Here is a 62,597-nt window from a genome sequence, read left to right as displayed (position 1 = left end):
TAGGCCTTTGCATCTGTGTGTGTGTGTGTGTGTGTGTGTGTGTGTGTGTGTGTGTGTGTGTGTGTGTGTGTGTGTGTGTGTGTGTGTGTGTGTGTGTGTGTGTGTGTGTGTGTGTCTGTGTGTGTGTGTGTCTGTGTGTGTGTGTGTGTGTGGCTGTTCAGAGCCCTTGCTAATGCTGTTCCAACATGTTCTTAATGTTGTCAGCATTAAGCAAGTGGTTGATCAATTAGCCCACTACTACCCTTACAACGTCAATACTCTGACTGTAAAACCGGTGTCAATAATGTAACATTAACTGCTAAAACACTGGTAGTGACTGTTAACACCAAACTCCTTGCAGTGAGATTACAGAGGTAACCATTAGAGACACCACTAACACTGATTCACCTGTCTGTGATATTACATTCATAGGAAAGAGATTATTTATTTTAAGTTTTAAGTTATAATGTGCTGCATCTATCTATCTGTTGACAACATTTATTTATGAAAAGGCGATCAAAGAAGATCTTTAGTGTGTGTGTGTGTGTGTGTGTGTGTGTGTGTGTGTGTGTGTGTGTGTGTGTGTGTGTGTGTGTGTGTGTGTGTGTGTGTGTGTGTGTGTGTGTGTGTTGAGGTTACTGTCAGGTCAAAAATGCAGCTGCAGGGAAGAGTGCCAAGTGACATTTTAAGACTCCCTCCCACTCCCCTTTAAACACACACACACACACACACACACACACACACACACACACACACACACACACTCAGTGGGATCTGACTGGAGTAGACAGGTCATCAGCAGTGTGATGCAGGCGCTGACCCTGACTGCCAGTGGACACACACAAACACAGACACGTCACTTTTGTGGCAGATGAGATCAGAGATGGTCTTTTCAGCAGACATCCAATACGGAGCTGCATCTGACTCCCAACCCGCGCACACACACACACACACACACACACACAAACGCACACACTCACCAGACTAAGTTTACCCTATGTATTATTTATTTTTTGCATTGTAGTGGCAGTTTTAGTCTACATGCGTGGCAAATGACCAATCACAAGCATTCTCAGCAAGGAATGATTTATGAATGCACACGGTTTGTATTATGTTTAGACTTCTGCTCAGGTTTGCACTGGGCGTACCTCTGCTGAAATTACATAAATTCACATTATCGCTAATAGTAGTACATTGTACCTACCCTAACAGGTGTAGATGTCAATGAATTATAATCTGTTGAGTCCTGAGACTAAGTCTAACCAGGCCAAATAAATGAAATCAACTGTGTGGGTAGTCCTTGGTTGTGTAGGCCTTGAGCATTACTTAAACATGTTCCTAAGAACTACAAAGTGTTGCTGGTATTATATGTTCTATTAATTCATGAAAAGTAAATAAGTCGCATTAGGGAATTAATTAAAGACCCACTCCAGACGCATTTTAAAGTATGTAAAAAATACTCTGCTATGATTAATGTTTTGTTTAGCATGGTTTTCCTGCATAAAAGGTAACACAAACTCAGAGGAAGGGCTGGCAGAACACCTACTCTTGACATGTTTGAGCTGGCTTCAGCAGCAGCGACTGATACCACTACAATGATGTTTTTGCTCTGTGCTGGAGGTTTCAGGGTTCTTTCCTGGCTTTTGCGTAGACAGTGATTTGCTTTTGAATTTGTAACGTACTTAATCTAGCTTTACGGGGTACGTTTGAAGCTCAGATTTCAGGCAAGTGTGCAGGCATCTATCCCTTCAGAAGAGGAATGTGAAATACCTCTCGAGTGACAGACTTTGCATGATACAAGTCAGTATAGTCAAGGTCAGGCATAAATATGTCAACCTCAACTTTTAATATTTTTATATTTGAGCGACAAGTTAATCTGGGGGTACAAATTTGCACATTCAACATTTTCAATTACATTTTGTCTTCAATATGATTGTTGTTGTTTATCTTACAGTATGTGGCTAACCTTACATCAAATTTAGCTGGTCTCAAGAATATTATAATATATAGAACATTGTTATTGCATCTTTCTCAGAGATCTCAACCAAGTGCAGATTTAAGTAGTTCAGAGTTCTTATAAGATCAATATAAAGACCAGGCCAATGCCGTCATTGTCAAGAAGTCAAATACAGTTCATTTCCAACTGAACCTGCCTGATTCTATGCTGCTATTGGATCCTCACTATACCCGTTCAGCCATCATCAATTGAATTATTTACCCCTGTGTTTTTCTTACTGGGATATGACAACATTTGTTTTGTAAAGAAAAAAAGGCCTATTTATGAGTGAAACCCCACTGATATATTATGGGTATTGTATGCAAAGATATAGCCAGTTAAAAATCTATTAAGTAATAGCCTACTGTGATGAAAACAAAGATATAAAATGTGACTAAGACACAATACAGGTTTGGCCACAGGTGGCATTACTGGAAATCGAGCCCTCGGCACAGCAGTGTAAGCATCATGTTGTTCTTATTGTGCCATACACCGCCAACGGAAGAGCATTTGCTGCCATGATTCAGAATGAAGGTAGACACGATGTATGCCAGCAGCCACCTGCAGCCAAGTGTGTGTGCATCCGTGCATGTGTGTGTGTGTGGTGACCTCGGGACAAGTAATGAGTGATCTATTCTCAGCACTACTTCCCAATGAATTGAGTTCCATTACACCTTGCTTTGTTCCAGTCAGGTATACTGTATGTATGTATGTGTGTGTGTGTGGTTGTGTAAGAAAGGAAGGCGTCAAGGTTGAAGCACATCAATACCTGAATGAGATGAGACCTTCTTTTTCTAGACACAGACACACAAGCGCGAACACACACACACAGTATATTAAATAAATAATTAATTGCATAGCAGACTGAAATATTGGCAGCCTGCTGTAAAGATAGAGAGTTGATTTTCAACAGGAGAAAAAAATCCCTTAGGGATGGAGCACACACACACACACACACACTTGATACCACTTGGGATTGATACACACTCCTACAAACAGTAATTACCCCCAACAGCTTAAAAAGACATTTGTGGCGCATTTATAATGGATGCCAAATTACCAAAAGAATCCATTTACACACACAAATACAGATGTGTGTGTGTGCTTGTGTGGGCTGAAACATGTGCTGACACATGCACGCAAAAACACACACATTTAATGTCTGCCCAGTGCTATTTATGTCCAGTGTGAATTATTGCAGTTATTGAAGTATCCTTTTAAAAGGTAATTGAAGTTGTTTAATAAAGTATTACTTAACTGTCTGTTGAGAACTAACCAGTTAGTAAGATATCAAATTCACATGTGCACATACTGTACCAACGTATTATCGTCACCAGGTTCATATGATATTCTACGAAAATTTATGCCCAACAATTTGTGTGAAATAGACCATGACGGTTAAGTTTAGGCAACAAAAGGTGACAGGGTTAGGCAAATATGTTGTGGTTTGGCTTAGTCCTTCTGTGACACGAACACTGGTCCCTGGGATGACGGTCAAGGGATCCTTCCACCACCCCGACCTACGTCCCTACGTAGAGTTTAGCAGTCTCATACAGCATTGCCTGATTTCCTGCTCCAGACATTATATCTACAAGTACTAACAGTGAATGAGAACAGCGTGCACATACATACCCAACCGGACAAGCAAATGCATTCTACACTAGGATTGTGTATGATACATCAACTTTTGCCATGTCTGTTTCTGATCTGTTTGTCCTTACCCTCTCTTCAGCTCTCTTCCCTTCCTCTGGTACTCTTCTGTTCATTAATCTCAATCTCTCTGTCTATGCTCCTTGAAGTAAAATGTCAACACAGAGCAAACATGCACACATGCAGAGCGATGTGCCGTGTCATCAGCTCCACTTGTAGTCCGTGTTGGCATTTGTCGCCACAGACAGGCTTGTAGACGGATCAAATCACATCCGTGTGTCCTGTCATATTCTCATCAAAGAGACTGGTGTGTTGTGTGCAAGCATATGTGTATACATGGCTTTGTATTTACAGTATGTGAGTGTTTGCAAGCATGTGTCCATGAAACAATTACATTACCATGTTGTCAAGCAGTGTGCAGCAGCAAAATGAGACAGGGACACATTACACTGCAGGCTCCTATTAACTCAACACTCATGATGAAGGGAAGTGGAAGGAAATTCTGAAAACTAGCTTGTGAGTGTCAACAAAGAGTTACTGTACAGAGAAAAAAGAAAGAGAGGGAGGAGAAAAAAGACAGTACAGTGATAATTTAACCCCTTTCACTCTTTGTTTGGATAATTTGACTGAATTCCATAGTTGCAAGTCAACTAGTTCGACTATATTTCATTTAAATATTATTATCATCTGAAACCTCCAGCGCAGAGCAGACTGTCAGTACACAGAGAAAACCCACTGCCATCATAGCTGTCAGCCACTGACAGTTACAAGCTAACAAGCTAACAAACAACAGACACTAATAAAAAAAGCTAACTACACTTACCATTCTGATATGTCTGCTAGTCACTGATTGTAGTGCACAACATATTGCTCGTCTGACTCAGGGTCTGGACACTATGTGAGTCAGCGGTATGGCACCCAAGGGCCTCCACTGCCCCACAGCCTCCTGTCTGAAGCCGGCTAAAACACGTAGGCCCATGGCTGATTCTCTCTGATGTGTTTAGTCATCATGATGAGTGGTTTGCGCGCTTCCCTTTCACCACGGGCGTGCTTGTCAACCTCGGGTAGAAGCTAGTAGAATGTGGTTACCAAAGAGTCTAAACCTACCATGAGCGCAAATGCGAGGCCAGGTGCAGAAATTCTCAATGAAGGAACAGAAGTGTGCTTTCAGCACCCTCTCTGAGTTTTTAACTTTCTATGTGGGTAATCCATGTTGAATGAAATATTAATCAGCCGAGTACTGTATTTTACATTCTTTGAAATGTGTCTGGAGAGGGACCTCAAGCTTCATCTGCACTGCATTCAGCCCATAGAAGGCATAATGCTGAGGGGTAAACTATGAGTCAGTTTAGGCAGTTTAGGCTCTGCAGTACACACTTTGTTTCTCTTTTTCACTCATATGTGTATATATCCTTTTGTAAAATGTCAAACAAAGCGTAGATATTTGAGATTACATCTTAGACAAATGAATAAGTAAAAAAACAAGTGCCGTAGTCAAGTTTCTTTCTTCCTTTCTTTCCCTTTCTTCTCTTTCCTGCTTTCTCTTTCTTTCTGATTCTTTTTCTCCAAGCAGTTTCAGTGAAAGCCACTTCTTCTCAAGGACAGGTCAAAGTTGTGCACTTACACACGTTCACACGCGTGCACAGACACACACTTATAGAGGAGGTAGTACTGTATGTATTGTGGCAGCTCTGTGGGAAAAGCCTGTGGGTTTGGCCAGAGAAAAAAGGCAAAAATAGAATAGAGCCGTCGAGCTGCTGCGACTCCACTGGGCCAATTCAAATGTCTCTCCCTCTCTCTTGTGAGACCACACACACACACACACACACGCTATCCCACTTACTGCTTATCTCTACTTTGGTTTCCCTTTACCTCCCTCATTCTCCCTCTGTTTCAGTCTATATCTTTATTTTGATTTTATTTTACAGTAATCTTGTTTGAACCAAGGGACACATGGAAAGAAATGCAGAATGTCACTGAACAACCCAGGGAAAGGGGGGTGAGCATATGGCAGAAATGCAAAAAGAAAATGGAGTTATCAAACACTCAGCGTCCAATTTAGTCCTGTTCTCTTTCATCAGGTCTGCTCTCCTCCCACACTGACAGAGATTACCTGTGTATGTGTGTGTGTGTGTGTGTGTGTGTGTGTGTGTGTGTGTGTGTGTGTGTGTGTGTGTGTGTGTGTGTGTGTGTGTGTGTGTGTGTGTGTGTGCGTGCGTGCGTGCGTGCGTGCGTGCGCGCGTGTGTGTGTGTGTGTGTGTGTGTGTGCGCTTGATAGGGAATGAAAATTAAACTTCTGCAGGCAGATTTTTACAACTTTAAGCTTTCCAATCCTCAAACACAGGCAGGCTCAAAACCAAAGCTTTGTGTCTGGAAAGTTGTGACATTGAGAGGTCTGGAACGTTTTACGCCTCCAGTGATTCCATTTTTTTCCTTCCTTCAACTACATTTTGATGGTTAAGAACATTAGGCAGAACCAAGATTTTGTTTTTGTTTACGGGAACTGGAGCTTGTCAATGAGCTGTCAGCAAGCACTGGAGACGTCTTGGGCCTTCAGCTCTTAATACCAGTATAGTAATAGTATAGTATAGTTATTTAAATACTTTCAGAACACATAGTGAAACCAAAAATCTACAACAGTGTGAAGGCAATTCAGTCAGGTTTTTCCAGCATCATAGTGCTTGGGGCTGCATTAGCCAATCACACATTTCTTCTAGATTACTTTTTAACATAAACACTGTATTTCTAAAGTTTACTCATTATCGGCAAGATTTCAAAATCCTTTGTCATAGTATTAAAAATTGCTAGGTAGTTTTTCGACATTTAAGCCTTCAAACCATAGACTGTATAGAACATGGACATAGTTTCCGTGACGTCACCTATAGGTTTCCAAAGAGCTAGAATGAAGCTCAAAATGTGGTGTAATCTTGGCAGTGCCTAAAACCACCTGCTTCCTGCTAATGCCAAATTAGGCAAAAAGGTGGGGCTTGGATGACACCCACATGCCACTCAAAGTGGCCATGCCCTTAATTCTGCATAAATTTAAGCCCTGGTGTAATTTAAACAAGTGCGTTAGAGAACAAAAACGTTTTTTGTACCAGGATGTAAAAAAACTTTTTTTGTGCTGTAAAGGTGGGCAGGGCTACACGGCGATGTAGTGGTTAGCACTGTCACCTCACAGCGAGAAGGTTCCAGGTTCGCATCCCGGCCTAGGCCTTTCTGTGTGGAGTTTCCATGTTCTGCCCGTGTCTGTCTTCTCCGGGTACTCCGGTTTCCTCCCATAATCCAAAAGACATGCACGTGTTAGGTTAATTGATGCCTCTAAAAATTGCCCTTAGGTGTGAATGGTCTGTCATTCATGGAATGAATGTCTGTCACTGTTCATCTCTATGTGCCCTGTGATAGACTGGCGTCCTGTCCAGGGACTCGCCTCACGCCCGATGTCAGCTTGGATCGGCTCCGGCCCCCCCGCGACCCCGACCCCGGGATAAGTGGTTGAAGATGAATGAAATGAATGAATGTAAAGGTGGGCAATTTATTATGGGTGTCTGTTGGGATTGACTTTTGGATGCAGCCTCAAGTGGCCATTTGAGAAACTGCAGTTTTTGGCATCTCGCATTGGCTGCATTTTACAGCAACGGAGGTAGCCGCTTGGCGGGAGGTTGTTTCTGAAGCTATTCTATCGTCTGATAAGCAGCTCTGATGGAATATACTACCGCCTTAAGTGGCTTCCATCATTCAGTGTACTGTACAGTTATGCCCTTACCATCCTGGAGACTGGAAAAGTTTGAACTGTGAGAAAAGTCAAACTAAACCAAACAGCAAATAGTTACATGATCGTTTATTAATTCTGATGTTTTTAAGCACTTTTAAATATATTAACCTTTCCACAGATTCCTCTTATCTATAGATATATAGTAAGTCTCAGTCATGATGCCTTTGCTTTTATTTTTGGTCTTTTTTCTCAAGCATTTATACTTAAAGAACTCCCAGTAAAGTGACTTAGTCTCACTGGGAAAAAAATGTAGGTTGACCCAGCAACTGTGTGTGTGTGTGTGTGTGTGTGTGTGTGTGTGTGTGTGTGTGTGTGTGTGTGTGTGTGTGTGTGTGTGTGTGTGTGTGTGTGTGTGTGTGTGTGTGTGTGTGTGTGTGTGTGTGTGTGTGTGTGTGTGATAGAAGCAGGGGAGTTCATTCTGAAACAGGCCGTCTGTTCTGAAAGCAGAGCATGTGTGCGTGTTGGTGTGTATGTGTGTGCTACAGCCCTGCGCTCTACTTTCTGAGAACACCGGGCGGAGGGAGCGAAGCAGAGCGGGGCATAAATAGGCCACAATTTGAACTCTCTTAGTTCCTCCCTGAGAGGGGGCACAGGTTCATGCCAACTATTATAAATCGAGCTGGGTTGTATATGTGTTCAGGTGAGTCTGTGTGGGTTTCATAATGTATGAATTTGTGTGGATTTGAGAGAGGAGAAGGGAGGCGGCTTCTGATTGGTTTAAATATAGCTTCATCAGGGCAGCATGGTGTCCTGCTGATTTAGGGTGCATGATATCCTTGTGATATTCTCCAGTCAACTCACAAATGATGTGTCATGTCACACCTATGGTTGCCAACTCCCTGAAAAAAGATAAGGGACACTTCATTGGCAGGGCCGCCTGGCCCGACTGCCTTCATTTTTCCCGGCGTAGTAAATCTTTTTAGCCCTTTTCTGTGTATGTGAAGTGATTTTTTTTACTATTTGACTCAAACCTGAATTGAATTAGATGCATATTTGAGTGATACAAACACATAGAAAATAAATAATTATCAGCATTTTTTATAAAAAAAATAACAAAAATTAACAGAATAACATAAATATCTTTCCTTCTTAACTTAAAACTGTATAAATTAATATAAAACAACACAAAGCAGAACATAGTACACAATTAATGCAACAAGAAAAGGGAAAACATAAAGTTGGAGTAAAACTTGTAAACAGAAACACTTGTGCCTCAAAGGCCATGACTGTAGCCTACAGTTGTATTTGTTGTTTTTTCCCTCTGTCCTTCTTGTGAGCTCTTGCTCTCAGCCAGTTTGTCTTTCAGTGCCACAGAGTAAAACTCTGAGCAGGACATTTCATAATTTAGAGTGACAATGAGCTCTCCTTTACTTAATTATTATTAATTATTGTTATTCATCTATGTATTAGTTTGATGTATTATGTATCTACTGAGTGTACTCATCTAGCAATTGTGCTCGCTTATTACACAGAAAATAATATTGTTATATATTTCTCTATACAATTCAGACATTCATTGTACTTTCCCATATTAACCTTAACCAGAGGTTTAAAATCATTATTTACATACCATATCTGCCTCTGGCGTTGCCTGGTGGACAATAAATTTGGTGTCCCTTATGTTTCTTGTGTGCCCACTGCCCACCACTAGAAGCATGTCACTTTAGGTCAGTTAGTCCACCATGGGCTATGGAAAAAGTGGCAGCGCAGTGAGCTTCATAGATGGGATTGTGCACTTTTTTCACCTATATTTTTTCTTCTAACCATTCCTCTCAGTATTTTTGCATTCTTTTCTGGGTTTTTTCTCGGAGGAGTAGATGTACCGTCCGAGACCTATGAAGTACTGTCAGAATCACTGCTGGTCATGCTGCTCAGTTGTCTTCCAGTATCTTCTTCGCAAGTAACAGTAACTCGACCAATGAGATGAGCGGGATTCTTGTTCATACTCATGTGTGAGTGTGCTGTCAGCTCATTGGTCACAGAGCAGGAGAGGCTGAGATTAAGTTTACCATAAATTTTCTTGCAAGGCGCCATTCATTCGTTCATTCTTTTGACATTTTACATACTATTTTTGATTCTCACGGTAATACGGAACAAAGTGCATCCCTTTTCAGCTCAATACGGGACGCATACTTTTATTTCTGAATACGGGACGATTCCGTTTTTCAAGGGACGGTTGGCAACCCTAGTCACACCACTCTCACTACTCAGTCTCTTTGTATTGACTGCTGTAAATGAAATACACAGCAAATTAGGAGCGACCCATGTCAGACTACAGCACCACTGTGCACCCTGAGCCACACAAACTACTCTCGGCCTCAACTCAAATGGGGTTTACAGTTTTACATTTGATATTTTTATTTTACATTGTATTGAATATAATAACAACTAGAAACCGTCCTGCAACAGGATCAAACCAGCAACAGCACCAAACCCTTCCCTACGTCCTACCCCCCTTCCTTCAGCGCCCTTTGCTTAGACCGCACCAAACTTTGAACTCAGTTTTTATTTTGACCTCATCTACACGCCTTTAGCGTTTCATGACTGTATCTAGTACGGTTATTGGGCTAGTGGCCAGACTCTGCTTCCTAGCCCCCTAGTTCCAGCCCCCTTGCTCAGACCACACCCATTTTTGAACATGACGGTACCTTTCAGGGTCCACAGACAGACAGACAGACATATAAACATCTGTCAAAATACTCAAAAACGTCTCAGTGATAATGATGATATATGTGTTCTGCAGAGTTACAGATACTTGTTTAACATGACTGGACACACCATTGCCTCTAGTTGTGGCTCCTATTCTTCAAGTGGAGAGCCCCTTCAGTAGCTGGAGAAGGACAAGCTGAGCCTTCTAGCTTGTCCTTCTTTTGAGTTGCCATCCGCTCTCCTCCCAGATAAGAAGTTTCTCTGCGGTGGAAAGTAAGGCGAAGGGACTGTTACAGCTGAATGTTTTCACCCGGCCATCTGAAATGAAGCAGCTTAAGACCAACTGATCAGTTTGTTTCAGTCGGGAAAACGCTCCTCTGTTTCACGTGTGTATCAACCAACGGTTTGTCTATCCACAGTAGTAGGTCTTCCGGCACACAGGTATCGAACTTATGGCTGTAGTGTTTGTGGTGTGTTCAAGTTCACTTTTTTGCGTCATTTTACACTGACGCACAGTCATGCTAGTGTACTGGTTATGCTGTGGTTTTAAAGGGAAACTTTGCCAATTTTCAACCAGCTTTGTGTCATTGCAGTGTGAGCAGGGTATGCAGAAGAATATGTGTCCGCCATGTGAGAGCTCCCCACTCACTTTCCTGTGGGAGTCCACTTTTCCACCTGCATGTACCGCCCACAAGGATTGAGTAGAGTTTCCCTTTAGTGGAATGGGAGGAAATAAAAATAAATACGATGATGGGCAATATTGAAGACATCTCGTCTACGTATGTCCAAAAGCGTTAGTCTTGCCCCCGGTACGGATTGGCTCATTGTTGGTCCCCCGTGGCATTCATTGGTTGACTACTTTTTCACTGAGAAACTGCTGTTTCATGTCATGATACCATACAAATCAGTCAACTCAATGGAGTGGGTGTCTAGTCCAAGGAAACTGTAAAATGGCAATTTGACATCATTATACTTCTATACGGATGAAACAAATGAGATACAAATGTTAATTGTTGAACTTTAAATGTGCTGGTAGGCAAAATTTGTTATTAGTCAACAAAGTCAGGCTTGTGTTTCCCTAGTTTCTATGGGCCTAGATGTTGATGAAAATATAGGATTTAACGGCATCACATTAAAAGGCATAGACTGGGATTTATAGGGCAGTTTATGCAAGCAATAATGCAAGACAAAATATCTTGTTATATAAAATGACAGACTAGGTTGAGGCATAAACAGTTCCTTCGCAGTATCTATTATTTTCTACTGCACACAAAAAAAGTTTACTTGTTATGGCCTTGACCATCAGTTAGCTGAACTTTTAGTGAGTTTAACCGTTAGCCCAGTGTAGAGCATTAAAATTGTTGCTATAATTACTTGCAGTCTAACATATAGGTTAATGTTTCCACTGCCTTCAGCTGATTGGATGAGGCCTTCGACCAAGTAAAAGCTGTAATCCTTGGCATTCATAATTAGTTGGTGTGGAAATAAAACTGACACCATTCTATAAATTACATTTTTTTTGGTCTCCAACTTGCTGATAGCCCATTTAGAGGCCACTGATCAATTAAAGTCCTTTTGTAACCTCCCCTGCACCCACACACACAAACACACTCATGCCATTAATGAGCGGACGGCTAATTAAGACTCAAAAAAGCGGGGGAGTCACTTCTTTTTGATTGATGGCACCCACCATCTTCTCTTCCTTCTATTTTGCATTTTAATGTTCATTAATAAACTTTTATTGTTTTGTTAATTATAATACCACCCTCCCCCGTTGAGATAATAACTGAACAGAGCGATTTGTTCAGAAAGATTTTCTGCTACATGAAGAAAGACAACGGACAAAGAGAGAAAAGCTGAAGGAAAGATAGGAAAATAGACAAAATATGTATGAACTGAGAGAAAATAGCAAGAAGTGAAGGGTGATGTATTGTAATAGAATTCAAAATGCACTTTTTTCATACTCAAACTAACTAAACAATACAAAAGCATTCAAGATTAGGGTTTAATTAAGTTTTAGCATGGCCTTTGAAGCAGCAAGTGTCTGGAATTGGCTGATTGAAATCTAGACCCATGAAATGTTTTCCCCCTGCTGATGGAGATGCAGTTTTTGCAGCCGCTTTGTGAAAAGCATAATACCACCAAACTTTAAAATACAGTCTTGAAACAGTCCTCGTATCTCGCTCTCACGTTCTCTCATATTTAACATATCTTATTGAGATGGTGTAAGAGAGAGAGAGAGAGAGAGAGAGAGAGAGAGAAAGAGTGTGTGTGTGTGTGTGTGTGCGTGTGGGGGGGGGGGGTCTGATTGGTTTGTTCTATGTTTTCATGCTTAAGTACATTTGCTTGTGTAGGCGTTAATGTATACATATACAGTAGGTGTTTTTGTGTGTGTTCGTTCGTTTAAATGTGTGTGTGTGTCTGTGTCTGTGTCTGTGTGTGCGTGGGTGTTTACCTGTGTGCGTGTGTGCATGTGTGCCACGGCCCTAGAGGTGCGAGGCCAGGGACGCGCATGATGGATCGTGGAGGCCAGTTGATAGTGCCATTACTCACTGACACACACACACACATTCTCTCTCTCACACACACACAGGTACGCACCTGCCTGACACCTGTCCCCCATGGGGGTCTGCCTGCCCCTGAGGCCATTGCCCCGGAGACGAGCGAAGCCCAAAATTATTCTGCATGACAGCAAATACACGTAAAGTTTGAAAAAGGAAAGAACTTTCAAATTTTTGAGGGACAAACATGGTCTTGCTGCCTACTTTCCCTAGTCTGTCTGTCTGTCCGTCTTTCTACTGTATCTATCTATCTATCTATCTATCTATCTATCTATCTATCTATCTATCTATCTATCTATCTATCATGTTGATGGGAGATTCCTATAAAATTTGAAAATTACATTTATGTAAGATCCATCCCTGCTTACACATATTTTCTAAGGAGATGTGTCTATGCAGATAAAGTGTACAAAGGGAAACCCATTCACCAGAAAGAAATGTTAGCATTTTATGTTTCTGCAGACTACAGGTACATATAAAGTTTCTGCTTTTTTATTTTATTTTACTCACCCCATGTAGACTTTAAAGGTGTCTGTTACAGTAAAAGTTGGTTGTTTACCTTAGTAATGTGCAGTTAGCCTGCTGTTATCCAATACTAAGCTTTTCAGTATATTATATATTTTATTTTTTTTAAATAATTTTGAGTTTGAAAGTCATATATAATAATAATAATAATACATTTAGAATAATAATTCTAAATGTATCCCTATTGCCTACGATATCATCAATGTAGGACATATGAGACTGGATGCTGAGCCTTACAGTATTTGATAATATTGAGGCGTTACTCTTACTTATTTACAATTCATGACAAACATCAATGTGGGTTCATTTACGCACAGGTGGCATTCATCATGTTTGCAGGTCATTGACTTGGCACACTTGTACGAACCCACCTTAAGAAAAAACGTAAGAGAAAGTTAAGATAAATAATACGGAAATGTTCTTGCATGAGGCCCAATGAGCTGAAAGACACTCCAGAGAGCTGTAAGGGAGAGCACCTAGTGGCTTCACAAGCGGCCCCTTTTACATTACACACAATCATTTGATCCTTTGTTACCGTGAAAAAAACATTAGTGGAGCTTTAATATGCTGAAGTCTGCATGTGTTGAGGTAAACCCTTTCACTGTGATTTTAGTCTGTTTAAATTTTTCCAGAACCTGCAATATATGTGTCTGTGTTTTTGTCTCTGCCTAAAGCAACTCTGTGTTGAGCAAAGGAAAGATAGTTCTGCGATTGTGTTGACTGATATTATGAGAAGAAAAAAAACTCAAAAGAAAAAAATAACATGACACAAATTGAGGTGCAGTGGCTAATTGGCATTAAATGGGCCACTTTATTGGCATCGAGCGCAGTGAGAAAACACTCATATCTCACTTCATCTTCATTAGTGGGAAAAACTGATGAGATTTTGTGTGTCTGTGTGTGTGCGTGGCCGGGTCACGTGTGTACTTTTAATCAGAGTTGTTTCTTGCAAATTTTGAGGTATTAAATGACAAAAGTAATTCTGTATGGACAGAACATCAATGCATCAGCTGAATAAAACAGTATTTTGGTTTACACGATCTGCCACAAAAATAGTTCAGTTTCATTGCTCAGCAAGTCGATATTCCTAAATGCATCCCTCTATTGTTTTTGGATCTAATGTATCATATAACCATGGCTGTCCGATGAGCCAACATATGTTATATGTTGATATGTCGATTGTACGAGCAGCTTATTGCGACTATTTCTGTTTGTTGTTAGGTGTTGACCTCTAGTGGCCATAGTAATAAAGGCAGGAGGATGTCATGTTTTCTAGTTTAACAACAGAATTCCACCAGATGCAGGTTTGTTGCGGAACAGCATTGCGTGTTTGCGCCGCGCTTCACCGTAAGTCAACACGCCTGCGTTTGTGGTCCTCAGCTGTCCTGCGTAGGACCCACAAGATCAATAGTTTGTTTTCATTCAGAAGAGTAAAAAGGAAACAACTTGCACGGTGTATTTTATTTTGAAATAAATGTATGTTTTATTTTGTTTCTGTACTCGACTCCCTGTCCCGCGCGATCAGCTCTGTGCTGAATTGCTGCGGTGTGGTATGGCATCTGGCAAAAATAGAAGCCCTGCGTATCTGCTCCAGATGGCTCCGGAGGGCTCCAGATCGCCAGAGCTGTGACAGAGCCGTAACACAGCCAAGCAAGAGTCAGGGGAAGCACAAACATTGACTAAAAATGAAACGGTCCGCCGTTCAGCCGGACCCATCTGGACCGAATCCGCATCTGGTGAAATTTAGTAGTAAGAGCATCAAAGCTTGCTTAGGGAGGAGAATTAGGACTTTCACTCAGGTGACCGCTGTTCGTATTCTTGTGAGGCTAAGAGCCTACATTGACTCATTTTACTCAGCTGTACTTGGCTGGGACTGCCTCAACACAGCTCTCACAGACCATTCCCTAGTACGTGAAGACCGACGTTTGCAATTACATGCACGCGTGGCCGGACAGGCAAACTCGGACTTCGACACTCACAGAGGGAGAGTGACCATTACTCCACTCTATCTTTACATAAAATATTTGTTTACCGCTGTATTAATGTTCTTAATACTGAGTAAGGCTGCTTAAGTTAACTGACTTTGTAAGTCCGTGATGTAGATACGTCCATGACAGTACATTGACATTTTTACGCATTTTAAGCCAAAGCATGATTTTTTTCCCTAAACCTTACAAAGTAGTTCTGTTGCCTTAACTGAACCAAGTATTTCTGTTTCACAACGTTAAATAGATATGTTGTTTTGGGAGTCATTGGCAACCAACGTATTCTGTCGTTAAGCTATCAAAGAGTATATCAATTACTTTTTCATAATTTATTATAAATGTTAATGTTTACCAATGTCTGTACCCCTTTAAGGATTGGTAGTCAATGAAAATGTCAATAAGGCAAACAAGTATCCAAACAGAAGGTTAAAGACACACAGTTATAAGGCTCATAGTTGTGTCTCCAACAGACAGTGAGATATATCTGGATAGACAAACACACAGAAACATACAGACAGACAGAAAGGCAGCTAGCCTTGAAGACAGACAGGTAGCTAATGTTATATATAAGGACTCCCTGGGACTTGCTACAGCACACAGCAGAGCACCTGGGGACACGGCAGCCATATGTTTAAGCTTTGTCTCGTCCTACAAAACTCAGTCTGCCCTTCACGTGATTTGTCAAAGGGCTGCGCACAGTGACAGGTACAGGGTACAGGAGGGCCCGAGATACCGAGACACACAGCAACTAAAGGAGAGAGGTGGACGGAGGGAGAACGGCCGGGGAAGGTGGGGGGTGGGTGGTATGAAAAGAAAGAGAGAGAGAGGGTGACGTGAAATACAGTAGGGCCTCAAGACGCCCATGAAACAGAAGGAGAGGGAGACTGGCCTGAGACTGAGAGCTGAGGTGTGTAAGGCAACAAAACAGGTTAAAAAGTGTGTCTGGGGGGTGTTTGAAGTAATTTAGGAAGAGAGGAAGCATGTAGGGAGAGAAAGAGGCAAAGGAAGGAAAGAATGAAAGACAATCAGGTAAAACACAGCAGGACCAGAGATAGTTCAGAGATGAGACATGTGGGGAAAGGAGGTATAGGCTAAGAAGCAGAGTGCCTCCAGGCTTCTTTTCCCCTCCTTCTCCCTCCACCCACTCTCCTCTTGTCCTGTCTTTCAGTTCCCCTAACCACCCACCACCCCACACCTCCACCACCACCCCTCTCTCTGTCCTTCTGTGCAGAGGGTTGAGGCGCTGAACAGATTATGGCATAATTAAGGCGCTAAAGCAGCACATTATCCACCTGGTGGCTTATCCGTGGTGGCTAGCACTGTAGCTAGGCTAATCAGCTGCTGTGTGTGTGTGTGTGTGTGTGTGTGTGTGTGTGTGTGTGTGTGTGTGTGTGTGTGTGTGTGTGTGTGTGTGTACAGCAGCAGCATTGGGGCCCATCTCACCTGATTAAGGCCTCTTATAGGGATGTGTTAAAAGCATTAGGTGAGGACAGGAATGTAATTCGTCATGTTTAAAGGCTTGAAATTGAATCAGGGATTAAGAGGGAGCCAAATGAGCACACATACACATACTCATTTCTCCTCGTCTGTCTCTTTCTGTCTGTCTCTCTTTTGTCATGTTCTCTATTTATCAGTCCTTCTACATTTTCTGTTAGTCTCCATTTCCCTCTATTTGTTAAATTCCTCTTGTTCCCTCTCTCGTTGTGCCTCCACCTCTCGTATTTCTAGTTGGCTCGGAGGTTATGTGCATCTCATTGAAGGGAGACACCACATCTCACCCTCACTCTTTCTTTCTCCTCTCGCTCTCTCTCTCCTCTGTCCTCTAAGTGGTTAAATTGAAAATAATTGTGCAGACAGACCCCAGAATGCAATCAAAGTGCACGACAATGTACTTGGAAAAGAAGCTGGTATTATTAGGTTGGGGAGAGTACTAAGTGTATAGTGAAATACCTCGGAGAGTAATTTTATACCTTCAGACTTTATTAAAGCTAATAGGTTTATATATACCTCCCCGAGGCTGGTCAATTCATTAGTTATAACCGTTAGGAAGTATTACGCACACAACAAAGTCAGAGAGCTAAGACAGAGAGAAAGACTGTGTGTGCGGCTGCATGACTTCATTCATGTATTCTTGAAATGTGTCAGAAATATCAACACTGTTCATCAGATCATTCTTAATAAGAATAAACAAAAATAATTATCAAATCTTATAGAAATTAATAAAATACTGACAAAATAACCTTTAAATACTATTTAAAGAAACGAAAAAAGCTATTCAAAACAGCACAGCTGACACAAATGAATGTATTAGACGAAAAATGTTACGCAAATAATAATAAAAATGACTACAATTTAATCACTTAAATAGTTAATATTTACTGTATTGTTTATGTTTTACACTCCTAATAATACTACTGTAGTACTACTACTATGGCTACTAGCAGTGCTACTACTACTACTACTAATATTAATAATAATAATAATAATAACAATAATAATAATAAAAGTAAAAATAATAAGTAAAATACTTTTCTTAATATTTAGCATTTATTGTATTATTGAAAATAAATGTAATGTATTATACTAAAGGACAAAGAGTGAATTCGGCATGCTATTTGACAAAATCCACACATGCGGATAGCTGTCTATGAACAACATCATTGTTTTGCAAAAGCAGCGTTGAGCGGAGAATCCAATCAGGAAACTTGAAAGAAAAAATGAAGCGGACTCCAAACAAACATGTCTTTGTCAAGGGCACTGTCTTTATTTTCATACACTGCTGAGTAGGACATGCTGAACAGTAAAATGGTGCTAAAGTGCTAAAGAGCGAGTAAGAGACAGTGTGTGTTTTTCTTGTGTGTGTGTGCGTGCGTGTGTGTGTGTGTGTGTGTGTGTGTGTGTGTGTGTGTGTGTGTGTGTGTGTGTGTGTGCGCATGTGTGTATGTGTGTGTGTGTGTGTGTGTGTATGTGTGTGTGTTGCGTTTGTTGCGTGTGTTTGTGTGTTTATGTTTGTGTGTGTGTGCGTGTGTGTGTGTGTATGTGTGTGTGTGCATGTGTGTGTGTGTGTGTGTGTGTGTGTGTGTGTGTGTGTGTGTGTGTGTGTCCTCATATGTGAGACACCTTGAGGGGGTATGAAGGTGATGATGGTCAAGTCAAAGCCTGTTTGAAATATAAACAAGATGAAGGAAATTAATTATAACATGCATGTGCACAAATTAAGTTTAACAAGAGATAAAAATTAAATCTAACCCTTTTTAAGTGATATGAACACCCTTTTGACTTTCAGTAAACAGCAACAAAGCCTCACAGTAAAAACATGCCTATTTCAGCACAAACGCAGCATGTCTGTTTGAGAAAACATTACCAAAAATAATTATTATTTAATAATTGCGTATGCAGCATTGCTTTTTAAAGATTGTGTTAGGTTATAGGTTTTTCACAAGCATCAATTTCCCTGCTGTAGTGTCTTTGAGCAAGAGAATGGACCCTCACCGGTTCCCATGTGTGCCATTATGAAGTTAACCTTTCCCTCTGACCTCCCTGGAGGCAGCAAATGAAATAAGTTACTCTACAAGAATGGAAGATTAAAATGCTAAATGTTTCTAATACCTTTTAAGAGTATATGTTGGTTCAGTGGAAAGACAGACCATCACAAGAATAATAGCAGCTGTGTGTAATATTGTTAATAGCATAGTATAATGAAAAATACTAACAAACACACATCTGAATTGGTTTTCTATAATTATTTTAATATAATGGGGATATTGTCCTTGTTAGCACACTTTTAAATGCACAGTTCTTGGAAGGATGGAAGGGAAAACAAGGTGTTTGAAACCTCACCTGCTTCTCCACTTTTTCAAACTGGTTCAGCACGTAGAATAAATCTCAGAAAGGTTCAATTAAATAAGTACAGAAAGCATCAATACAGAAAGGCTGAGTCATTGTCAAGGGCATCTTTTTTATATTCACTGCAGGGACATACGTGATCAGGCATCTGCAGCTACTAAGTTATCACTGTACTGACGGCAATAAGACAGCATATGGTCCAAAAGTGTTCTGCATTTTTTAATCAGTGGCTAAATTCTTAAAAGACAAAGTATCTTACATCTATAATTTCTGCATATGTATATTTTATTCAGACCGAATGTTGAGGAATTTTTAAAGAAGCCAGTTTGATTGAGATTCCAAGCATTTGAATGTCTTTTCTCACGATCTGTGCATGGATTATCAGCCAGACGTTTAATCATCTGATTTAAATAAGATTCACTAAATATTCAGATGTCAGCTAAAAAAATAAATATATAAACCAGATGTACTTGTTTAGAATACGTTCAAATACAATTTCCAGTGATTAACTTTATTTTATTAGCTATGCATATTCATATTCTGAATCTGTTAGCAAACACTTTTAGTCTTTTTATCTCTTTGTTTTTAAGTCTTATCATTTTTTTAATCTGCTGCATTTCGGCTATGCATGCATGCTTCTGCAACATACAGGTCGTTGTCAAGATCATAGCCCTGCGCATGTTATTTGGTCACATCTGTAACTGTATTTTTGGACTGGAGTCCCAGTCAGATGAATGTCAGTGCCACTAATACAATAATAAAAAGATTGCACCCTGAAACATCTTCATACAATATGACATTCGTGACTCAATGGATCACATAATTAGGCAGTGGCAGTCATGACATTTTTTAAAACGTTTATCCACAATGTGTGCATTATTATATGGAGGAAATAGCCTGTGATATGCCATTTGATGTGTAATAGCTCTTGAAAAAAATTAATGATTCTCGTGAAATCAAATGCATTTTTGTGTGACTCAACGTGACAAAGAGTTACATCACAATCGCCATTGCATTACCGTGAGTAACACAGCAATTATTTTTGCTGCTCTCTTTTTTTCCTATAATGACAGTGTAATTATAATGTAACTACATGTAACAAAATGTGACACAGCTGCTCGCAACCACCAGGCCAATTACTCACCTGACCTTGACTGAATTTACTAATCACACTGTTAGACATGGTGACACCATAAGACAAATACACCACCTGTCCTGCATCTTTCCCATATTAATAGTTCCTATGACACAATTCACAACTCACATTTTTTTTAATATGTAATTACTCCATAATTACTAAGTGGATGAAATTATAACATAGTGGGAATTTCATGCTGATATGGCTTCAATTAAAATAAGTCATTCTGATTATTAGGAAAATATCATTTATGGTGTAAACCCGTTATATATACATATTCAGCTCGTTCCGTTTACCTGCACATACATAATATAAGTTTAGGAGCAAGACAATACCTTTCAAAACTAACTGAACCCACAGGAGCTTCCAGACCAAGAATTTGGATGAATTTGTGAATTATGTGAGAGGTTGCAGTTATCAGAAGAAAAATGTCATCCTGGCTCTGCCTGTCTCAATGATCTAGTGTGCTCTTTTTTGTTTATAACTTCACTTTATGTGTGGTTGTTCTGTAGCTATTCTGGTGCTGAATGTGCTGGATGACTCTGTCTGCCAGCTCAAAGACAAAGAAGGACGGTCATTAGACTATTCTGTAACATCAGGTACTGTACACCTCTCTCTCTCTCCCTTTTTCTCCCTTTCGGTCTCTTTTTTTAACACACATACTTTCCATCTTTCTTGCTCTATTTTTCTGTTTCTCCCTCTCGCTCTCACACACACAGACACACACTCATTTATTCTGCGCTACGGTCCACAGTCCATCAAAGTCCAGTGTCATTTCCTGGTATAGAGCACCATCTACAGGTCCTGAGGACCACCTCAGCTGCAAATCTCTAACTCCCATTTGCTAGTTAAACATTTTTAGACTCAGCAACATGCTCAAGAGGAGGTAGAAACTGAGTAACGTGTCTTTACTTGCACTCAATATAAATAAAGGGTTTAATACATTTTTAAAAAACTAAATCTTCTCTAAAGAAGTATACGCAGCATAAACTGTTTTGCAGTAGTGGGTCTGAATGAAAGTGTGGCTGTAAGAATAAAACTGAAGCACTTTTAAAAGAAAACTATGATATGAAGTCACTGACTTTGGTATTTTACTGTTACATTCATGTTTCTTGATATCACCTGGGGGGGGGGCACTGCATTTTAGGCTTCCTGATCAACATGCCTTAACTGGTTCTTTTTATATTATAGTATTGGCTGGTGTAATTGCAATTGCAAATCAGGTCTTTTTGCTCTGAATGTGCTCATATTTATTACAGAATAAATAATGAGAATGCACTGAACTGCATGTGAACGTAGTGTGTGTTGCGCACTGAGGGTACATGTGGCTGAGTGAATGCAGCCATTGGCCTAAGTGCAACTGCTTTAGCTTTTGTCTCCTATTTTGCAAGCTCCTACAATAGCCTGTTATATTTGTTAAAGTGATGAATGAGTTTGCCCATTCCATTCTTCATTTTGTGTGTTTGTGTGTGTGTTTGTGTGTGTTCCAGCCCTCTCAAAGTCATTGTTTCCCTAGAGAGGGGTCAGTGTGCTGGTCAAAGCTTTCTGTTGCCATGCTCACCTCCCACCGCTGACCCGAGAGAGGGGGGTGGGGTGCTTTAACTCTTAGCTGTATATTTTGTATATAATTGTAATGTTTACAGTGAGAAACAAAGGTAAAAAAGTACAGTTACTTTTGCATTAGACACTTAACAGTGTCTAACTCGTTTTTTTTTTCTCTGCAAACTGATTATGAACTTCAGCAAAATTTTAATGCTAAGGTATTATAGAGAAGTTAAATTTATGTTTTTAGAGACAATATCCCATTTTAATATTTCTGTAAAAGGCAAGTGAAGCTTGAAATAAGAATATTCACACCAGGCCTGCTAGTTGGGTCATAGGCTCACACACACACAAACACACACACCACAGTCCACCCGTTATTAAACAGTCTGTCATGGGGGTTGAGTGTGTCGCTTCTTTCCCCCGTTCGCTCACAGCCCCTAGAACAATTTCAATTTTAATAGCTTTTACTATGTATCTGAAGCACTGGAGACACAGGAAGAAAGGGCAACACACACACACACACACACACACACACACACACACACACACACACACACACACACACACACACTTGGAGCAAGGGAGAGAACAAGTCCCCCTTGTTGAAAATAGAGCCATCAAAAATGAAGGCCAGCCCAGCATAGCCGACAGACAGACAGACAGATCCCGGGAGCATCTTGTAATTATCCCTGTGGACGAGTTGCCTCTAGCTGGGCTCAGCTACCCACCCCAACCCCCCTTTCTATCATCCCTCCATCCTGCCACTAACCCCTCTGCTGCTAATTTCATCCCAGGGATTAGCCCCCGCTTGCTTGTCTATCTTGTAATATTTCTGGGGGGTGAAATGGTGAAATATCGCCTTCTTCTACTTATAATAGGACTTAGTGAGCCGGGCCGGGGCATGCTTGTGCCTCCCTCCCTCCTTTCCTACTGCTATTCAGAGATGGAGAAGGAGGGTTAAAAAAAAAGGAGATGAGGAGAGAGAGAAAAAGAACACCCCAGGAAGTGCCGCTGCTGCGATGCAAGCTCTACCGGGAAGTGACCGCAGAGAAGGTGTGAAGGTGAAAGTGAAAGCGGTGCGTGGCGGCACAGCGCTCTGGTAGTACCTGCAGGGCAATGCAAGCTGTTTTCTTTATGCATAAAAGAGAAGGAGGGAGGGAGGGAGGAGGAGACACTGAGACAGAAGTACCACACACCACATACCCACCACCAAGTCTTTTGTCTGATGTTCTGTAATTCTTACCTGTCTGTCTGTCTGATTGTCTGACTTTTGTCCCTTTTATTTTAAAGTAAAAAACACTACAAACATATCTAGAGCAGTCTGATGTCCTTTAACAGTTGGGACAAAGTAAATTCAAAATTATTACAGTAAAAGATGAAAAAAAAGTCAGGAAACCTAGGTATTTACCGTAAGTTTTAAAATAGGGAAGAGTCTCATAAATGTACTGTAATATATGATAATATGTTATGTTGTATAATAAATATTCAACAAAGATCACATCTTCCCGGGATTGAGAAGATGCGTTACTTTGCTATACCGTGTTAATTTCTAATTTAGAGCAACTAAAAAAGGAACAAATATAAGTTTTGTCCACTAATTTAAATTGAAATGATATGAAGGCCAAATTATTCACTCACATCACAGAGGTCACTATTTCAATCACAAATTCACTTCCAAGATTGGATGAACTGACCGGTTAAAAAAAAAAAATCAACCAGAAACTATAAAAACTGCTCATCTGGACATCAATGTATAGTTTTTCATGTGTCCATCTTTGTGTGTACGGCCATGTGGATATCCGTCCACTTATGTGTGTGTGTGTGTGTGTGTGTGTGTGTGTGTGTGTGTGTGTGTGTGTGTGTGTGGTGTATACATTTACGATAGCTTCTACCCGTGTGTGCCTGTCCATCTGTGTGCGTCTGCATGTATGTTTGTCTGTTCATACACTAAATGACCTATAGCCCTCTGTCTCTCACACACTCCTCTCCATCACTCCAGCCTCTCATTACAGCTGCAGAACCCCAGCCTGTCACGTAATTAAAGGCAAAGTTATAAATGACCAGCAGGCCAAAAGCCATATTTCACAGGTGGCCGCATATTTATTTATAATTTTTCACCTTTAAATGTGTTTCTTATGCAAATGAGAGCCAGGACACTTTTCAATTAACTTTGGGGGCAGTCCCTCGAAGTACCGCAGAAGCTTGTTATTGAAAATAGAGTATTTTTGTTATCAGCCATAAATTATTCCTGTGTGTAAAAGAAATTGGAAGATGTAACGTATGGGCCTGTATTTGGTGCGATCAGAGGTGTCCAGTGTATTTCCCCTCCCTTTAGGACTCGCCGATTGCTTTTATGGAAATACTACTTTTTTTTTTCACTCTCTAACACGTACATATATAATTCGACCCCTCTCTTTTCACTTTCCTACCTGGCTCCCCTCTCACATGTACACAGTCCGACCTGCACTTACACTGCAGGGTAGTTTAACGGTGTTATATGAGCAATTGGCAGGCAGGTAGGTAGGTAGGTAGGTATGGTTCTTTTATGGTGACAGACTGAGAGTGTCCCCCTCTGCCTCATTTTCTCCTTAATTGACCTGCTGAGGGAAAGCAGTGGAGCGGCCCCGCTATAGCTACTATCACCTCAAGGAGAGAGACAGAGAGAGGAGGGGATTCAACAGAACCAACTCCCTACTAGCGAAGAGAAAGATGGAAAGTTAAGTAGTAGAGTTATAAAAAAAGAGCTAAAGAAAGATTGTAAACTGGGGAAACAACATGTTGTTCCTGTTCTCCTGTCCCATCAGTAGCCCTTTACAGTGTGAGATGTGTAGGATATGCTTTGAAGTGCATGTGCGTGCATTTACAAGTGTGTTACATTACTTACAATGTGTGTGTGTATCACGCATTAAGTTGTGTGTGCAGCTGTGCCCTCTCCCTGGTGCGTAAAAAACGTCCATTAATTGAATTCCCCCTAATTTCCCGTCAGCCTCGCCTTGCAGAGCGAGACGCCTGCCTGCCAGCCGCGCAACGCCACACTTCAGGTATGGTGGATAATGGAGGATGACATTTCTGTCCCACCATGCCTCGGGGCAGCATGTGATACATGGCTTCCTCTATGAAGGTTAAACTCAGCTAACCTGCCTTTGGCGTTTCATTACCCACTTGTTAAATACTCTTTTGGTAATAAAATGATTAAAAATTTTATTGCTTCTCTCAAATGAGGCCTCTTTTCAAAGGGATTTAATGACTTTGGAGATGGATACGTGTGTGTTTGTGTGCCTCAGTGTGAATACATGCATGCGCGCACGCGCATGTGTGTGTGTGTGTGTCCAGACAAGTGCATCTCCAGTTAGGCACGGCCAGTGTGTAAAAAACCTAATGAGAGTGATATGCTTTACAGCGAAACCGCCATTATTCTCAGCCAAACGACCTGGGCCGTCATTATGTGTAAAGTAGCAATACCTTTTCCCTCTGCCGGGGCACATTCAAATAGACATGTTTTACATACAGCTCAGTCTGTGTCTTGAAGCGGAGTGAAGTATTTATACTAAAATGAATGGGCCTGACTATTTTTACATCACAAGTTAAGCACCGTGGCTATAGCAACGGGACATAAAATATTATATTCAGCCCATTAACAGGAACTACAAGCCTTGCCTAGGCCAATATGGCTCCGCAGCGACTGAGCAAATCATCATACCCAGTGTCATATTGGCTGTAAAATTAGCAGTAAAGGGACTTAAGAAACTGATCTCAAAAACCCAATAAACCAGTTTCTTAAGGTCTGAGTCAAGAAACAGAAATGGGTCATGGGACCCAAAATGCCACCCAAAATGTGTTTCAGTGCGATGCAAAAAAAACACACAAAAAGTAATTTGCAGCAAAACATGGTGTTTCATTTGATAGAGTTTAAGTTGACAGTTAATAGATTGGCTGTCAATATGACTTGTGCTTAGTTTATGCAGTGCTGACAGAGAAGATGTATTATTCAATTAACTCAAAATATAAAAAAGCCTTAGCAAAAGCTTTGCAGTCTTTTAATCTGACATAATCATGTCTCATATCCTGGAACATGATGCCAACACAGCATGCCCTTTGTGGGTTGTAATAGTTTGAACTGCTTCAAGCAAAAATATACAGTTTTTGGTTCAGGGATGTCCCAGATTAGCTTGCCTCCCTGTTGGGTATTTGGGTCCCACTCAGTATTGTTGGCGTTCATTGCCGTATTGCTGCTGCCCTCACAGAACCTCCGCATGCACACACACACACACACACACACACACACACACACGCACACACGCGCACACACACACACGCACACACACTTAATAAATGACTGGGTCCCCCTCCCTTGAGCCAGAGGAGACGGTGCTGGCCGGTGCATCTGATATATCACGGCAGCCCGCTCCGCTCTGCTCCACTGGACCCTGTCCAACACCTGTTCTCCCATCAGGGGATGTTGTGTTGGCGTTGCATGGCTATGCCACTGTACAGATTGGCACTGCCCAGTTGGGGCAGCGGAGAGGATGAAGTATGAGATTCGAGTGACAAAATGTAAGCTGTAATTAGGAGGGAGTACCACAGTGTAAAATGATTACACCTTTAATAAATACCCTCTGCATTTTGCGATTTAGGTATCACTTTGGAATAAAAGTTGTAAGAGGTCTTAACAAGCAACGAATGAGCAAGTTCTTGATTAATTACATAACATAATGATTTTAGCAGATGGATGAACCATTTCAGCTACTGTTGTATTTGATTTGCACAATATTCTCACTAGAGAAAAAAATCTAAATTAACTTTGGAAGCAAAACACAAACAAGACTCGCAACAATGACTGCATACATCTCAAAGAGGGCAGAGGATCGGCTGACTTGCAGAAGCTCCTGAGGCAAACAGCTGAAAAACCACTGACCTTGATCGATAGATGGGTCTGCATCGGTAACAAATTCCTTGCTAACAGCGCTTGTCTTGTCTTGTACCATGTCTAATAAAGGCGAGAAAAAGGAGCGACCTTGAATGATTATTGTCAAATTTAAGTTTCCAATACCGCTTACGAGGCTCATCTCTGATTGGCTGATGGGGTCAACGGCAAAGTCTTTATTGAATAAAGCTTCTGCAGTTGTGGTAATGTGTGTCTTTCCAGATTTAACTTATTTTATGTTATGTATCTATACATTCATGATGTGCAATTTCATCATTTAACATTTGCAAATAATTCATAATATTTCAAAATTAAACTTAAATTGTCACTACTTATCACAAATGTCCACACAAGTTTTGAATACAGTTGACAATGATGATGTACATTTCAGCCTCTTATTTTTTCAAAATAAGAGTCTTACAGTTTTTGTTTTTTGCTAACATGCATTGGGCATAACTGAAGTCACATTGATGACACTCTTTACACAGTCAGTAAAACAGAAGTATACGTGGACCAAACTGCGGATCATGTTTCATTGCTTTCACACAAATTGCATCTAATGACCCCATTTTTCAAAATCCGCAAACTCTTTTACCATACCACGCGCAAAACACTATATATTGACATCAAATGCTAAAAAAAACACATTCAAAACAGGCACCATATTGAACTTTATAGAATACATCAGCAGATTATTTACAATAAAATAAAATAGTAATCATTTTAATTTCAGCTGAGAAGATATATGATGTGATGTTGAACTTGTGGCCAAATCCAGCAGAGAGGGAGGACTAGTACTCTTACGGTATACTGTACAGTCTGAGTAATTATACCATGCATGATCATGTATGTTTTGTAATCATTATTGTTGCAGCCCTGGTATTTCAATAATTTTTTTTGGTTTTGTTATATTTTTCAGAAGTAAGCAAAGATATATATATATATATATTTTTAAAGGGATATTGCAGTAAACTGCTGCATTTCTGATTCATTCCTGTTACACATACTTTAGTACAGTCAATAAAGTGAAAATGTGTTATTCACATGAGAAAAGGTTGATCATTTATGCTTGCTTCCTGTTGTAAGTGTTTAGGTCTGTGTGTTATGAGTGACAGTGAGAATTGTTGCCAGGGTTAAGTCCTACAAGCTCATTTTGAGATGCAGTGTATTTTGTTTTTGGAGGTGAGATTAACTTTTTAGCCAAGATGCATGTGCGTAATGCAAACTGTATGAAAAGTTTTGAAAAAGTGCTGCTTCACTACTGACCAGTGAAAAACAATTGTAAACAGAGAACTTGTTTACAACAAACATGATTGTCTGCCTGCTCATGTTTCTTGCCCTAATACACTACACTGAGAAGCTGTGTCTAGCAGAGTTGTTGCATCTCCAAATCTGGTCAGTAAAATGTTGCCAAAACTGACAAGTAGATCGAGAAAGATAATATAAAGTACACAGAGAAAGTTTCTTCACATGTCTAACACTTATCGGTGAACTGTCATTGTCATTTTCTCATTAGAATGTGGTTCTTGGTGTAACACCAAGACTTCATGCTGCTAAAGGGATTAAATGTGTATGTTAAGATACGCAATTTGAAAAATGTGGAAAAAAGTAATTATATGCATTAGTCCTCTCTACAGCACCCAACATCAAACACTTTATTCTAAATGGACTGCAGTCCGCAGTGATATAGAGAGTAGGTTAAACCGGTTATCATCATGCATTTCTATCAACATGACATGGAGAACTTTGGTATTAGGACAAAAACGTCCCTTCTGTACTCACCTGTCCGTCTGTTGGTCTGTTGTCAGTCACAGGGACATTTAGCACAAGGGGATTGGGGGGTGTCCCTCTCATTCCATCAGCATGACAGATTACCTGGGAGAGAGGGGAGGCACTCAATGAGAAATTAACTGTTGTGCCGCTGTGTAGGTGGGATCTCTCCGCTGAGACTGTGACGTACTCGTGTCACATATTCACAATTCTACCCATGTTGTTGGAAACACAGAGAAGGGCTCATATGATGGACACATTCTCTTTTACTCTCAAAAAGAGTCCGCTTTCAGTTCAGAGGCTGTTTTGTTTGCCAGTTAAGAAGAAAACAAAATTGTGAAATAATTGAACTCATAACCAAAGTAAAAAGTCAAGTTTTTCAAAGCTGCATTGGCGTGTGATTTACATCACCAGGTGGTGGCAGTGAAGTGTTGCTAAACAAAGCTACTGTTGCAAAAATTACAGTCATCCCTCTCCTCTCTCGTCTCCTCTCTTGTCTCTGCTCCTCTTGCTTGTACACTGTAAGTCCACCTTTCGTCCAGTAGAGGACGACAGAAGTCTATGAATGGCCCTAAATGATTCTAATTTACTTGAAACTCAGTTCAACAACTTTTCATTTGGAGTTTTTGTTACTTTTGCTAACATCCTGAACGAAGATGGTTTTCTACTACAGCTAGACCTAAAACTAAAAGTGTTTTACAGGCCCACTAAGTTTTAGTGTCATTCCAGATCAGAACTGAGGGTGTTGTACATTATTATAAACTCCTCTGAGACAAATGTGTATTCTTAATAAATATTGTTTACTGTTTAATGCACATATGATGAAAAAAAGTATTGTCTTTATATATATATATATACTTCTTTTTTAGGGGTGACATGAAAAAAAAATTGTCTAAGCAACTAAATAACTACCATGGATATGAACTTTTAAATTGGATCCTGTGTCACCTTAAAAAAAAAAATCTACAATTTGTTCAAAATCAGTCTGACTCATATCATCTGTAAATGTGATGGACTTTCAATCATGAACAGTTTCTGTCCACAGGTGGATGTTGTAGGATCCCAGGGTTTTATTTTTTATGGTGAGATGATACCCTACCCAAATGTTCTGTATAGCCTACTGGAAGAATTCTGTCATGTCAGCTCTGATTCCTGCAACATAAGTAGGCCCTTATTTCTTTTTATTATTTCATCTGAATCTTATTTTATGTCTAAATGTCATTTTACATGTGTTTATATGTTTCTTTCCAATGTTTTAATGCTTTATGTAAAGCACTTTGAATTACCTTTTTGAAAGGTGCTTTAGAAATAAACCTGCCTTGTCTTACATCAATTTTGTACTTAATTGAGCAACACTGCAAATTGTGAGGCTTAAGTGGGATTTAAAAAAACTGAGCAGTAGTCTGCTCATTTTCTATCACATGCGTTTGGACATTTGATCCCATTAATTATCTACTAACCAAAACATGATTCATTTATGTCCAGCAGTGGTGGAAAGTAACCAAGTATTTTTACTCAAGTTCTGTACTTAAGTACAATTTTGAGGTACTCGACAGGAGCTGACAGGAAGTTACCAAGGACCAAGGCTGTTGCCTATCAATGGAATTCCGTTTTAAAATGTCTATATAAAGTAAAACAATTAGCCCCACCTTTATCAGCTGCAACATTAGATTTATACATGAATATATTAATAAGTATACTCTAAAAAGCTAATATTCTGAAATGGGCCATTCTGCATGAGTCATTTTACTTTTTGTACTTTTAGTAAATTTCGATGCTGATACTTTTGTACTTTTACTTGAGCAACATTTTGACTGCAGGACGTATTTCTACAGGGTGGTATGACTATTACTGGTATTACTCTGAGAGGACGCCTTCCACCACTAATGTCCAGGGAGAAAGGGGAAAATAAGGATGCTCAACATAAACACCTCGGACCATTGAGTAGATTTGATTGGCCTGATGTTGGCTATCTGCTATTCCAGAGGAATTTATGTAGCATACCTGATATACCCTGTACCTTGAGTTCTTAAGGACATAGATTTGCTCCTTGTTGAAACGCAGTAAGTGGAAGCCCAGAAGAGTCAGCCGCCTCTCGGACCATACCATTGTTGTGGAGGAGGGGGGGGTTGGGGGGGCTTTCCTTAGCCGAGGATCAGAGGTGATGACACGCGCAGCACCCACCCAGTCCCGCTGTAGGTCTCGCGCCGCCGGAGCCATGGTGACAGCACATTGGATCAACGTTCAGGCTTTTTCATAAAGATTCGTTACTTCTCCCGCAGGATTGTAAAGGTGAGTCCTCTCAGCAGTTGTTTACACAGGTAGAGCACGTTACCTTCCCTGACTTCCCGATGATGAACGGTAGACCTTCACTGCCTACTCAGTTGTTGCTGATGCTGTTAGGAAACAGGAAATAATCCCTGCTTAAACTGTAAAAGCTGTGGCTTTTTAGTTTCAAAATGTGGCTGTTTTTGTCGGGAAAGCTCAAGTTTTCCCACTTCGTCATTACACTTTAAAGGGCGGTTGTCTGTTGAGGCTCAGATGGAGTTTAGGGTTTTAACTGTAAACCGTTTTATCCACAAAACGTCCCCCTTTTTTTCTTTTTTGTGGCTAACTTATATCCTGAAAACTACGGCAGCCACACGTTACATGTTCACAAACGCCTTTTAACTTAAAGGGGTAAACGGGTAACATGCTTGAGCACATCCATGTGCCTGTTCCAGTAACAGTGGATGATTCCACCATTTAATTTCCCCCCTATTCCTATTGTCTTTATTCCTATTATAATATAGGCTTTACTCCTATTCTAATTGAAGCTTTTCTAACTATATATATATATATATATATATATATATATATATATATATATATATATATATATATATATATATATATATATATGCCTATTGGTCACATGTTGGCTTCCACCAAAGCATGTAGGCTACCAGAAAACGTTACAATTATGTATGAATGCATGAATGCACTTATGTAAAAGTATCTTCAACAACAACAAAAGTGTTTTGAGGTTTTTTTCTAGAGTTGTTTCAACAGATAAACCAGTGTCTTGGAAATTTGCTATAATATTTGTAAATACATTTCTCTTACCAGATCATTTAATATTGTGTTATTAACACATTGCATTGGTCCTTGTGCTTATGGCTGTTCGATAAAACAGTGTTTTGTGATGAAAACTTGAAGAAATGTTTAGTTGCTGTTGTTTGTTTGCACAGTGTGTGCTTGTGCTTTACTGACTCCTGATCCAGCTGATGATATTTTTGATAACTCTTGAAGCTAAAATGTTGGAAACCATACTGAGGTACACTTCCAGCCAGATTTGCATGCCTGTAGACAACACAAGGTCCCCTGGAATTATGCAAGATAGAGAGAGTACAAGAAAAAAATATATATTCAAGGCCATGGTGGAGCAAGATAGTGAAGCAACAGGCAGAGTAGTAATAGGACGGTGACTGCAATGCAGTGATTGGAAATTCAGTGTTTCGACGGGTTAGCTGAGTGCCTGACCAGTTCAGTGTGTGTGGATGTAGTTGAATGGCTGGCTGAACAGTTGGCCAGTTGGCAAGCTGGTCATTGATCCGATGTCTGTTGAGCAAACTGTGAATGAGTGCATTTGATGTGGGTCACTGGTCAGTGATGTGAGCCCATCTGAGAGTCCGCTCCATCTCTCCATGCATGTGTACAACTCATCTCTTTGCATATGTGTGTGTGGGCCATGGGTCAGTGATCACAGAGCATCTGTAAAGCTGCACGTTTCTCTCTTTTAATTATGCTGTTCAAAAAGAGATGCTGCACTGACCAGCTGACACCGCTTGACATTCCTCTGCCTTATCTCTCTCTCTCTCTCTCTCTCTCTCTCTCTCTCTCTCTCTCTCTCTCTCTCTCTCTCTCTCTCTCTTTCTTGCTCTCTCTCTCCCCCTCTCTCTCTCTCTTTCTAACACACACACATGTACAAACCTACAGCCACAAATGCATCTCCACTCAAGTACAGTTTATGTTGATAGTATGCACACTGTCAAGCATATTTGTATGCATGCATTCACTTAACTGTGCATGTCGGCATGGTTGTATGTTTGGTTCGTCTTTCTGGTTTTGTGTGTGTGTGTGTGTGTGTGTGTGTGTGTGTGTGTGTGTGTGTGTGTGTGTGTGTGTGTGTGTGTGTGTGTGTGTGTGTGTGTGTGTGTGTGTGTGTGTGTTTGTGTGTGTGTGTGTGTGTGTGTGTGTGTGTGTGTGACAGTGTGTAATATGATCAGCTATTGAGTGCATGGGTGGAGGTTGGAGACCACAACCCTGCTTGTCAGACTGAACAGAAAGAAAGAATAGCTGGGATGCTGCATGTGTTTGTGTGTGTGTATTGCTGGTATGTGGGCCTGGCCAACAGAGAAAGAGCCTGGGGTTCTTATCTGACCTCTCCCAGGATGACCTTTCACCCCTCAAGACAAGGCCTTTGTGTCCACTGAGCCTGAGCCCATGGGAGAGCATGTGTGGGTGCGTATGTGTGTGTGCGCGTGTGTATTAGAAGTATAGGCCACATCAAAGTCTTACTTACACATTGTCATTTGGATTCACCTTTGACCCTGCGGTCATGAGACATCCCTCACACTAATACATCCGTGCACTCAAACCAGAGAGCATATGTGGGTTTGCATGTATTTGCAAGGAGCTGAGCAGGACATAATGTATAGTCCTTATGGATGATTTGCAGGGGCAATAACCAGAACATCAAATAACTTCCTATCATTTTCTTCATGTAAAATATATTTGGTAGCACACAATAAGATGATTTTACCTCATCATGTCCAGAATTATGCAATTTATTTACACTTGAAATGATGGCTTTGTTAGTACGTTTTTGTAAATAAGTTATATTAATGTAGTTATATTTTCGTAAGAACTCCTTAAACATGCTGAAATACTTGGAAAAGCTATGGTGTGGTGGAAGTAGTATGTAGTAGTTGCATGGGGCTCAGAGTTTAAAGGGATCCTAGCTAAAGGTTTATATGTGTGAGGTTGTGTGTTTGAGGGGGGTGTTGGGGGGAAGGGGGTCCAAGGGGTCATAAAACACCACAATAGTGTCTCTCTCCCCAGGGTGAAAGAAAGACAGGCAGAGAAGAAGAAGAGGGGGGAGATGAAAGGATCTCCCACTTCCACGTCAGGGAGAGAGGAAGGAGGGGGGACATGGGAGGAGAAAAGATCAACAAAGCTTCATTTAAAAAAATCAATTCATCTTATAGTCAGCTTACATAGTTTTTATTTCAGTCATGACTGCCACATGTCTTCTTTTATGTGCCGCATGTCATTTCAATTTTGTTAGAATCAGATATTCCTTAAAAATGAATTTGGGTGTGTAACACAGAGATTAAAATGGACATTTTGACTGAACAATTCAAATGCACAGCACTAGGTTTGTTTTTTTGGTATGCTTCCTCACAGCCCTTAAATTTACATTTGGTTTCCTTTATATATAATAATAATGCAAATTAATATGTGGCAGCAAAGCTGTTTTCTCTACCAGTTATCTACAAAACCATACAAGACAGCTAGGACAGGAGCCAATTTATTATTATTTTAAATTTCAGGCTTACTTTTTATGTTGAGCAATAATAACCATGTAATAAAAACTCCTAAAATGTCTTCAGATTTAGAATAGCAGTACTTGGTGATTTGATTAACAGTTCAGGTCAGAAGTTTAGGATTTTGGTGAAGATTGAGTATAAGGTGGAATACACCTCTCTGCTTTCATCTCCTCCCTGTCTCCTCTTCCTCTGGTTGTAAAACGATCAGTCTGCTCTGCTCTTTGGTAGAAGGTGTGATTACTTCCTCTCAGCGCCGGCTGTGTTATGACAGGGCTTTTTGTCTTCTGTCCTCTGTCTCTCAACAAAGTGGTGCAAGGCATTAAAAGTCTGCATTGCTCCTTTACATATGAAACCGTGGAAGCAGAAGGTGGCTGGTAAGGTGTGTGTGTGTTTGTGTGTGTGTGTGTGTGTGTGTGTGTGTGTGTGTGTGTGTGTGTGTGTGTGTGTGTGTGTGTGTGTGCGTGCGTGCGTGCGTGCGTGCGTGCGTGCGTGCGTGCGTGCGTGCGTGCGTGCGTGCGTGAATGTGTGCGTGCGTGCGTGTGTGTGTGCGTATTTGTGTGTGCTAGCATGCATGAAAAAAACAATTAAATTGAATGGAACACATAAATATTTTTGCTATCAAGAGATGCTATGCATTGTTTTGTAAAGCAAGTCATTACTTTGATGAGAGAGAAAGCTTTTTGCCTCTATATTAAAAAGGGCTGATAAAAAGTTGTTGACTAATATTGTGTTTGACTCATGTCAAGACTCAAAAGCCTACTCTGACTCTGTCATGAAGCAGTGGTCCTGCTAACCTGTAGCGTAAAACACAAACAGCTTTAAGTCTAATCTGACAGGCTTGTCTTTTCATCTACTCCACCTGCAGGTTGCTGACTCAATGAGTCTCACGCTACCAGGTTTGTGTAGCTTCTGTGTGTGTGTGTGTGTGTGTGTGTGTGTGTGTGTGTGTGTGTGTGTGTGGTGTGTGTGTGTGTGTGTGTGTGTGTGTGTGTGTGTGTGTGTGTGTGTGTGTGTGTGTGTGTGTGTGTGTGTGTGTGTGTGTGTGTGTGTGTGTGTGGTGTGTGTGTGTGTGCGTGTGTGTATGCGTATGTGCAGCCAGCATATGGGCAGTCATAGGTTTAGAGGAGCGGGATTAAGTTGGAGTCTACCCACTTTGTTTACCATTCCAAACATGTTTGGGTTAGTCAGTGTTTATTACATGTTCATTCAGCTTCTGAATTGACATATAAGCAATTATTCCAATTTTCACACATTATCAAAATCATGTGTGATTGTGTGTGAGGTGTCTTGCATTAAAACAATGACAAACAGATATAATACTTATTTTAAGTGCATTGTAAAAAAAAATGTTTGAAAATGATTCAGTTTTTCTCACATTGAAGAATGTCAAATGAAGTTTAACTAATATAAAAATTTGAACACATTGACTTAGAGCAATAAACAAACCATACACCTCTTTTAATGTGAAAATGTGAAGAATAAATCAAATAATTTAAAGAAAATGTATGGTGGTATGTGAGGCTGAAGCAAAAACAACAACAACAGTATTCAGTGCACTTTTTGAAAAAAATAGGCTTTTATGCAAATAATTGCTTGGAGTGTTTCTCAGCTGTTGGCTAGCAAATGAGAGAGGCGAACCAGAGAGAAAACCACAGAGAGAGGGAGAGAGAAAGTAGAAAAACAGTGCAGCGTCTAGGTCAGGGTGTCCTGACTGTCAGTGCAGCTGATTTTATGGCATGCTGTCTGGACAGATGCCATCCACTTTGTATGTGTGTGTGTGTGTGTGTGTGTGTGTGTGTGTGTGTGTGTGTGTGTGTGTGTGTGTGTGTGTGTGTGTGTGTGTGTGTGTGTGTGTTGTCTGTGTGTGTGTGTGTGGGGGGGGGGCTTTAACTTTTATGTAATACCCCTTTCTTTTTAAAAAAAACTCATCTTGATGGTTGGTGGTTTGTTTTTGTTTTTACCACCATATAGTCTGCACATATGTACAAGCCACATTATAATAGTTAATTATCGATGGACTTTTCTGTACATACCATGTTCATCTATCCACTCTGTATCCTGTATTCTTTATATCCCTATTTTTTTGATTTACCATATACCTTCTGTTTTATGTACCTCTCCTGTGTTTTTTTTATTCCTTGCTGCTTTGACACCCGATTTTCCCTCCAGGGATTAACAAAGGTTCATCTTATTTTATTTAGTTATTTATTAGTTTATTTCAGGGACATTGCATACTAATTAACAGCCAAGCTGTAAGTGAGCCCAGAGTTAGCCAAAGAGTCTAGTTTGCATCTGTAGTCCCCGGCCAGATATTCAAAAGGCAACCTAAAATTACAGAAATAAAATGCATGTACAAGCAAATATAAAAAAAAAAAAACATAGTAAGAACAAATTGACAGACAGAGGCACATAGATAATACAATAAACACCCAACATACATAAGAAATTATACCCTGTGGACATTATAACATTATGCAGCAGGTTAAAACAGGACACACCCTACATGAAAGTACATACAGCAGCATAGAACACAAACAAGCACCACCAATACATTGGTTTAGACACTAACATGCACAGCACGAGACAGAACATGAGCACATGAGAAACAGGCAGGCAGGACACGAGTGTGACCATGAAGTCAGCAGGGGAAGCATTTGCAGTCCTAATGGCCACATAACTGTTTATTAATGAGCCACATTTTCAGCTGTCCTGAAAAGGAACAGTAAGAACGAATGTTTCTCATGTCACCTGGTACTGAATTCCATTCCTTAAATGCTGCAACTGAGAATGCTGAGTGGCTAAAGGCACTTTTTCGGTGCAACACACTCTCCTCTGGACGAGCCTCTGGTTGTCCAGCTTGTATCTGACCTCTGAGTGATTCACTGTTGAAGAGGTGGGGGGCTATACTATGAAACATTTTAAAAATAAGGCAAATAATGGCATTCTTTATTGGGTTGTACCAATTCAGACGTTTATTCTTCTTTAAAATAAGACAAGGGTGGTAGGTGTTTGACGTCTAGGACTTTGAGCGTTTGTTTATAAAGTGTTTCAACTGATTAGAGTGTTGTTTTATTGGCTTTTGAAAAACTGGTCAGACAGTATGTGAAATGTGATTTATCATTGCATGCATGTATATCATAGCTACATAAATAAATGCAAAGGACGCAAAAACACCTTTGTCATGCAGGTTATTAAGCCTTTTGAGGCCCTTATCTGACCATATGCGGAATGCAGGGTTGGCGCAAGAAGTTGTTCAAAATTGGGGAAGGATCAAAGCCCTTTGCAAGCCATACTGCTTCCTGAACTGGATCCAAACTTAAATGGTATCGATGACAACCAGATTGGGTGAGACCTTGTGAGCAGTTATGGGGAGCTTTGAGCAAATCGTAGAGTGCAAAGAGCAGCAGGAAGGGTGGGCAGACGTCTGCAACTCCACCACAGAGCCAATATAAAAGTTTATTAAAATTGTAAGCCCAGAAGTAGTGGCAGAGATTAGGGAGTGTTAGTCAGGTTTAGGGAGTTGAAAATATGTTTCTGATTCTGGCTGGGTTATTCTGCCAAATAAAGGCGTTATGTTGTTGGTCTAGATTAGCAAAAAACGATCTGTGAAGACAAATTGGGAGATGTTGAAAAAGATACAGAAATTTTGGTAAAACCATCTTAATAAGATTAACCCGGCCTGCAAGGGAAAGGGGGAGGCCCGCCGATCTAGACAAGTCTGACTTGCATTTATCTAATAGCGGCTGGAAGTTCTTTTGAAAATGGTCCCTGAAGGAGCTGGTGATGAACACCCCCAAATACTTGAACCCCTTGTCAGCTGTTTTAAAAGGGAATATGGGTTGTGGAAGTGATCGCGCCAAGTTGTTTACAAAAAATATCTTACTTTTCTGAATATTCAACTTATACCCCAATAGGCACCCAAACTGATCCAGAATTGAGAAAACTTGTGGGAGGGAGGATGTGGGGTTCGAAATAAATGAGAGGAGGTTCCGCCGCATATAAGGAGAGTTTGTGGACTAGACCGAAACGAGTAATGACTTCAAACTCATTCTGGTTTCTAAGCAATTCTGTCTAATGGCTTGATGTCTATGTTAAACAACAAGGGCGAGAGCAGACAGCGCTGCCGGGTCCCACGTTTGAGGGGAAAATGTGCTGAACGGACACTCTTACAGATGCAGAGGGGGTTACATACAGAAGCTTTACCCAAGAAATAAAATTAGAATCAAAGCCAAATTTCTCCAATATGAAAAATAGAATGCCCCACTCCACCCAGTTGAAGGCTTTCTCCGCCCCAGGTGAGAATATGATGATGAAGCAGCCTTCTGGTATTGAAGAATGTGTATCTCCCTAATTTGAAGCCTGTCTGATCTAGTGAAATTATTGATGACATCACACTTTGGAGGTGGAGGGTGAGGACCTTAGCAAGGATCTTACAATCTACGTTTAAAAGTGAGACTGGTCTGTAGCTGCCACATAAAGTAGGGTCCCTGTCTTTCTTCAGGAGCAATAAAATACAGTGGATACCTCGTACAAGGTCGCTGGCAGTCTGCCTTAAGTAAAGAAGTCATGAACATTCTCACAAGGATGGGAGCTAATAGCACCAAGTACGCCTAAAGAACCCGACTGCAAAACCATTTGGACCAGGAAATCTCCTGTTTTGCATAGACCTGAACGCTTCATGCGCCTCCAACAGAGAGATGGGTCTACTGAGTTCCCTAGTGATATTTATATCAATCTGAGGGTACGTCAAACAGTCTAAGGGATTAGGAGTCGCTGCAGTAATTGGGCTGCATTCAGAAGTATACAGTGTAGTGTTGTCACGATACCAAAATTATGACTTCGGTACGATACCTGCCTAAAATATCTCGATACCGATACTGAAACGATACCACGGCAGAAAACTAAAACATCAGCAAAAGTAATGGAATAAAATATTAGATGACAAAATGTGGAACTTAAAATTATTTATTTTTATTCATTACAACACTTAAACTTAAAAAGTCAAAATAAATATAGAGATTTTTGTCAAAGCTGCAGAACTTTATGCTTATGCTTCAATACTACTAATATTATCATCATTATTTCAGGCTGATAGTTAACTTAGCTGCCAATGTGGTTACAAGCATCTCTGTGTCCAAAAAGACAAGTGTCTTGTGTTGTTTATTTGTCTTGTTTGCTCTCACAGATTATTTAATGACCTGATTTTCCATTTAAAGCTCAGTGTTTGTAGTAGAAAAAAATTAACAGCACATTAACTACAATTCTATTCAGCATAAAAATAATAATACTTTATTCGTCCCACAAAAGGGAAATTTGCCATTTGTATTTTAAGTTGATAAAATTCAAACCTTGTATTATCAGCCTGCAAACTACATTAGTGCAGTAAAGTATAACACAAATGACCCAGACCCGGTGGAGGTCTGTGCTCTTACCATACCATTTTCTAATAATGTAAATTACAATAGATCTTGTAAATTTTTGACAATAATGTACATGCTATGATTATATTACTAGCACCGGTTGACTTAAAATGAGTGTTGTTGTTTATCATACTTGTGAACACCAGCGCATGTTATCGTAAAGTTCATGTCACCAGCGTGAACGTTGCGTGAGCAGACAGAGATATGCGGAACCACATTAGACTGTTAAACAGCTTCTCCCCTGACTGCCTCCTGCAATTCTGATGGGGAAAACAGTTCGCTTGACTTCATCCGGGGGATATTTAACGTTATCTATTGCTAACCTTCAGCTCTTTGAACTCTCGGTGCAAATCGGGGTGTCTGTCCACGAGATGCTTCGCCAGGTTGGACGTGTTGCCTTCCTTGGTCATCACCGACTTATAGCATCTCTTACATACGGGCCTTGTGGTGTCCGTGGGCTTGCCCTCGCTGTCTGCAATGTAAGCGAAATATTTCCATATTTCGCTCCGTGCGTCTGCTTTTACAACAAGCCTCGGACGGTCGGCAGGAGCACTCGTGAGACTTTCGGCCATGTCTGTCTCGCTCTGCTCTGTGACTGTCTGTCACCGTAAAGCCACGCCCACTCCGTCTGCAGGCAGCGAGGAAGCAGAGAGAAGCTGCACAGACACGCTGTCGCAGAAAATTCAGAAAGTACCGATACTAATAAAACGTGAAAAAGTATCATTCTTAACGGCTGGGTACCGCGGTACCTTTCTAGTATCGGTATACCGTGCAACACTAATACAGTGTGGTGTAAAATTCAGATAAAGCCTTATTGATCATCACTGGATCAGAAGTGTGGCTGCCAGTATGACATAACCTGCCAGTCCGGTTCAATGTAGTGACATGTAACTGTGATGTAGCTTTCTGTAGTCAAGGAAGCCCAACAGTCTGTTTTGAGGGCCACATTCGCGGTTGCAAGTTGTGTTTTCCTTCTTCCTCGCGTAGCTTGCTTTTACGCGGGTGGTTATGGTTGTTCTAGAGGGGATATCGTACCCTGGCTCGATGTTCTTTATTACCTCTCGAAATCCCTGTCCTACATGACATTTATCGGCAGCATGTCTGTAGTAACCATGTTACAAATCTGCTGGGTAATGCCCTCTGCTTTCGTGGAGTCACTCGCTGCTTGTAGCATGGCTGAATGTGACATAATTAGGTGGTATTAACAAAGTTGTGGTTGTTGTACTTTAAAATATTTCCACATATTGTGCATTTGCCTTCTTTGTTGTCATCAACCAACTTAAAGTGGCTCAATACTGCACTCCGTATTGCCCTCTTCATCCAGTCAGTAAAATGCTTCTCGTTTTTTTGTTGTCGCCAGAAAACGGCTTTGCTTGTGTTCCCGTGTGTGCGTCAAGTACATCTGGCATCAAATGCTCCCTCATGTGGACTGACGGGGAATAACGGGTTTAAAACCCAATTAACTGCAATTAATTTATTTTAATCCTGTAATTTCTTATCGACAATTAATCGATAATTGATTAATTGTTTGCATCCCTAGTTCATTCCCTTAGTATTCCAGGAAACTAGACACACTCCAGTACCTGTCTTTACGGCATTAGTCATAGGAACAATAATAATAAGTTAGAATGGTACTGCATGACCCAAAGTATTCTGTAGTTGAAGTGAAAAAAAAGGAAAAAAGGAACCCAAACACACATAAAATATAACAAAACAACATAAAAGGAAACAAGACAATAACATTGTGACCAATCTGAGGGCTATTCCCATAGAAAAAAAACATCTAAACCTTACAGCTAGCAACTAACAGCTAAACTGAACTTCCGGGGCCTCCCTCCTTAACAAACAGCATTTGGACATTTGAGAGGGATGTACAGTGCTCTGCCCAGAGGTGAGCAATAGCCGCCATGCTAATTTCGCTGCCTGCTCGTCTGCCATGCTAGCCTTCGCCTCCTGGTCCTGAAACGTGAAATTATCCAAAGTTGCGGGAGCAAGTCTCGTCCCGTGTCTGCTCCATCTCAGCCAAACCGGAAGTCTGCATTGCTTTTTGAGAAGAACATGCAGACTGTTTTTGATTGTTTATTTAGCTGAAGGCATGATTGTATTAGCCAAGATGTGATGCGGTTCAGTGGAGTAAGTTTTGCTGCAGCCTGATGTCTTTTGCTGCCATGTGTACAAATCACATCGTCATCAGCATAAAAATAGATCTCTACATCAGAGCACACAGCTGACAGATATCTTACAGTATATCACTGGGGTAAATTCACTTTTCTTATTTCTTTTCACATTTATCTTGAAACTGACAATACTCTAATACTAAACCATACAGTATAATGGAACGGCTTGTGAATGTGTACTTACAGTACCTGCAAGTAGCAACGCTTGACTTTCACTGCAGTAAAAGTTTCACTGGGGTTGTTCTTAATAAGTTACTGCAAACAAAACTGTCTCACTCTCAGCTTACAAATATATTTTAAGTGTCCAACACAAGGTTTCTGTGTTTTTGCAGGACACCAATGGGGAACTGCTATGCAGGCCAGCTGCGGACCACACGCTTTGAGGAGGTCCTCCATAACTCCATTGAGGCATCGCTGAGGTCGAACACCGTAGTGCCTCGACCTGTCTTCTCACAGCTGTACCTCGAGACAGAGCAGCCGTTGGCACATGATGGTAAGTTGCATGGATGCAAAGTAGAAGCTGTGATAACGAGTTAAGTAAAACAGTCAAGCATCTCTGTTTCTTCCTGTATCTGCTTGTCACTCTTATGCTTTTTGTGTATGTCCCCAACAGGCCGTCCAGAGAATGATGATGAAGATGATGAAGATGGTTCAGAGTCTAACAGCCCCCTTATACCCTATCTGATGAAGCCCCCACCTGAGGGATGCTGCACCACTGATGGTTTGTACACATACACAACATGTAAAAAACATCACACCTAGGGCCACATGTACTAAGAATTTGCACCGCATTACGGTTACAATTGGCACCAGGAGATGTGCAATTTCATCAAGCACACTGATCTGTAATTGCTGTTTCCCGGTAATACAGTATACTTGTGTATATGGCACATTTGATTTAATCAGTAGCCTCTTTTACACAGAGGTTTTGCAATTCTGCCGTAAAGAAGGTCCACGATTACGCTGGCTTTGTTTTTCTACACTGAACCATTCATCGGTGTCCAGTGTATGTAGTCCCGCCATGCCAGCTGTCTCTTTTACACAGCTATCAGTTCAGCTCTGTTACTACCTCTGTTGCCAGCTTAACGGTGGAACAACTCTGTCCTATTCCTTGTTTGTAACTTTTATACATATATTAGGCTGTGTGAAAGGGGATAGTGTTCACCTTATTTATGCATGTGCTGTATATTTAACGGGGAATGATGAAAGGGAGATATGATGAGTGTGGCTGGTTTTTCACTCTGCTGGATATATAGTCACATAATTTGCAAGGGTCAGTTTTGTGGATGTGGTTGGTCGTGGTGCAGTTGATAAGAGAAAATATTGATATATTGATTGATATATTGATTTGCCTTTACCAGAAATCGTAATGACAACAGATAAAAGATGAATGAGCAGCAGAAAAGTATCCAGGTCAGCTGTCTGTATAGTGTATAACATAGCTCTTCTCATTTATACTACAATAAGACGAAGTAATCTAAAAGTCAAAGGAAAACTACTAGATCATTTTCTGAAAATATAAAATCCACGCCTGTCTTTTGTTCCCCCACAGGCTTCTGTCAGGCAGGCAGGGACCTGCGTCTGTCCTCGCTGGCATCAGATCCTTTGGATGTGCCCACTGGGTTCATGTTGGTTGGAGTGAAGTCCCCCTCCCTCTCCGAGACCCTGCTGGTGTGTGCTGTGGACCGCCGCTTCCTGCCAGACGAACGGGGGCACAATGCATTGCTGGGTGAGGCGGGAGACTCAGAGTAACAGGAAAATATTGTCACTGTTGAAAAGGAGTAGTTCACCCTTTTTGGGATATACCTTTATTTGCTTTTGGTCCTAGATTGAGATGAGAAAACCCATCTTGTGTCATGCTGTAAGCACAGAGGTCATCGGAAGTATTAAGCCTAGGTTAGCATCAGGCCTGGAGACAGAGGGAAAGAGAAACATAAAATGCAGCCTGTTGTAATCGTACATTTTCTGTATGTGTGCTCCATCCAGGCTTCTTAGGGAACTGTATGGGCTGTGGAGAGAAAGGCTTTCGCTATTTCACAGAGTTCTCCAACCACATTAACCTGAAGCTCAGCACTCAGCCCAAGAAACAGAAGCACTTGAAGTACCATCTGCACCGAAACAACCAGGGTGTGCTGGTCAAAGGAGCTCCCGTCTACTGGAGGGAACACGGTGAGAGATGAATGCATGTGTTGATTTGGCAACTGTAATCATTTTCTGATTCAAAATGTCAAGCAGTCTTTTGGGGGATTTGGGATTTTGTTTACAATAAAAGCAGTGCGTGACACACTGATCGCTCAGCAGGGGAGGGGTTCATTGTAAAAGTGAAGCAAAACAAAAAGGTTTAGGGGAGAGTTATAAGCACAAGCACAAGGCATTAGTTTAGAGGCCTTTATCTTGTATTTACTGGGAAACAATGAGAGGGCGGGTCTGACCAGATGGACAGGTAGTAAAGCCTTAAGGACAGGTGAAAGGTGAGACTGGAGGTTACCCATCAAATTAAAATGGGGTGAACAGACACTGGTGAAAAAGACTGAGAAAGAACACTAACCCTGTGAATATGGTGTTCTCTATGTGTTTCTAACCTTATTCTGTTGTTTCCACTTGAGTCTTAATTCTTTACTCTTTACTGTTGTTTGAGAGGGGAATGTTAAGAGTTAAGATTTCTTTGTCTTAGAAAACCTGGAGCATATTGGTGAACATAATAAATAAAAATCCCTTTTTTCAAAGTGTGCGATGGTTCTGATATTAAGGATTTGGGATTATGCAACATGCTCACGGGTTAAGCCCTTTTCCTGGAAAAAGGCTGTTGCTATGCAGCAATGGTGTTTCTGTGCTAACTCTGTGTCTACTTAACACTAAAAGGTTACTTTAGTGGCAGTGAAAGGGAGAAGCACACAATGTGGTTCTTGCAGATTGGAACAAAAACAGTGTCCTTCTACCACATGCAATAATTCTTAAAATACCTCCATACCAATCATTCAGTTACTCCTGCAGCAGGGCTATCAGATTTACTTCTAACTCTCCAGAGCGGTGTAGTATTATTAACTCTAGCCGGTTTCAAGACAGGTATACTGAGTTATCTGGTTGTCTTTTTACATAAGATCACTGTTCTAAATCTGAGTGGGTTCCTGACATTACTCAGAAAAGTTAACTAGTTAGTAAACTTAGGTACTACTAGCGTACAATGAATAACCTAATAGCTACTAAAAAAATTTTCCTTGTATAGTAAATTACTGTGTGTGTGTGTGTGTGTGTGTGTGTGTGTGTGTGCGTGCGTGCGTGCGTGCGTGCGTGCGTGCGTGCGTGCGTGCGTGCGTGCGTGTGTGTGTGTGTGTGTTTTAGATGGCAGGATGAGACAGATGGGGTCCAGCCATGTGACATCAGATGAACAGCCACCAAACATGGCACTGACACATCCATCACATACACCGGGTGGCTACACAGGTAACACACACAAACAGAAATGTGAATATCATATTCATGAAATGTTAGTTATTAATGTTACTGATTTAATTGTTATTCTGTGTGTAAACAGCAGGATCAAATGTGGACACGATTGGTCTGCCTCATATAGCTGACGCCCCCCACTCGCTGACAAATGGAAACCATGCTGTTTCCTCTGTCGCCCAGCCACCTTTGAGTCAGCCGAGGCCTGGGAGACCCTCAGCTACAGGTACAGATTATGCACACTGGTGATACTCAGCTCTATAATCCAGTCACTTATATGACATTTTAGTTGTTTTATTGAAGTTATGCTTAATTCCTATTACGACATACTTGACATCATCAGTGAAGTTTATTGGCCATTTACCTATTTTTCTGAATTATCCACATGCAGCGTTACTTAAAATACTTTGAATTTTGTTCTTCGTGTTTTTTTTGTGGGGTTCAAGGTTTTTTATAAAGTGAAGCATAAACACCCAAAACATAAAAAAGCTTTGAACCAAACAGAAACAATATAGTGCACTTTTCCATCCCCGCAGAGATTGAGAGGAGAAAAATTCACTGCTTTTCTATCTGCAGTCAGATTATTCAAGGCTTTGTGGAGCATCTCTGTTGCTGGAAAAAGTCCCTCTCAGGCATGCACGTCACTCAACAAATGTCCTGGCAATTTTACATAGTTTTAGTTTTACAAGTTTTTGAAAAGGATCCTGTTTTCATTTAATATTCCCATAAAAGTGATGCCAGCAATGTAACGCAGAAAAGGAGGTATCAAATAAACATTTTTTTCCACCTTCTCAAGACAGTACTGTTATAAATCTGTCATTATCACTCTTATACACAATAAAACAGACATAAAATAGGTTTGATAAACATATAAACTGTGAATGAGAAAATTTAAAACATTGCAAAATAAATCACCAACTGCATATAAGCTGGGGTTTAAGTTATCAGAATACTGTAGCTCATCTAAAGGTCTGATTTGACTCCCTCTAATCATCTATCCTGAGTGATCAGATCGCAAGTGGATAGTTCTTAGAACGTCAGTTCACAGGTGGCAGCAGAGTGTAGCCACCCACAAACTGCCAACTTTATACAGTATAGTAGCACAAATTGTCATAGAGAGAAGGACAGTCGGGCTGCAGTGCCACGGCACGTGTGTGTTTGAGAGAGAGAGAGGAACAGACAGTGGAATATTTCACACAATTTCTCTAAGTTATTAAAAACCTAGGCTACTCTGACCACTGCTTTGTCACTTTTTGACCTGTCTGTGGGTCAACGCCTCGTTCCACCCTGCTGGCTTTTCCATTCATACAGATGTCAGCTCGGCGCTGTTGCTGCACTGTGACTCCCTCCGCTGCCATCTCAGAGACGCAACAGATCTTTCTCCCCACTCTATTTGTACCTTTCACACAGACAGTGGGGCGTAATAAAGGCACAACAGCCCCACAACGAAGATGCATCTTGAGTGACCACTTGTGATACGATATTACTCCCCTCTCCATATGCAAATAAACACGTACATCGTTTGCATATTGAAAGCTCACATATTTTAATGGAAAATATTTTTTTATAGTTATTGTATTAGTTGTTACTCTCACATAAATCATTATTAGAGATTCAAGAAGAATGATGCCTACAGTTTGTCTGTGTGCCAATGGTCGTAACTTATCTCCAGCCAAAAGCGGTATGTGTGTGTAATAGTTTGGGTACATAGGAGTGATGTTAAGTTACTGCTGATGAAGATCCGGTGGACTTTTATTGTGAAGAATTTATAGTAAATGAAATGTGTTTATCTGTTTTACAAACACTGCAGCTTCTAAATAACAACAGCAGTGCCGAATAGGAATATCCTACATATTCGTCAATTCGAAAACATATTATGAACCTAACAATACTGTAAGGTTATTGCATGACAGTGGACCTGAAGACCTCCGTACCTTTCAGCACATCTGCCTTTTCTAGGCAACCTGAGAAATACATTCAGAGTACTGATGTTTAAAAGTACATAAACAGCCAAAATACACAGAGCTACCTGTGGCTCAGATGTTATGGACAAAGCCAGTGAATGAGTACGAAGTTAGGCTTATAGCTGAGTAGGTGGTCCTTCAATATGTGTTCACGTGTGTACACACTGCTAAAAGAATGTGGCCACATGCAGCCCCGGCCACTTCTGAATGTGTGTTTAATGGGGTGTAATCTCAGTGCGTCATGGGTGCATTCACACCTGTACTTAGAACTGTCCACTTGTGATCTGATCCCTCAGGACAGATTTAAGAAACAGGTCTGAAAAGGGCCAAATGTATATCATAATTATCTGATTGCTCACCAATATCTGGCTTCTTGAGCATGTCAACGTGGTCAGTTTGTGTCTGTTGTCATTAAACTTCTCCCCTGGGTTTCTTCACACCTCTGAAAAGGAGCACTCCTACCAGCACCAGCCAAAACTGTGTGTGCGTGCATGCGTGCGTGCCTGCGTGTGTGTGTTATAACACCCCTGCCTTACAGGAGCCAGGCCTCTGTATTGTGTGTTGGGGGTTTTCCTTTGTCTTTCTGTTTTTCTCCCTCCCTCTCCCCCTGTCTGTCACCTCTATTAACCAGGGTTGTAAAATTCCCTCTCTGTCTCTTCTTTTTTCCTGCTCTCTCGCTGAATGAAAAGCTTCCTTCCTGTCGATGTTGTGTTTTTTTTCATGGCCCTTTTAACAAGTGGACCTTTCATGTGTCTCTCTAGTACTGCATTTCAACAAAGGTTGAGAGGAAGAGGAAGAGACAGGTTAATGTATGACTTAAATACAACTGTTGATATACAAGTGAATCATCTCCTGAGCAGGAAATCATTCCATAAAGCAAACTGAATTTGCTGAATCTGTAAAAGCAGAAAAAATATCAACCCAACAAATACAATAGCAGTGACAAATATCAAAGCAGGAGAGGCAACAAGATCCCTTAGCTGGGGACAAAGCCGTAAAACTGTAAAATAGGGGGGGGGGGGGGGGGGGGGACATTTATTTACTGATCACCATACATTTGAAATGTATTTAAATTCTTCATTTTTTTTATTGCAATTTTTAAAATGGGAGACAAAGAGTCAGGTATTACATTATTAATATTAAGTATAAGTATTTAGTTTGAACTACAATCTAAGCTAAAGCGCTATGTGATCTTATTCTTTATCATCCAGGGTCCCATCCAAATGCTGGACCTCCAAAGAAGAGGCACAAGGGTTGGTCGCCTGAGTCTTCTGCCAACAGTTTACCAGAGAGCTCTATGAAGACGTCACCATCTTCATCAGCTTTATCAACAATATCGGTGCCCTCTGTCATCAAAAATGGAGCCCGATCAGGTAACAAGAAGAGGAGAGACGTATTATACAGACCAAAAGATAAAGGGATAAATATGGGACATGGATGTGATTGAAGATATTTATTTAATGCTATACGTGTGAATAAGACAGCTGTGTGTTGCTTGCAAGGTTTGTGTGCATATATGTAAATTTAAAAATATTCCTGTGCTTTCTCCAGAGCCTGCAGCCACACTGAGTTCATCGCAGGGGTCCTTAACCCCAGGGCTGTCTTTAACAATCCCTGATCAGCTGTTACACACCTGCAGACTTCAACCTGTCATCTTTAAAGGTCAGGCGACCAATTTTGATGATAGAATACACTTTCTTTTTAAAATATTATTTGAAACTGTGACAGAGTTGCCCCACTAATCAGTCAAAGTCATTACTGACTAGCTTATGTGCTGTGATCATTTTACACATGGTTATCAGTACTGCACTTTGAAGCAGGTGAACAGGAGAGGTTTTCAGTAACCACCCAACAGATGGCCTGCTTAGCTCGCCTCTCCTCATAGGTTAGAGGTCAGCCAACTCCTGAGGCTATTCCTCAGCCCTCCCCCTTCAACCTTTTCACCCCTTTCTATCACCTGCCAACTTTTCCATTGTCTGTGCCCTCAGACACTTCCTATATCCAGTGTATGTACTTTCATCATTTCATTTCCTTTCAGTTTTCACTTCATATCCATCACCTATCTGCCCTTCAACCTCCAACCACCAATCTGTTGTTCCTACCATCTTATATACCTCTTATTAACTTTCTCTCCCACTTGGGAGCAGAAACTATGCAAACTGCATATTCCCAACAACTTTCCTTTATTTTGATTTGTTGCAGTGTAAGACTTTCATGGATTAACTGAAAGAAATGCAAACATCAAAATAAAATCTAGCATAGGCCATGATACAATATATACATCCTTTTCTCTTAGACAAAGGTGTCTGCATTGGGTTTTTTCACACTGACATGTCTAGCCATTGTAATTGTCACGTTACATGATTTCATGAAGTATTCAGCCATTTTTCCATCCAACCATCAGTCAAAGCCTTGTGTTTTTTGTCCATCTATTACATTACATTCATTGGGCAGACTCTTTTGTCCATTAGGAATTTTCCCATCCATGTACATAGGGAGCCATTTCAGGTTTTGTATATTACCCCTGGACACTTTCAACATGTAAAAAGGAGAGTTTCTGCTGAATGAACAGCCCTACAGTTGATGGCCAAAACCACCACCTGAGTCACAGCCCTAAGTCCTAGTTATTATTAGCCTCCTCACTGTTTTCATCTGATTCATCTGTCTACCTCTCATTGATACAGGTCATGGCCCACTTCCTCAGTTGAATGGAAATGTCAGTGAAGTGCTTGTCAGTTCTCTGCTCCAGAGTTGTTATCTGAGCTCCCAGGCACTCCCCAGAGTCTACCAGCACTATGGACCATCACCCATTCAGCCATTGTCAACTGAGATGCAGATACTGCTCACAGTCTACTACCTTGTTCAGCTAGGTAAGTGTAAAACCTTCTTCTAGAACAAAGGCTGTGTGTCTCATAATGGCCACTGGGAGGCAGACAGTTATGAATGACTCAAGTTTAAGTCTTCTGAGTCTACTTTTTGTGTTTGTCTCTCACCTATATTCATCCAAGGCCCTGACCAGGTGCCCCTAATAGAGGACTTGGAGCAGATATTCATGAGGTCATGGAGGGAGTCTCACCTCAGCGAGATCAGACAGTTCCAGCAGCCTCAAACACCAGCCACCCAAGGGAGGCACTATGGCATAGAGGTGAGATGAAGGAAGTGTCCTACTGTCAAAAGGTTTGAGAGAATAAAAAAAAACTAAGGACAGAAAATTAAGAATTCCAGGGTCCAAGGTTTTAGGAGACCTTATTTGTGTCAGGCTGTTGTTTTCTCCGTGTAACATTACGGAAACAAATACCGAAGGCAAGATCGAGTAAGACTAAATAAATTAACAAAATGTTCATCCTTTTCTACTCTGTCTCCAGACCCCATCAACCATACCTGGGCTCCCCCAGTATCTCTCCTTACCTCCCCAGAGCCAACAACCCCTGACCCCAAGCCAACTTCCTTGGCTTGCCCAGCTAGCTGCATCCTCCTGTGGAGAGGGAGTGGTGGTGTTAGGGGAGAAGATTGGATCTTTGGCTCAAGGCCTCCAGCAAACGTTCAGCAGGTTAATGGAAGGACGGCTTGAAAACACCACCTACGTTGTTATTATTGTCACTGCACCGGGACAGGAAACACAGTCCTGTGTGGTAGTCACAGGTGGGAGTTTGTATATATGCATGTTGTTAAGTTGCCCTGAGAATAAAAGGCACTGTACTCGATATAAAGAACTTTAATATGTTACATTATAGGTGTGTGTGTGTGTGTGTGCGTGCGTGCATGTGTGCGTGCAAGCGTGCATGCGTGCATGCGTGTGTGTTGTAATCTGAGCTTCTCTGTTGTTTGTTGTGATAGAGGGTCAGGCCATGCTTGCATGTTTGTGCAGGGGGCCGTCAAAAAAAAATCGTGTTGAGGCAATTCCAGACCAAGTTTTCGAGTAGAGCACCATTATAAAGAAATAATAAAGCAGATTTTATTTCAGTGCATTTTTATGTGTGTGTTGCAGGTAAACACCAGTGTCGTGCCTTAGCAGAGAGAATGTACTCCCCCAATGAGGGTCTGAAAGAAATCAACCACCAGCTCTCCACTGGTGTTGCCCAGGAGCTCATCCACTATTGCAATTCCCTCGGACAAGGTGGGTCTGCCATTTTTTCCTGCACATTTCAAGGGGTGTCAGACTGAGATGGTGTGGGGTAGGGTGGGTTTCAGGTGGAAACTATACTGAGAACAGAGTATACATTGCCTCTGTTTGTGTGTGAAGTTCAGGCCTATTATTGTGTATTATCGACATAATTCACCAACATGAGGTGTGACTTTCTGTTTTTCAGATGTTGATTTGGATTCCTTGCTGGATAGTGCCACTGTGGACAGCAGCGAGCCTTCTCCCTTATCCAGTAGTCAGGAATCAACTGAAGAGAGGAGTCTTAAAACCACACACAATCCCAAAGACACAAACAGTCCTAAGGATTCACACACACAGTGTCCAAAAGACTCACCCAGCCCTAAAGAGAGAGCTTCAAGTCCCAAAGACATCTGTTCAGGTGAGACAGATTGAAGTGTACACTGTACTGTATATGGAATGCATTTCCTTGCTTCAGCAAAGTGTGGAAAGGCCTTTGATGAGATAAGTAATTATATGACTGTGTTTTCATGTCCCTTCCTCCTTTTCCCAGCAAATGTGCATCGCTGATACCAGCACGATCATTAAAGTATATTTAAAATAAATACTTTATTGAGTATGATGATACAAATTTGTGTTTGTTTGTATGTAGAATACTCCGTGGAGTGGCGTGAGGTCCGTCCCATTCAGCTGGCGGTGGCCAGAAAGCTGCTGTCCCATGTTTGTGCCATAGCAGACTCCAGCACACAGAACCTGGATCTTGGCTCCTTCGACAGGGTCAGCTTCCTTATCCTGGTTCCGCCCTCCGAGGTCACATTTCAGCAGACGGTTCTCCATCTCTGGAGCTCTGGTCAGTTGCATTGCTCTTTCTTTTCTCAGAAGTTGTTTTAATTTATTCTTGTATTTAAAACGGAGAGACAAGAAGAATCATTTTATTTTGTGTTTGTGCCTACAACATGATGTGTTTTTATTTTGACCCTATTCCTCTTTGGCTGCATATCTCAGGTGTCCTTCAGGAGCTTGGGGGTTTAGATCAGGAGTGTTTGTCCCAACAGGAGGCTGAGCGGTATGTGGTTAAGATGGATCAAAGTGCTCAGGCACGAATTGACAGCCTCATCAAGGAAGCACAAAGCAACTCCTACACACTCTACATCCTGGTCCATGACCACGCACACTGGGACATTAACAGGTGTGTGTAAGAAAATGAGACAGAGATCTGGCCTGTATTCCCAAACTCCCACAAGGACTCCTAAAGTAAAAATTCCTAACTAGTGTCCTCTTAAAACCTCTTCACAAAGCTGCTGAGACCAACTTATACTAAAGATTTGGGAGAAGTCTTTACCTAAGAGAAAGGGCAAGATTGACCCCCTTGCTATGGGTGATTTCATATCGTATGAAACTGTGATTGGCTGTTTTGGGTCTCGTGAAGTCAGTGAATGTGTGATATAAATACTGTACGAGGTATGTTGCCATATCCAATTAAAGATTTTAGAATCATATGTTGGTGTCACTGATGTGACATAAAACAAAGAGTTATATAGGCTAATGACTTGTCAGGTATATGTGCAGCTAATAATCAGCCTCTTACATGTCTGGCAGCGCGTTAACAATTAGTGGGTATCTATGTAAGAAGCCTCATAATTATCTGACTACAATTATCATGGCTGATAGTGAGAAGTGCAAACAACAACAGCTTTTACATCTTGACTAAGTCGAGTTGTAAAAAAGCAAAGTGTGGGAAAATATATTCCTGAAAATAAATAAATAAATAAATGCAGCTTTCCCACTATCATTAAAGATTTCTCAAATGTTGACATAACTACAAGACAGGTTGCCATTTTAGGATTAGGTTTGAGATTTGCTCTTAGTGAGAGGAATCCTCTTGACTACTTCCAACTTATCACAGATTTAGGAGATGATTTTAGCACTAAAACGCTTTTGTGAAAAACTTTTAGACCAAAAATTTAGGAGGCCTAAAATAAGAACTGACATGCCCATTTTTTTGCCCAGAGTTACTCCCAAATCAGCAAGTTAGGAGCTACTTTTAGCCTTAAGATGTTCACGGAATACAGGCACAGAAGTAGTGCAGACTGATTACTGAGTTCACTTGTTATTGTTCACCTGTGGAACAAAGCAATCAATTGTGTTTTTTTTCTCTCTCTCATTCAGTGCACCCCACAGTTGCTCAGACAGTGGTTTGGGTCTGGTGGACCAGCTGTTAAACTCCCGTCAGGTCAGAGATGCTCCAAACATCCTAATTCTCCATGTTACCTCCTTCCCCTTCGCTCTGCAGACACAGTATACCCGCATCAGCCCCTATAATGAGATCCACTGGCCCTCTGCATTCAGTAATGTAAGATGGAAGTCTGTGTGTGATACACATCCTGTCTCCATACGCCAGTGGCACATATCCGAAGGTTGATGGGAGTTTACACCTGTAACATTGTTTGCTTATGTGTATAGGATGTGGACCTGTATCATGAGAAGATGCGCTACTTTGGTGTGTCAGAGCTTTTAGAGTCAACCCGTTCAGGGAGCAGCCTGCCTCTGATGCGTTACGATTCCTCCTTTGAAAGCATGGCATCTGCCTTGGAAGAAAGGTAGCACAAACACACACGCTTAATCCACACAAATACCCTCTTCACACAAAAAGTAAGAAGCCTTATAAGCTCCCTCTCTCTCCTTCTCTCTCTCTCTCCTCTCTCTCTCTTCCTCTCTCTCTCTTTCTCTCTCTCTTCCTCTCTCTCTCTCTCCTCTCTCTCTCTCTTCCTCTCTCTCTCTTTCTCACTCTCTTCCTCTTTCTCTCTCTCTCTCTCAGGTTCCCTAAACTGCACAGTGCTGTGATCCGGACTACAGTTTTGATCCAACACTACTGCATAGCTCTGATGGCTGCATCGGGCAGAATCGGAAGCTCCCATAATCTCCACAAACACAGCTCTGTGGAGACCCTCGAGATTGTACAATCACTGCTCACTGCTGCCCAGCAATGTCCCGCCCACCATGGCCACATGGTCCTGCTGCGGATCCCCTCTTTGGCCCTGGCTGCATGGGCCCACCAACGACTGTCCAGAGTGAGGAGGCAACTGGGTCTGGAGGAGAGTTTTGAAATCATAGTGGGGAATCCAAACCAAGCTCTAAATATTGGACAGAGCTTCACTGATCAGATAAAGGTGGGCTAGCGGGTCATTAAATACAGGATATATAACTTTATGGATGGATAGATAATCGTCCAAGTAACAGTGACTGACCCTGAAAATTGTATATTCCCTGAACTTGTATTTGTGCATGTGTCCTGCAGACATGGCTGAAGATACAGGACGCTAACTGGGTTCCTCAGACCTACCTGGAGCTGGAAGCCCTTCCCTGCATACTGATCCTGTCAGGAGCTGAGCCACTGGGAGAATCACTGCCAAGGTACAATCCCCGACTTCTAACCTCAAACCCTGTCCCTTTGTTCCCAACCCTCCATTTACAGTGGTTTCATCAACAAATGTTATCTTTATATGAGCAAAAATAGGTTTTATGTGTAGCAACTTTAGAATAATCAAGACTCCACTATATACTTAATGAATACCATTATTGCCTTGTAGGAAAGCCACATAAACTATAGTAAATGTAATCTGGAGCTTTAACAGTTAATTTATTTCTAACCACAGGTCACTGAAGTATTGTGATCTTAGAGTTATAAGCTGCTCCTACCTCCAGCGAACCACACTTGAACAAGAGCTCGGACTGGCTGCTTATCTAGTGAGGGCAGAGTCAAGACCACCACACAACCCCGGACCAGGAAGTGATCTGCTGGAGAGTGACGCAGAGAAACTTAGCAGTACTGACAATGAGGAGGAGGAAGCACAGGACAACGGTGAGAGGAGATGCACATGAACTGTTCTTTGAGAATTTAAAATGTGGGAAATGTTCACTCGTTGTTTGAAGGGATATCTCAACTCATTTTCTTCTTACTCTTCTTTTTCTTCCTTCGATTCCATCCAGGGGACTCCCCTCTGTCATGTAGCCAGCAGCCCCAGTCATGCCCAGGCAGTGTAGCTTTAGATCCCTTCCCTGCCCAAAGCACCGCCTTACCAAATGTCCAGAAAGGGACCATGGACACCATACAACCTCCCTCACAATCACAGACTCAGCATCCACTCCAACCCCAGCCCCTGTCTCAGTCGTTTCCGTACCCTCAGCCTACATCACATCAACCTCAAGTGCAGTGTTATTCCCAGGCCCAACCAATCTCACAGCAGCAACCACCACTCCAAACTCAGAGTCAAAATCAGCCATTATCACAAACAAATTTTCCACCCTTCACTCAAACGCTTCCGCAGTACCAGGCCCTCTCCCAGATGCAAATACCAGTTCCTAAACAGCAACCTTTCCCCCCGGCTCAGTCTTGTCGCCAACACTCCAAATCCATCTCCTCTGGCTCCTTGTCCCCACGAGCCTCCTCTCCTCATCTGAGCTGCTCCTGGGCACGGGGAGTGAGTCGCCCACCTTCTGTGCTCCTCCCCCGTGCCCTCTATGATATTATCACAGCCAGTGACAGCAGTGGGCTTCCACGATGTACTTCATTCCTGCCACACATGTCTGTCGCATGGGCAAGCAGCTTCAGGTATAGAGGACATGTTTTTTACACACCACTACAGTGCATTAGAGACATGAAAGCTGACTAACCATTTATCAGCCACTATTCGGCCCGTGGCACACTAACACTATTTGAAACTTTCATAGACTGCTAGGACAATGCAAAGTTATCATTATTTGAACATGTAAAATATAACGTCTATTGATAGATTTGACTCTTACCCATACAACTGAAATCCCTACTGTACCTTTCAAAATAATCTAACACCCCAACAATGTGATAAATCCTTGAAAAGTTCCTATTCAAATATAATGCAAGGGTGTAGTCATGAGATGACTTAGCTGAATTCATTAATCATGTCTCATTCTGTTATGAGCAGAATGGACGTGTAGTTATGAACGTAAGACACAAATGGGAATAAAACGCAGTTCTGTGGATCCAGACCTTTCACTCAATGTGTCATGTAAATATCAAATGCTGAAAGTCTTACAAGGAGGAATGTAATTATGAACTATGATTGTGTTTGTGTGCAGGCCCTTGCTGAGTAAGATGATGACATGTACAGAGCAGTCACTCTACTATCGCCAGTGGACAGTGCCCCGCTCCTACCATATGGACAGCAGCAATCGCACCGAAGGACGAAGTGACAACTTTCACCCTCGCAGGCTGCTGCTCAGTGGACCCCCACAGGTACTTTCTATAGTAATTTCTTTAATTTATTCAACTATGCTGTATCTTTACTTTAATATCCCTTTGTCCTTTCCATGGTCAGGTGGGTAAGACAGGAGCGTATCTGCACTTCCTGGGTATTCTGTCTCGGATGCTGATCAGGCTGATGGAGGTGGATATCTACGATGAAGAAGACATCAACTACAGTCAGTATATTTGCAGCAGTCGCCACCGTTTCTAACCGACATTATGTGAATTATGGAGATTAGGCTTTCTATACAACTTTAATTTTCTATATTTTATACTGTTTGTTTGAGGATATTGTCAGATTCCAGGTCAGGTCCAGATTCATATCTTCAATATTCGCTATGCCTAAAACTGCTGTGTAATTCTTACATTTGTAAATGTGTTTATTTAGGTGCACAGGCAGAGGGGGTGCAGTACCACCCACCCAATGCTTCCTGGCCCAACCCAGACATTGTGAAGACGATTCCCTTTGACTACACCATCCATGATCCCAAATATGATGACATCAGCTCTGTCTATAGCCCTGGATATAAACCCAACACTGGGGGTAGGCACAGTCAGAACATACACACACACACACACACACACATACACACACACACACACACACACACACACACACACACACACACACAGAATTCAATATATTAATACACAACCAAAACAGAACATTCATCTTCTCTTAATCTTAGAAACCTAGGAAGTTACCTATATATTGTGCTATTGTCCTAAACTCTCTTTGTCCCTGTTGTCTTCCAAAGGAAACCCTGTGCGCCAGGAGGATGTGTACCTACGTAGGCGGACATCTAGGATCAAGCTGTCTAAATATGCGGCATACAACACATACCACCACTGTGAACAGTGTCATCAGTACTTGGGGTTCAACCCCAGATATCAGGTCAGCAGAACGACAGTATGATACTGTCACACTCATACATGCTTTTGAAATGTAGCCACAGCTGATAACGTGTGTGTCTTCTTTAATCTTATATCCAGATGTACGAGTCAACACTGCATGCCTTCACATTTACCCATTTACTGCTTGGGGAAGAGATCCAGCTCTACTTCATTATCCCAAAGTCTAAAGAGCACTACTTCAGCTTCAGCCAACCAGGAGGCCAGCTAGAGAGCATGCGACTGCCTTTGACTTCTGATTGGGTGAGTCCTTCCCTAACCTTGACAACTGAATCTCAAATTGCCAGAAGCTGATGCACTGAATGAAACATGATAAAGCAACAGCATATGGTCCAGGTTATGCTAGAAAAGAACTAGCTCGAAATAGCTGTTTCAAAGAGCGACACTCACGGCGGGTTGACCCAACAAAAACTTCTCACTGATGGAGTCTACTGCCACCTTAGGCTGAACTATTAGTGAGGATAAAAGTAGTTTGAGATGGTCAGAGTCACCCTGACAGTAAATGTGCCAGAATCTTCTGTTGCTGCTAATCTCACAATAAAGATAACATGTAAAGAAATTATAAAAAATAAATAGAAACAAAAATGTAATTTGAAAAATAGACGGCGTTTGAGCCTTCTTAACATTGCAAAAGAAAACTTATATTATGAAATATTAATTTCCTGTTTAGAAATGTTATCAAGTCTGTTTCAGTTAATCCCTCTTAGGTCCATGAGTAACACAACACATTACTGTTGCATTTAATTTGCGATTTGCAGGGATGAGCACATTGCAACACCCTTGAGCTTCACTAGGTGGTGCTACAGGCTAGACTATCATTAAAATGGTCTTTATGGGAAAACGTATTACTGTAGCCCAGCCCTATTTATTATCATAAAGATACAGTATGTGCACAACAGATTTATGTTTTAGAGGATATTTTGTAAATTATGTGAAGCACAAAAAAAATCGCAACCTCTGACTTGCACAACAGCCAGAAAATATCAGATTTTGATTTTTCAATTTTACTCTCTTCTTCCCCAGAGCCCGGACTGCATCAAGAGTCCAATCTTCACCCCAACCACCGGTCGTCATGAGCATGGTCTGTTTAACTTGTACCATGCTATGGATGGAGCCTCACATCTACATATCCTGGTGGTCAAAGAGTATGAGATGGCTGTGTATAAGAAGTACTGGCCCAACCACATCATGCTGGTACTGCCCACTGTCTTCAATGGAGCTGGAATAGGTATGTTACAGCAACAGTGAGATATGTAGGAATGCCTTCATTTCATAGATGTTTCATACAGGCAGTCTTAGCAGTTACATTGGCACATACAGTACTAAAAAGTCAACTGATTCACATTCTTCTGCAGGTGCTGCTCACTTCCTGATTAAAGAGCTTTCCTATCACAACTTGGAGCTGGAGCGCAGTCGGCGTTTGGAAGGAGGGGGCCCAGCAGGTGACGTCTGGCCCTTCATCATCCTGGCTGACGACTCCTGTGTTATGTGGAATGCAGTGGATGTCGACGCACGCAAGTACATACAAGCTCATTATTTGTATGAATAAGGGGGTTGTACAAAATAGCAGTTGGTTGTTTTGTTATGACTCGTTTTAAACTTAGCTACTGTTTGACTTCTGCTGTTGTTAGTTGCCCACTGGAGCACGCTGTGTCACTGAAGCAGATCTTACAACACATGGAGGCCTGTCCAGACCTGGCCCACTACGGACTATGCGGGATCAGGAAGTGGAGCAGTCGCGGGCGCACAGGTCAGGGTCATGATGTCAGGAACCTCGAAAAGACCCTCAAAAACCACTTTGACGGCTTTAACTCTTTGTAAATACTATACAAATTAAGTTAAATAAAGTTACAAATATGTTTTTGTCCTAGGGACAAAATATAGAAGAAAATCAATCACATTAAAATTTATGAAGAAACAACCTCATAGATTACCAAAAAGTGTAATCACACTCAGGGGCAACTGACCAATAGAGGCAGCTAGAGTGACGCCCTCCCTGCTGGAAAGTGTTTTTTGGATTTTCTCAATGCACAAAATGCAAAATAACCTGTTATTTGTAAAATATAAATCATTATAGCTTCCTGTTCATCCCCTCGTTCTCTCAATATCTGAGAAAAACTTTGCTCTTCTAGTGCAGCAGCGCAGTTAATTGCTGATACAAAACGCAAAATAGCCTAAGCTCAATATATATTTACTCAATCAGCCTCCTCAGATGTGATGCCCGAAGGGCAAATTATGTGATGCCCCAGACAGAGCCAGTCAGTGGTGAAGTAAGTTAGGGACAACTGATGTTATTGATAATGAATGAGGGCACTCAAGTCACAAGATTTCAGCCACTGTATGTCTTTTATACAGTGTAACATTTCCTAAAAGCATTACATAATTCTATACAATTTTAGAATATGTTATATAATTCACTTTCTACTCAACTGTTTTGAAATTGTGCCTCTTGCGTTGTGTATTTACCACTAACAGCAACGTTTTCATGTGCGCAGCTGCGCACCTCTGCCACAAGGGGGCACTGGGGTAACTGATAACAGCCTTTCCAACAGATGTTATGTGTAAAAATAAACAAGTCAATAGGTCAAAAGGCTGTTTATTTTTGTGTAAGAATGCCTCAACTTTTTAATATTGGCATTAAATAATTACTATTTAATAGAATTACATTGAATAGACCACTGGCATCCTGCATTTTGCGTTAAATTTTACAGGGAAGGTTACTGAAACTGACTGAATATGGCTCATCCCCACCTAGAATATAGTTTACACACACTAAATGTTTTAGCTTAACTTCACATAACGTAGTAACTATTGCAAGGCTGTTGTATTGGACTGCACAGGATACTTCAACAAGAATTGTTCATGTAGTTTCTTTGAAACATTTATGGCAGATTGTACTCAATGTAAATTTGAAAGGATTTCAAATATCTGACTGAATGAGTTGATATAATAATGTGGAATGCAAAGAAAACTTTTCTGACTTATGACTTAATTCAATTTCCATTTATTTTTGCTTCATCCAGGTGATAAGCAGAGGGAGCCCTTCTCCAGAGGACACCTGCATGACTTCCTTCTCCTCAATGTCGATCAGAGCCAGAATGTCCAGTACGACCAGAACCGCTTCACCTGTCACGATGTGGACTTCACCCTGAGGCTACACAGTGCCGGACTGCTCGTCTGTCGGTTTAACAGCTTCAGCGTCATGAAGAAGCAGATCGCCATAGGAGGATACAGAACATTTATTATCAAGACCAAGGTAGATGCTGAAAACACATGACAACACCTCCGCACATCACTCACAGAGCAGAATAAGACACAGATTTGAGAGAATAAGAAGAATACTTAATAATAATTACTTTACTTGTATTGTAGGTTACACATACTGTACACATATTATGTCACATTTACACCTATACAGGAACAAATTACAATATTTTCACATAACAAACAAATAACTGTTTATTGTACAATTGAGTCAGAGAAGAGACTTGGCTCCAGGCTTCGTGAATGAGAATTGGTAACTGATACATTTCTGACTAGCAATCAACATAACTATGACTCTGTATGCATGTAACAGTTATTTGAATATATTTTAATTAAAAAACCATCATGGCAATAAAGGTTATTAAACAAAAGGTTGAAATATCTCCAGACAACAGATGTTCCCACCTCAGTAGGGCCCTCGCAGTATATCTGTGCCCCAGATAGCAAGCACCTTTTCTTGGCTACACCAGCTCAGCTCCTCCTGGAAAAATACCTTCAACACACCAGCCAGAAGCTGTTTCCACTCAGCACCAAGAACTACACACACCCCGTACTGTCTGTGGACTGTTATCTCAACCTGGGAACTGAGGTATACACACACATGCACAGCCTATATGTTTGTGGTTAATTATTAACCTCTGAACAGAAGTATAGGTTCATATACCCATAAATTCCAATGCACTGTGTATAAAAGTCACACTCTTCTTGCCTCCTGCAGGTGACAGTGTGTTTTGTAAGTTCCAGACCTCACTCTGTCAACATCAGCAGCACAGGGCTGCTTTTCAGTGGCCTTCTCCTCTGTTTCGCCGACTCCTTTGTGAGTCCTGGGTTCCTCAAGAAGTTCTGCTTCCTCAAAGGTACAAAAGCAGACCAAATGCAGACAAGGACAAAATATACCTGTATGTGTTTTACAGATTTTTAGGTACGGTACTGTACAAAGCAAACTATACATGAAATGCATCTTGCATCTCATTCTGAAGGAAGGATTTTAGTGGCTAAGAATCACACCGTATAACTGCAATGTCACCGGTTTGATCCTGCCAAGGACCTTTGTTTCATGTCATGTCATAACCCTCTCCTCCTATGAAGTCAGAACATCTGATGATTTCAACATCCATCCCCTCCTATTTGTGTGCCTTCCCTGTAGGTGCAACTCTGTGTGTCATCAGCGCAGACCGCAGCTCTTTGAGGCAGACTGTAGGCAGGCTGGAGTTGGAGGAGGAGTGGAGGTTCAGGCTCAGTGATGAATTCCAGACTGCCAACGCCAAGGAGGACCGACCCCTCTTCTTCCTGACTGGAAAACATATTTGACTGAAATGCATGTATACAGTGGGCTACAAAGAGACACAATCAGTATTGAAATCAATTTAAGCGCCAAAAAAAGAAATATTCAAGAGTGTTTTTTACAGCATGGAAGTATGCACTGTCACAGGTTCTGCACGGACAATATGGCGTTGCTGCCAAGGGAACAAGAGGAAATCATTATGTGTCATGGTTACCATGTGAATTAGCAGAAGATTGTTCAGGAAATATTAAGGATTTTTCAGGAAGCTTTTTCTAGTAATAAGATGTTATTGCTTACATTTAGTGTGGTCTCTTTCACCTTAGAATATTAACCTTTTTGATTTCCTATTATAAAAAATAACCATTATCTAAAAGATCACAGTAGAGTAACATGGTGATAAAAAGGTTAGACTCTTCATCTTGTAAAAACACCTTTTGATAGAAACACAGTACCTTGCTTTTATTTTTGAAGGAGGAAGATATGAACCAAAATTCAAATTAAATCATTGCATTTTTTTCCTAAAGAAGAAACTCAATAGACTGTATTTCTTTGTGTTTGCAGGTTTAACTGCATTCAAGTTTGTATTTCAATATCATAGTGTACTGCGCACTTCCTTGCAGGTGTACACAGTATGAGAAGCTTTAAAAAAAGGGTAGACACATTCATCTGTGTGCAAAAGTAGCCAGTTTTTGGCAACAAACCTTATTTGGTAGACAGTTTTTTGTACAATTTTCTTTTTGCATGTCTGTTTATATTTGGAATATTTTGAATATATTTTTGTCACATTTGCATCATGTAAAAAAAGTAC

The 62,597-nt window shown here is 41.1% G+C and overlaps 1 protein-coding gene across 1 annotated transcript; it reads left to right on the top strand.

The window, feature by feature from the left end:
• Positions 1–41,867: 41,867 nt before the first annotated feature.
• On the top strand, positions 41,868–61,815 carry greb1 (growth regulating estrogen receptor binding 1; the record flags this gene model as incomplete). The annotated part of the gene is made up of 33 exons (XM_083924912.1): positions 41,868–42,024; positions 42,145–42,252; positions 43,084–43,260; positions 43,518–43,700; positions 44,874–44,975; positions 45,067–45,204; positions 48,154–48,315; positions 48,494–48,604; positions 49,627–49,812; positions 49,951–50,087; positions 50,308–50,584; positions 50,931–51,059; positions 51,253–51,465; positions 51,697–51,894; positions 52,050–52,233; positions 53,214–53,397; positions 53,508–53,644; positions 53,863–54,214; positions 54,343–54,458; positions 54,701–54,906; positions 55,035–55,656; positions 56,163–56,319; positions 56,402–56,504; positions 56,717–56,872; positions 57,087–57,223; positions 57,322–57,483; positions 58,264–58,468; positions 58,596–58,758; positions 58,872–58,990; positions 60,264–60,496; positions 60,893–61,093; positions 61,223–61,361; positions 61,652–61,815. The coding sequence occupies exons 1-33, from the start codon at positions 41,871–41,873 to the stop codon at positions 61,813–61,815; spliced, it is 6,015 nt and encodes a 2,004-aa protein (XP_083781038.1). The 5' UTR covers positions 41,868–41,870.
• Between the last annotated feature and the right edge of the window lie 782 nt (positions 61,816–62,597).

The sequence above is a fragment of the Echiichthys vipera genome (assembly GCF_963691815.1).
Source record: "Echiichthys vipera genome assembly, chromosome: 1".
NCBI lineage: Eukaryota > Metazoa > Chordata > Actinopteri > Perciformes > Trachinidae > Echiichthys > Echiichthys vipera.
This window is presented reverse-complemented; position numbering and strand designations above follow the sequence as displayed.